General features: G+C 32.6%; 4 protein-coding genes across 5 annotated transcripts; all 4 read right to left on the bottom strand.

Annotated features, from left to right (window-relative positions):
- Positions 1-24,531: 24,531 nt before the first annotated feature.
- Positions 24,532-26,293, bottom strand: LOC149496733 (uncharacterized). Its single transcript, XM_089720610.1, has 2 exons — positions 24,898-26,293; positions 24,532-24,790 (listed from the first exon to the last, which is right to left on the bottom strand). The coding sequence occupies exons 1-2, from the start codon at positions 25,724-25,726 to the stop codon at positions 24,762-24,764; spliced, it is 858 nt and encodes a 285-aa protein (XP_089576736.1). The 5' UTR covers positions 25,727-26,293; the 3' UTR covers positions 24,532-24,761.
- Positions 26,294-38,219: 11,926 nt separating this feature from the next.
- LOC105636773 (AAA-ATPase At2g18193) lies at positions 38,220-40,188 on the bottom strand. The gene is made up of 2 exons (XM_037640061.2): positions 38,961-40,188; positions 38,220-38,844 (listed from the first exon to the last, which is right to left on the bottom strand). The coding sequence occupies exons 1-2, from the start codon at positions 39,948-39,950 to the stop codon at positions 38,443-38,445; spliced, it is 1,392 nt and encodes a 463-aa protein (XP_037495989.2). The 5' UTR covers positions 39,951-40,188; the 3' UTR covers positions 38,220-38,442.
- An 11,662-nt stretch (positions 40,189-51,850) lies between these two features.
- Positions 51,851-59,503, bottom strand: LOC149496732 (uncharacterized protein At2g39795, mitochondrial-like). Of its 2 annotated transcripts, none has more exons than XM_089720875.1 (3): positions 59,283-59,503; positions 58,092-58,958; positions 51,851-52,110 (listed from the first exon to the last, which is right to left on the bottom strand). In XM_089720875.1, the coding sequence occupies exons 2-3, from the start codon at positions 58,310-58,312 to the stop codon at positions 51,930-51,932; spliced, it is 402 nt and encodes a 133-aa protein (XP_089577001.1). In that variant the 5' UTR covers positions 58,313-58,958; positions 59,283-59,503; the 3' UTR covers positions 51,851-51,929. The 2 variants fall into 2 exon arrangements, with proteins under 2 accessions (XP_089577001.1, XP_089577002.1); XM_089720876.1 differs by lacking the exon at positions 59,283-59,503 and adding an exon at positions 59,155-59,244.
- A 5,951-nt stretch (positions 59,504-65,454) lies between these two features.
- LOC119370924 (AAA-ATPase At2g18193-like) lies at positions 65,455-67,125 on the bottom strand. Its single transcript, XM_037640063.2, has 2 exons — positions 66,148-67,125; positions 65,455-65,977 (listed from the first exon to the last, which is right to left on the bottom strand). The coding sequence occupies exons 1-2, from the start codon at positions 67,123-67,125 to the stop codon at positions 65,630-65,632; spliced, it is 1,326 nt and encodes a 441-aa protein (XP_037495991.2). The 3' UTR covers positions 65,455-65,629.
- Positions 67,126-72,089: the final 4,964 nt, after the last annotated feature.

The raw sequence follows: 72,089 nt of genomic DNA, 5'->3' as shown, positions 1-72,089 counted from the left end.
CCAGTCACTTCTTATCGGCGTTAGCGCACTTTGGTCTCGGGTACGTTTTGCATTTTTTTTCGTTTCGTTTTTTTTTTTTTGCGATTTATTATTGTTATTGTTATTATTATTATTGTTATTGTTATTATTATTATATACAAGAAAAAATGTAAGGAAGAATTAGGTTTATTAGGAAAAATTCCTCTTCAAAATTAAAAAATCATATGGTTCATTAAAAAGCCACAGTTTGATAAATATAATCATAATTTTTGTTAAGGATAGTCCATTAAAAAATAAGAGTGATGAGAATAGATTTGAACCTACCTTTAAGTTTTAGGACATCCACCTTAGCCAATTATGTAATTAGTTTAAGATGCAGCTTCTAATAAAATTATTGATCTAACTATATTAATTCTCATTGCTATTACTATATTTATTTGTCGGTAAATTAATTTTATAAAATCGTCCAAAGAAGAGACTTGATTAATGTCCATTTCATTTGACTTTTAAATGAAATCGTTCAATTCTTGAACCGATGAAATTATAAGGTGCCAAATAAACAATAACGGATAAGATTTATCTATTTTCAATATATAGGTCAATTCATACATCAAACCGATAAACAATTAATATTATTAGTTAATATTTTTTATGTCTTTTTCTCGGTGAAAATAAAAAATCTATATTTAGTTAGTAATACATTGATCAGCTCATAAATTTGGCCAAAAATAAAATACTATAACGTTCTAACAATTTCCATACTTTCTTAAAAAAAAAAAAAAAAATTCCAACTCCTAATTTTAATTTTAAAAACATAGCAATAAATATTTATTAAACCATATGATTTTTAGCTTTTGAAACAATTAATGATTAGGTATATGTGAAAGTCCCCCTATTTGACAAATAATACAAATAAAACAAAAACCCTGCCACTAAATCACACGTTGCCCTTTCAAAATATTTTCTTTTTCTTTTAAGAAACTCCTCTCAAGTTCTTATAATGATTTTCTTTTTTCAAATTTCTTGAAACCAGTCGCATTCTAATCATCTAATTGGATAGTTAACGAAGAAAAATCATAAAATGATCTATATATGAAATGGTTTTTACTGCATCTTTATATTTTGTTTTCATGAAAATATATTTTTATCAAAACAAAATTAATCCAAGGAACTCATTCGACGGGAACTTATAATTGGCAGTAAAAACAATTTCACATTGGACATGGCAAAAGTACTTAAAAAATTGAATAACATTGTTTCCCATATTAAATGGAAACGGAATTGATTTGTTTCGATTGATTATAACTATTTCAAGTTTTTATTTGTTTATTTATTTATTTTTGCTATCAAAATTAAAAGTCAAACCAAGATTTGGACTCTTTTATATATTTATTTCTTTAATGATTATTTAACATACTAATTAGGTGATTAATTTAACATACTAATTAAGTGATTTTTTTTTTGAAAGAACTAATTAAGTGATTAAATATATAAAATTTGAACAATACGACTTTTGTGTTTAATCTAGTGATAAAAAATGAAATTTTAGAATTTAATAATCTTTTGTCTATTTTAACTTTATTTTTTCAACAAATTTGTGTCTGGATTAACAAAAGAGATTATATCTTTAGACGAATTTTATCTATAAAGTTAGAAATTTAATATATATATATATATATATATATATATATATATATAAGACAATTGTTATGATACATGTAACTAAAATTACTCTTTTTTTGTAATTATGAAATAATGCATTTTATTTGTTATTATTATTGTTATTATTCATAAATATATATATTTTTTAAATGAATGATGCGTTTGGGTTGGAGGCCTAGTAGTGGCCATTTTGCCTTTGGAGAATGTTGGTATGATATAGAAGTTTTTATTGAAGTGTCTTTGTATTTGAGATTTGATTGTGTTGTGTCGAAGTGCGGCCGAATTTTTTTCCAAAAAAATTCAATATAACCTTAGTATTGAATAAATGAACTTAGTGAGTTTACATTTATATATAATTACCCTTATTATAGAAATAACCTTAGTAAGTTAGAAGTGTAAATTAAACATTACAGTTGGCATGTTTTAAGGATGGTTTAGACTAATGCAATTACATATAATTTGCCCTTTATAAACACAGTGTTAATTAGGTAAAAAAAATGCCCGCTAATCGAGATTGGATGTACTGGAGGTATGAGGTCAATGGGATATTAAGACAAGAGTTCTTGTAAGGATTAGAGGCATTTATACAGTTTGCAGTTGGTAATCCCAGTTGTATGGATGGTAATAAGTTGAGGTGTCCATATAATCACAAGAAGTGTCGAAATAGAGCCTTCTTAGACATCGATACAGTTAAACTTCATTTATGCAAAAATGGGTTCGTGAAAAATTATTACGAATGGATATATCATGATGAACCTCGAGTTTCCAATGGGTCAGGCCATTCTATTCTGGTAAGTTTAGAAGGTCAGCCTTATCAATTTCAGTATGGTAATCAATGCAATGATATGGTAATCGATGTGAGTAGAGTAGAATGTCATTGGGATAATATGGAGGAATCGCCAAACGTAGTAGCGCAACAATTGTTTGACATGCTAAGTGCAGCAACAGTGAACTGTGGCCTGGATGCAAGAATCATTTAGTTCTATCTATTGTGGCACGATTACTGAACATGAAAGGGGAGCACCATTTTTCAGAAAGGTGTTACGATGATTTTGTGCAGTTAGCAAAAGAAATGTTGCCTGAAGGCCATTCAATGATTGATAATTTTTACCGCATAAAAAAATTAGTTCGGGGATTGGGACTACCAATTGAAAAGATTGATTGTTGTCGTAATAATTGTATGATATACTGGGGCCTTGACTCGGAATTCAGAGACTGCAAGTTTTGTAATCTTCCAAGATATCAACGGCGGGGTTAAGGGACTGGTAGAGTACAAAGAGAGAAGGCTTTCAAGAAGATGTATTATTTCCCTCTTGTTCCTCGCCTTCAAAGTTTATATGCATCTAAGGCGACAGATGAACACATGACATGGCATGCTTTGCATGAATATGAGGATGGTATAATGACTCATCTGTCAGACTCTGAAGCGTGGAAACATTTTGATAACATTCATCCTGTGTTTGCTGCTGATATAAGAAACGTTAGATTAGGGCTTTGTACTGATGGGTTTCAGCCGTTTGGCCAATCCGGACAACAATATTCATCATGGCCTGTAATTGTCACACCATATAATCTACCACCGTCAATGTGTATGAAAGATGAATATATGTTTTTGTGTGTTATTGTACCTGGCCCTACTAATACGAAACAGAAAATTGATGTGTTTCTGCAGCCTTTGATTGCCGAACTTAATTATTTATGGGAACATGGGATTGAAACATTCGATATTTCGACCAATCAGAATTTCATAATGCGAGCTGCTTTGCTTTGGACCGTTAGTGATTTTCCAGCATTTGGAATGTTATCAGGGTGGAGTACGGCAGGGAAATTGGCTTGTCCTCATTGCATGGAAAACATTAATGCATTTCCACTAAAAAATCGAGGTAAACAATGTTGGTTTGATTGTCATTGCAAATTCTTACCAAAATCTCACCCTAGGAGGAGAAATCGACAATGCTTTAGAAAGAACACGACTATTGCTGAACCCCCTCAACCTATGAAGTCTGGAGCTAAAATATTACAAGAAATTGAAGATCTAGGCCTTATGAAAGTTACAGAGTTAGGTGCAGATGAGGCAAATGGAAGAATTGGCAGGAATAACGGGTGGAAAAAGCGAAGCATCTTCTAGGATTTGCCATACTGGAGTTCACTTCTTATCCGACATAACCTTGATGTGATGCACATAGAAAAAAATGTGTTTGAAAATCTGTTCAGCACTGTCATGAACATTGAAGGGAAAACCAAGGATAATGCAAAAGTGAGAACAGACATGAAGGAAATTTGTCGTCGACCAGAACTCGAGCAATCTGTACTTACTGGTAAGTTTCCAAAGGCATTTTATTGTTTAGATAAACCCCAAAGGCAATTATTGTGAGAATGGGTACGATCATTAAGGTTTCCAGATGGATACTGTTCAAATATGGGTAGATGTGTGGACATGAGGAAGTATAGATTGTTTGGCATGAAAAGCCATGACTGTCATGTTTTCATGCAAAGATTGATCCCTGTGGCATTCTGAGAATTATTGCCTATGACATCCCGACCCGGCAAAGCGATCATAAGAGGACGGGTAGAGGGAAGCTCCTGGCTAGCTTCTAGGATGGCAGGCTAGCTAGGGTAGTGGAATGCGGGACACAGGAATTAATCAAATCATATATTGAAAAGGGGGAAACTAATCATTAGAGGCGCCTTTTGGTGGAATGGCTAGAGAGTTGGAAGAACTCCAGGGTTAAGCGTGCTTGCTTAACGGAAATCCTAGGATGGGTGACCTCCTGGGAAGTTTCCCATTTCACCTGCGGGACAAAACAGTGCGGGTCTTGCCAATCTTGTATGGGGGATTTGGCTTGATCCAAAGCGAACAATTCCTCTGGTGGTTAGATTCGGGCGTCACAGTTGGTATCAGAGCTGGAAACCCTCCAATAGATGTATGGTTCGAGGATGAACCATGCGGAAGCTAGTGGGCCTGTGACATCCCGACCCGGCAAAGCGATCCTAAAGAGGACGGGTAGAGGGAAGCTCCTGGCTGGCTTCTAGGATGGCAGGCTAGCTTCTAGGATGGCAGGCTAGCTAGGGTAGTGGAATGTGGGACACAGGAATGAATCGAACCATATATTGAAAAGGGGGAAACTAATCATTAGAGGCGCCTTTTGGCGGAATGGCCGTAGAGTTGGAAGAAGTCCAGGGTTAAGCGTGCTCGCTTAACGGAAATCCTAGGATGGGTGACCTCCTGGGAAGTTTTCCATTTCACCTACGGGACAAAATCGTGCGGGTCTTGCCAATCTTGTATGGGGGATTTGGCTTGATCCAAAGCGGACAATTCCTCTGGTGATTAGAGTCGGGCGTGACATTGCCAGGGAAAATTTGGGAAGCAATGACAGAATTGAGTCTCTTTTTCAAGGAATTGATGATGACTGTTATCCGATGTGATGATATGAACCAATTAGCGCGAGAAATCCTAGTAGTGATATGCAAATTGGAGCGAATTTTTCACCCGGCTTCTTTGATTTTATGGAGCATCTGTCGGTTCATTTGCCCTATGAATGTCATGTAGCAGGACAGGTGCAATATAGATGGATGTATCCATTTGAGAGGTGAATCACTAACATCCCATTCTAATCATTACATCATTTATTTCAACTCATACTTATATATTAGCATTGTACAATGACAGACACCTGCAGAAAATTAAAAGAATGTGCGTAACAAGGCAAAGGTCGAGGGATCAATTTGCAATGCATACTTGGTGAAAGAAGCTTCCACCTTCTATTCACACTACTTTGAACCACATGTTTTCACCAAGCATCGGAAAGTGCCATGTAACGATGACAGAGGAGATCGAATAGAATATGAGTTTGAAGGAAATCTAACAATTTTCACCTATGCTAGGCGTACAATTGGTAAATCAATAAAAAGACGATTGACTAATGCAGAGATCCGAGTGGCCCAAATCTATATTTTGTTGAATTGCGAAGAGATTACACCATTTGTACAGTAAGTATACATATTGTAGACAGTCTAAACCCAGTGTGGGGCGTAGTTAAATCATACTTATGCTAATTTTGTTCGTTCATAAATAGGAAATATATCAATCTTTTGCGGCTTCAAAATCCCAATTTGACTGATACTGCAGTTGATGCAAAGCTGGACTCTGAATTTGCAGAATGGTTCAAATATTATGTAAGTTACTTTCAATCTACAAAACATGGAATGTACATTTATTAGATCTCACTCGTGTCATTACTATTTCTCATAGGCTCGAAGCTTGGAAATCGATATTGGTAACAGATTCATTACGGATCTAGCAAAGGGACCTATACCGGTTGCTAATGCCTACTCTGGCTACTTTATAAATGGTTACAAGTTCCATACTGAGGGTTATGGGAGAAGCATAAAGACAAAGAACATCGGTGTTTCCATAAAGGGATCAAACTACAGTGACGTGTCAAACGATTTTTATGGGAAATTGGTTGAGATTTTAGAGTTAGAACATCCAGGCCTACCAATAAAGTGCACAATCTTATTCAAATGTGAATGGTTTGATCCTACACTAAACGTAGGCACGAAGGTTCATCCTAAGTATAATCTGGTAGATATTAATCAAAGAAGAAGATATACAAAGTATGAACCTTTTGTGTTGGCAATGCAAGCTGCACAGGTGTACTATGTCCCATATCCATCGTTTAAACGAGATCATTGCGATTAGATGGCAGTGTGTAAACTCAAGGCTAGATTAGTTGTTCATGCACTTGAAACCAAACAATCTGCTTCACTCGCAGTATCAGAGCCATTTCAAGAAGTTATGGTTGATACACAACCGATGCAAGTTGTTGAAGATTTAACGTATAGATTGGATGATGAAAGCCGATCTTATGTTGAAATAGGAGCATCGGATGATGAAGAGGAAGAAGATCAAATCATCATGGGTACCTCAGAAGACAAATATGAAGAAGAGGAAGAAGATGAAGAGGAGGAGGAAGCAGATGATAATGAAGACACTTAATACTTAGAACAATTTTACTGTTACAAATTGATAGATGTATATCTAATATTATTAATGAAGAATTTCAATGTTATTAACTTTCTTTACTCATATATACCAGATGTTCTACAATTCATATAATTGTATAAATTCATTTATCTAGGTTCTGATATCTGCAGTACAGATGGCTAGAGGCAGAGCGTTTATTCAGACGCGTCCGGCAGTGGTTCGCATGGAGGTCGTGGCCCAGGACGCAGTGCCCGTGGACGAGGAGGGACTATCCCTCCTTCTTCTTTAGGTACATCTAGGGCTTCATCCTCTGCTCAGCGACCAGTACTGCTACCATCACTTCCTTCTGCTCCTTCCTCTTCTAACCCCGTTTCTGGACCAGTATAGTCTTCACCAGCTGCACAGTCACCTACTGTGCAAGGTAATCATAAATGTCATTATTGTCATTTCAATTATATATTAAATATTTATCTGCATTTATAGCATTTGTCACTTCTTTTTCAGCTTCATCAGATCCACGTACTAGCCTTAGTTTGGTGGCGGGACAGTAAGTACTTATTCACTTTTTCCTCTGTACTTGGTTTTGTTTAGATTATGATGCTTTCGTCTAATTATATTTCACTTGTGTTTTTTTTTCTCAGCATATATCCATCCTCTCGAGTATCAAGGCAAATTATGAAGATAATCAAGCTACAACTCCATAAAGAAGGATACACGTGGGATGCCGTACCACAAGAGGCGACAGACTTTTATTGGGAGGAGTTTCAGGTACGCTTTGGTTTAAGTTATATCGTCATTCAATGTTTACAATTCATTAAGATACCTCGTTCTATTGAAATTTTATTTTTCATTTTTTGCAGAAGCATTTCTTATGGGACGAGGCAATTACGGCTATGCTAAAACTGGCCTGGGAAAAGTTATGCGCTGACCGATATGCTGACTTCACCTATAGGATGAGAAGAAGCGGTAAGAAGCAGTAGTGCGCGTCTCAAGAGATATGGGAGAGCTGGCAAAAGGCTTGGGAGGATCCTGCATTCAAGAGAAAGCGGGAGATATTTGCACAAAACAGGCATAGTCAGATTGGCGGTGATGGAGCAGGACCTTCTCGACACACAGGTAGATCAATATCTGCTACAGAGACAGCTCGATTATTAGTGAGTCAACTAGTTACAATATATGAAATTGATGTTTAATGAAATGACACTATATTAATATATCATGCATAAAAATTCATTACAGGCTGGAAAATTAGGTCGTGAGCCCATACCGATTGAGGTGTTTACATACACTCACACGAAGGATCACGATCTTAATACATTTGTCGACAGACGTGCGGTGAGCGTCAATGTAAGTAACAATTAAGAATGTTTACATTAACCCTCTAGTCGTTGCAAAGATGTACAAAGTTCAATATAATAAAGCTTGCAACTGCATTGATTAATTCATTTTTTATTTTCAGGAGAACTCTACTACAACTCGGGAGCGTCTTGTTTCTTCTCAGGCTGATGAATCTGAAGCTGAGTTAAGAATTGATGAGGGAGCACTTTATCTCGAGGCTGTAGGGGGCGAGAAGAAGAGGAAGGTATACGGCATCGGGTCTCAAGCATCACAATTTTACTGCGGCTCAGCATCTCACGCTTCTGGAGCCAGCGTAGGACCATAGCCCGAGCACAGTGCCGAGGAGTTCACTGCATTACAGGCTCGTGTTGATGATCAGCAGAGACAGATTGCAAAAGTTAGAGCGCATGTCATGCGATTGTCCGGTCAGCCCGGTGCTGGTACTTCTTCCTCTGATCCTACGCCTGCTACAGATCGAAATGTTTCGACATCTCAGCAACAGCCACTACCGTCTCCTGATCCTGATGCTGCAGATGATACCTTGGTTACCCCTCCCGGCACTACAGCACATCCAGCAGGTACTCCTCCCGGCGATTCGACATTAGATCGTGCAGATGACCAACCTCATCGATTTGATTTGGGACCTTTTTAGTTTTCCAGTTGTTTTATGAAATTTTGTTCAGTACATTAACAATTACATTATGATATTGTTTTTGAATTGCGTTTGTGATCTATATATATGTCAATTTTCACAGGTGTAAAAAAATTAAGGTTTTATAATAATATTTATTTTTTTCTTTTTTTTTTCAATTTTGCGACTGATTTGCAACCAAAAATAAAAACTTTGAATTTAAAATTTGCGATCGAATTTTATAATTGCGACAGAATATTTCTGCGACCAATTTGTGACAGCGTTTCGAAAGGAAAACACAACCAACTTTTGCGACTGCTTAACAAATTGGTCGTAAAATTTTTTGCGATGAGCTATTTTACGACCGCTGTTCGTCGGTCGCAGATCGGTCTTTGAGCAAATTTAGCAATCGATTTCTGGCCTTTTGCGACCGATGTGTCGGTTACAAAATGCCGTTTTTTTGTAGTAATGGACAATTAACTAGACAAAATGCTTTAACTTTGGCAACCCTTCCACCTTCCAAAATCCAGGCAAAAGAACGATTAGGAGAATCAAAATGAAACTCTTCATCAATTAAAGCAGCATAAGTAGCTCCAAATCATAGAATTAGCTAGGAAAGTGAAAGAAGGAATATGCATAGCTTGAATAATCAAACGAACATGATCAAGGAGTAAGGTACGCAAACCTGAAAAATCACAAGCACCACCAGAGATTATAGAAGAGACTCGGAAATACTCTTCCCCCACAACAATAGCCTAAACAAAATCAACTAGAGGGCCCACCGACAACCAATTATCATACCACATACTAATTTACTGCTCATCACCAACACGCCAGGCAATATGAGGAGAAAGAATGTTAAAACTATGGATAATACATTTCCAAGTACTAGAGTGAAAATGTTTCAGTGGAGCTGGAAAGAAACCCCCTGACAATACTTATGTCTCAAAACCTAAACCCACAAGGCAAAATCATTAAGGAAAATCTTTCATACAACTTGCCCAATAGTGCATATTAAATAAGCATGAGCTTTTAATTTATGGAATTTATTTGAATCCATTTTTTTTAGTTGAATTTAGATTAGTTCTATTCAAATCGGAGAATTTGGTTTATTTTTCTTTATTTCCAACAATTTATATTAGTGGCTAATTTGTAGTATACCATGGACTTACTTGTAATATAGTTAGGTGCAATATGTAATTTGTTAATATAGGCCAGTATATTAGGAGATCCTCTCCTGATATCTCGCTCAGCTTATCTCATCCGAACAGCTAGAATAGTTTGTATGTAAACCCATTTCTTTTATGAGAAAGGGTTAATGCCATTCTACCAATTATCATCATATTAAGAACAAGCAATATTCAAATTAATTGTCTTTTACTTTATTTGCCTTGTATTATATTTAACACTATCAAATTGGTGTGGTGAGCATGGAACACACCTCACATTATTCAGTTTAAGTAAAATTCCCTTAAATTCACACCCATAAACATCTAAATAATCAACAAGGCTAACGAAAGAACCCCAGCTGCTGGAGCTAATTAGACTGACATCGTTGGATTCTCAAAGAGCTGATTGCACTTGTCACACCAAATGCTCCAACCATGAAGCCTCAGGTTGCTACTATGTTGGGTCAGGCATACAACAACTTTATAGTTATTTTGGAGTATTTGATGGTTACTCATGCACCTTGGTTTCGCAAGCGCCTTTGGTTGTTTGGAACACCATTCCAATTATTGCTTTACAATTATTGCTTTAAAATTACATTAATAAATATGAAATTTATGATAATTAACTAGCTGTGAGATATCACTTGCTCATCATTCCAATTAAAGAAATTGAATATTAGGAAGAAAACATGTTTAATTGGATTGCATTTAGAAAAGAATCGTCACTTTATATTTATTTATTTAAAGGAAAAATCTCATATTTGACTTCAAAAAATCTAATGTAAAAGTGCACTAGAACACAAAGACAAAGTGACGCTTTATCTCTAGTCTCTTGATGAAGATTTTAGAATAATTGCTTATTTCCTTACAGATAATAGAGCAAAAATAAAATAGGGATCAATTAAAAATAATTAGAGAGTATAGGATATACATCTCCTAGCCACAATAATAAAAATAATTACCAAAAATAATAAAAATCATTCCTCAGCCTTGTGAAGCTTGAAGACTTTAGGACTGCTTGAACAATATAACTGCATCTCAATTCCATCTTGATTCACGATGCAGATCAAATTAATTCAAAGATAATTAATTTGGAAAAAATAATTAATTTAATGAAAATTAATTAATTAAGGATGGACAAAGCCTAATTTATTTAAGGAAATGAATTCTAATTGGAATTATAAGTATAGGATATACGTCATTACTGATCCATATAATTGAATTAAGGACGATCTTGTCTAATATATCTTGCTATTAGCTCAAAGGTTCTTATCTCAAGAAACTTCTAATTAGGAAATAAGGAGGTTTAAAATTCAAAAGATTGAAAAAGAGAGATTTTCAAGTGTTAATACAACAAAAAAATTAGAGTGTTTAAATTGAGGCTAATAGAGACCTATTTATAGTGAAAGGGATGAAAAAAGGGCAAAATAGGTGAATAATTTCAAAATATCTAGTTTCCAATGCAACTTGAATCATTCAAAAATGCTAATTATAGCTCACGTTATAATCAAACACTACAAAAAAAGCGCCGAATTGTGACTGACTCAAATCGGTCGCAATTTTGCGACCGATTTGCGACCTATGGACAAACAGTCGCTAATTGTAGCGTTAAAAATTCCTGCGAGTTTGTTTTTCAGTTTGCGACTAGTGTACTACGAATTTGCGACCGATTATGCGACTACGTTTCATTCCGTTGCAACATTGTGCGCTTCAAAATTAGGAATAAGTTCTGAAATCGATTTGCGACTGATTATTTGTAACCGAAAGTTTGAGTCGCAAAAAGGTCGCAATTTTATTGCGAAGTAAAACGACATCGCAGAGTTAAAAATTGCGACTGATATTAATGAAATTTGCGATTAGGGCTTTAAATGCTTTCTTTCTTCTCCTCCTCCTCTCCTCTCCTCCGTTTGCAGCGCCGCTCCAGCCGGCCTGACATCGCTAGCTCCGCTCCATTACAACTCCAGTCACTCCATTGCTGTTTGGACACAAGTTGAGGTAAGTTTTGCGATTTTTTTTCGATTTTTTTTTTTTTTGCAATTTTATGTGTTTTTATTATAATAATTTTTGGTTAGTTTTGTGTATTTGCGATTAGGAATTAGGTACTGTTATTATTATTATTAATTATTTTTTATTATTATTAAAATATAATATTGTTACTGTTATTATAATAATAATAATAATTATTATTAATATTATTATTATTATTATTATTATTATTATTATTATTATTATTGTTACTGTTATTATTATTATTGTCACGACCCATTTCCATGGACCGGACCGGCACTAGGACATGGGCGGGCTTAAGGCCTCCGAAGCCCGTAATAAGCCTAACTTATTTAAATCTCACATTCTATTCATAATTATGGATTCAGGCCCATTAACTTATTATATGTATGCATCCAAAATACAGTTCATATATTTAATATGGACTTTTATTATTTATTTACAACCCAACTGGAATACAATTGCGGAACTCTGCCTTAAAATTTACATCGTTATTTCTATCACTAACAGCCTTCTATAATAAGTGTTCAACTCTATAGGGCTTTCCTTTCTTCTATTACTTGGAAAAAAAAAATAGTAGGCAGGGGTGAGCGCCAAACTCAATGAGTAGGGTTAGATAACTCTCTCACCCCACACAATCACACAAATGCTAAAATATTTTAATTTGATCACTCGTTTAGTTATATGATCATGCAATTTGTCACACAAATGGCAATACAACAGCAATCACAAGTATCATCACCTTCATATAATCACATCACGTGGAAATTAGTCAATGGCACCACCTGAAACCCCAATGAGCCATCCTCACACATGGCTCGCCCTCTCATACATGTGCACCAGGGAGCCGATCCCCCATACGGCCAACTGTTTTAATCCTCACTGACCAATCCTCTCATTATTTTTCCATTCTCTCTTTTCTTTTCCATACCAACAGGAGGCAACCCGGTGGTCTCCATCCAATCTAGATCATCAAGTGCTCACAACAGGAGGCCACCCTGTGGGCTACAATCAAATCTAGATTATCAGGTGCGCAACAACAAGAGCCATCCTGTGGTCCTATATAATCCATATCATGAGGTGCACACGGGGGCGCCGATCTCCCATTTTCCCGGTCGACAGTCAAATATCATATCATATTCAGGATCCATATCACAGACCGTCCTCACAAACCCATGGTGGTCCACTTCATCCCAATTCCATACAAACAAGGCACAGTATATTCATAGCACAAGTAATCAAACAATTTTTAATATCAACAATTAGTGCATCATAATATGGCAATTCAACGAAATAATGCATGATAACATTTAGCCATGAATGCATGAATGCAAGCGGATGATACTAGTTATCTAACACTACTCACAGTTCTTTATTGTCCTTTAAAGGACTATCTTTATTATTGCACGCTTCCAGCTTTTGTCTTCACATTCTGAAACTGTATAAGCATCTAAAATAATAAGAAAATTCCAAATAAGAATTCTAAGTTGAAAAACACATTTTCACATTCATTTATTAGTTTTGGTTATTAGTTACTTAACTAACTTGTCAAACTAAACTGTACATATATATATAGTGGTTTCTTATTTATTTGTTTATTCTAATTATTCGGTGAGTAATATTTTATAATAATAATAATACGAATAATGATAATACCTCAAGTTTTAGTCGTTACTACCTATTAAGAATATAACTAACTTAATTCTTCATAAAGTATTTTACCGAAAATTCGCCAGCATTTCCTCTATAAACTGTACTAGCCAAATCATCATATATTTCGCAAATCCACACACAGCCCATCCATCGGGCAAATTCATATCAACTGATCCCGTCCACCAAACCACCATTTAGCCATCCATCATACACACATAGGCACTTGATAATCCTGTCACCAATTAATTTTTAATTTCCATAATATCTTTAATTACTTATCTATACCATACATTCTAATTTCTCCTATTTATACTTCTTAAATTCCGAAAATTAACGTATAGCATTATTAGCTAAAAATTCGTATTTCAATATCAATATTATAATTAATACTGATGAACTACATTTAATAATATTCAATTTAATCCACTTAAATATTCGATTATTTCATTAATTCATTAATTCGAGATTTATTCAAAAATTGCGACTTGAGTCTGAAAGTATACCGATCGAAAATCGGATTACGATTCCGGAACCCGTGCAAAGAGGGGATCATTCTGCCTCTTGAAGTCTTCGCCGAAGTCTCGCCGGCATGTCGCCGTACCGCCGCCGCCGCCGCCGCGCGCGATGGTCGGAAAAGCTAAACCGCCCAGAAAATTGCAAGGTCACCACCACCCGACTCCAATTTTTGTGAGGAGTCCAAATCTACTATCAGTTTGATGAGCCAGTGGCTCGTTTGGCTGGATCAAGCCCGACAGTCCCTTCCTCGCCGCCGACCATGGTGTTTTCAATTTGTTCCACCAAAAGCATCGTTTCTTGGATGGAAATCGTTCACACAGGATGGAGGAATCGATCGGAGCTCAACTTGAAGCTTCATGTCACCGGAATCGCTCGATCTCACCGGAGTTATAGCTGCGTCGCGAAGAAGATGAGGGGCATCATATCTGTGCCACTGGAGGTCCGATCGGAGCGAGGGAGGGCTGGAATCGTGCCCAGTATCGCCAAAGGAACCGATCGCCACTTCATCCTTGTTGAACGGTGGCCGGAAGCGAGAAGGAGAGGGAAGAGGGAGGAGTCGCGTGACTGAAGAAGAAGAAGAAGGAAAAGAAAGTAAATTGGGCTTTTGGGCCATTCCGGTTCGATTCGAATTGGTTTGGTGCAACTCAACGGTTTGGCCCGACTTAGCTCGATTTTCGAGTTTTTATTCGATTTTCAGATTATTCGTGTGGTTTTTGACAATTCAAATTGATTTTCGGGTCATGTTCGATTTATTTAATTATTTTAGTTGGGTCATAAAACATTTCTTCAATTTACTTTCTAATAATACAAACAATAATAATAACACTAAGTTAATTTAGGATAATTAGTTTATATAGTAGAATTCCATTTTATTTCATCAAAATTTCCGGACAGTCTGTTTATTGGGCTTGAGTCCAACGCTCAATTTAGGCCCAGATTAAAATGACTCAGTACTTAAGCCCATACCGTCACAAATTCAGATTTTTGATTTATTAAAAATTCAAAAGTTTTGAAAATAAAAATTCAGGGTATTAATTATTATTATTATTATTATTATTATTATTATTATTGTTACTGTTATTATTATTATTATTATTATTATTATTATTATTATTATTATTATTGTAATTAGGAAGGAATTAAATATAATAATTAGGAAGCAAGGAATTAGGAAGTATCTAATTTTAGCAAGGACTTAAATAGAATTAAATTAGGAATTAAATATAATAATTAAAAAGATTAATAATTTTATCAAGGAATTAAATAGAAAAAAATAAAAAAATATATAATAATTAGGAAGCAAGTTTCATGTCATGTTAAGTGGAAAACAAAATAGTTAGTTTTTTAATAGTGTTAAGTATTATAAATGATAGTTAATTTTTTAATAGTTAATTATAAAAAGAATTAAAAGAGTAAATGATAGTTAATTTATTTAGTTTAAATCATTAATTTTAAACCTCATTTAAATTATTTCGTCAATTTAAAATATCATTATATTTGAAGTATGTAATAAGTAAAAAATTAATAAAAACATTACGAGTAGAATAACGAGTTTTAATATGTATAACACATTAAAAAAAAAAAACTAGTCCAAATGTAAGTTATAACATTGCCACATGATACATGATACATAATAGCAATAATAGAAGCCAATTGTTATGATACATGTAATTAAAATTACTCTTGTTTTATAATTCTGAAATAATGCTTTTTTTTTTGTTATTATTGTTGTTATTATTCTTAAATTTTTTTTTTTTAAATGAATGATGCGTTTGGGTTGGAGGCCTAGTAGTGGCCATTTTGCCTTTGGAGAATGTTGGTATATATAGAAGTGTTTATTGAAGTGTCTTTATATTTGAGATTTGATTGTGTTGTGCCGAAGTGCTGCCGAATTTTTTTCCAAAAAAATCAATATGTGGAATAGTATACTTACCTTTATTAGGGTAAAGGTAATAAATGAACTTAGTGAATAAATGAACTTAGTGATTTTACAATTATATATAGTTACCCTTATTATAAAAATAACCTTAGTAAGTTAGAAGTGTAAATTGAACATTACATTGTGTCATGTTTTAAGGATGGTTTAGACTAATGCAATTACATATAATTTGCCCTTCATAAACAGAGTGTTCATCCTAAGTATAATCTGGTAGATATTAATCAAAGAAGAAGATATACAAAGTATGAACCTTTTGTGTTGGCAATGCAAGCTGTACAGGTGTACTATGTCCCATATCCATCGTTTAAACGAGATCGTTGCGATTGGATCGCAGTGTGTAAAATCAAGGCTAGATCAGTTGTTCATGCACTTAAAACCAAACAATCTGCTTCACTTGCAGTATCAGAGCTAAAGAAGTTAGGGTTGATACGCAACCGATGCAAGTTGTTGAAGATTTAACGGATAGATTGGATGATGAAAGCCGATCTTATGTTGAAATAGGAGCATCGGATGATGAAGAGGAAGAAGATCAAATCATCATGGGTACCTCAGAAGATAAATATGTAGAAGAGGAAGAAGATGAAGACGAGGAGGAAGCAGATGATATTGAAGACACTTAATACTTAGAGCAGTTTTACTGTTACAAATTGATAAATGTATATCTAATATTATTAATGAAGAATTTCAATGTTATTAACTTTCTTTACTCATATTTACAACATGTTCTACAATTCATATAATTGTATAAATTCATTTATCTAGGTTCTGATATCTGCAGTACAGATGGCTAGAGGCAGAGCGTTTGATTCAGACACGTCCGGCAGTGGTTCGCATGGAGGTCGTGGCCCAGGACGCAGTGCCCGTGGACGAGGAGGGATTATCCCTCCTTCTTCTTCAGGTACGTTTGGGGTTTCATCCTCTGCTCAAAAACCAATACCACTGCCATCACTTCCTTTTGCTCCTTCCTCTTCTACCCCCGTTTCTGAACCAATACATCTCCACCAGTTGCACAGTCACCTACTGTGCAAGGTAATCATAAATGTCATTACTGTCATTTCAATTATATATTAATATCTGCATTTATAACATTTGTCACTTCTTTTGCAGCTTCATCAGATCCACATATCAGCCTCAGTTTGATAGCGAGACAGTAAGTACTTAGTCACTTTTTCGAAAGGCATGTTTTGTTCAGATTGTGATGCTTTTGTCTAATTATATTTCACTTCTGTTTTTTTTCTCAGCATATATCCATCTTCTCGAGCATCGAGGCAAATTATGAGGATAATCAAGCTACAGCTACATAAAGAAGGATACACATGGGATGCCGTACCACAAGAGACGAGAGACTTTTATTGGGAGGAGTTTCAAGTACGCTTTGGTTTAAGTTATATCATCATTCAATGTTTACAATTCATCAAGATACCTCCTTAGTATTGAAACACTATTTTTCATTTTTTGCAGAAACATTTCATATGGGACGAGGCAATTACGGCTATGCTGAAAGTGGCCTGGGAGAAGTTATGCGCTGATCGATATGCTGACTTCACCTATAGGATGAGAAGAAGTGGTAAGAAGCAGCAGTGTGTGTCTCAGGAGATATGGGAGAGCTGGCAAAAGGCTTGGGAGGATCCTGCATTCAAGAGAAAGCGAGAGATATTTGCACAAAACAGGCGTAGTGAGACTGGCGGTGATGGAGCAGGACCTTCTCGACACACAAGCGGAGCAATATCTGCTAAAGAGACATCTCGATTATTAGTAAGTGAACTAGTCATAGTATATGAAACTGATGTTTAATGAAAGGACACTATATATATTAATATATCATGCATCAAAATTCATTGTAGGCTGAAAAATTAGGTCGTGAGCTAACACCGATTGAGGTGTTTACATACACTCACACGAAGGACCACGATCTTAATACGTTTGTCGACAGACGTGCGGTGAGCGTCAATGCAAGTAACATTGAAACATATTTACATTTACCCTCTAGTCGTTGCGAAGATGTACAAAGTTCAATATAATAAAGCTTGCAACTACATTAATTAATTAGTTTTTTATTTTCAGGAGAACTATACTACAGCTCGGAAGCATGTTGTTTCTTCTCAGATTGATGAATCTGAACTGAGTCAAGAATTGATGAGGTATCACTTTATCTCGAGGCTGTAGGAGGCGAGAAGAAGAGGAAGGTATACGGCATCGGGTCTTAGGCATCACAATTTTACTGCGGCTCAACATCTCATGCTTCTGCACCTAGTGCAGGACCACAACCCGAGCACACTGCCGAGGAGTTTACTGAATTACGGGCTCGTGTTGATGATCAGTAGAGACAGATTGCAGAACTTAGAGTGCATGTGATGCGGCTGTCCGGTGAGCCCGGTGCTGGTGCTTCTTCCTCTGATCCTGCGCCTGCTACAGATCGAAATGTTTCGACATCTCAGCAGCAGGCACTTCCGTCTCCTGATCTCGATGCTGCAGACGATACCTTGGTCACCCCTCTCGGCACTACAGCACATCCAGCAGGTATCCTCTCGGCGATTTGACATCGGATGGTGCAGATGAGCAACCGCTTAGATTTGATTTTGGACCTTTTTAGTTTTTCATTTGTTTTTTGACATTTTTTTCAGTACAATAACAATTACATTTTTATATTGTTCTTGAATTGCGACCGATTTGGAACCAAAATTTAAAATTTAAAATTTACAATTTGCAACCGATTTGCGAACGAATTTCATGATTGTGACAGACGTTTTCTGCGACCAATTTGCGATAGCGTTTCCAAATGAAAACACGACCAAAATTTGCGACCGATTTTTCAATTTTGCGAGGGAACTATCGGTCGCTACTTTGCGACCGAAGAAAAAATCGGTCGCAAAATATTTTGCGATGAGCATTTTTGCGACCGATGTTTTTCGGTCGTAGATCGGTCTCTAATTTAATTTAGCGACCGATTTTTGGCATTTTGCGACCGATTGGTCGGTCGCAAAATGCCGTTTTTTTGTAGTGAAAAGAGTGGAAAGAAGTCACTTTTGACTTTTTAGGTTTAGGTTTGATTCTTGACTAATTGAGGCTCCGTTCGGCAAGAGTGTTTGGAGTAGTATTTAATGTTTTGATTGAGTTAAAATACTGTTTTAATTAATTATTATGTTTGGTAATGTCATATCTATCCTAACGTTTAGAGTTTGAGACAGTGTTTCATGAAACGTTATCTTCTAATATTTAGCAGTTTATAAATTTTTTTTTATCAAACTGATACTCATCACTTGTTTTTTTCTTCTTCTCTGTGACCTTATCCTATATTAAAAGCTAATCAAACCCTTATTCTTACCAAACATTTTTATTTTAAACCATCATATAAACAACTAACCACTAACAGATCCAGATAATAATTAGTAAAACAGTTGACAGCTACTACAATAGCTAACATCTACTACAACCATTGAAATTGCCGAACAGGGCCTTGGGAATCGATCCAAACCGCATCTTTTCTTGTTGCTTTCCAACAATATATTGGTGTAAAAATTACGTGTTCATGCCGAGGCAAAGTGTCAAATTATACTAAGGTTAAAAAAAAATTATAAACCTCAAGTAAACCCGAGTAATGCATAAATATCAAATTTGTGCTACGCAATTATAGTAATACTACTTTCTTAATCGGTGTGAAAATAAAAAGTGAACTGTTTTTAGAATGGAGGGATTATTAATATTTAATTATTTAACCCAAAATCATTTTCATCAACTTGATTTTTTAAAAGCCTACTTTTATTTGTATAAAAAAATTCAAATCACATGCTATATTATACTACTATCTCTATTCCATAATATTTGTCACAATTAGAATTTAACGTCATTTAAGAAAATCATTAAATTTGTCTAAGTTACAATAAATTATTGAGTAAATTGACTATATTACCCTTAATTTTATACTATTTTTCTAAGAAAATCATTAAATTGAAGTAATAATTACTACCTCCGACTCAAAAAGATAATCCACTTTCTATTTTTACACAGATTAAGGAATAGTAGTTATTATGGTTAAATGACAATTGTATTCATTTAACTTTTCTATTATGTCCATCTTAAATAACATGAGCAATTATTATATTGAAATAATAAGTAAGAATTGATGAAGGTTTATTGAAAATAGTAAAATTTAATAAGGGTATAGTAGACAATTTAAGGATTAACTATAATGTAAAGAAGAAAAGTGAACTATATTTTGGGACAAACCAAAAAGGAAAGGTGGAAGATCTTTTTGGGAAGGGGGAATATTTGTTATATATAAAGGGTAAATATGGAAAAAATGGATTTATTATTTCTTAAAACTATAGATGTGACAAGTATTTTGGAACAAACTATTTTCTAAAATGTGACAAGTATTATAGAACGCAAGTAGTATATAATTTTTTATAAATGCATATCATTAAAAGTTCTTATTAATTCTCTTAACGAATATATTAATATTAACCAATTAATTTTTGTTATTTCAAATACTTATATTAATACTTCATTATTAGCTATTAACTTTTGCAAAAGCAATTGTGTCACTTTATTAAATTTAATATTTTAATTCACATATCCTTTTAGTTTATCTCATTTTAATTATCTTTTTTAAATTCTTCTTTACTTGATTTATAATATCATAATATATATTTAAGAACTAGTGGATGTGATTAAATTTTTTTCTTGGTATAAGAATGAGGATTAAATTATTCAAATAAATAAAAAGTAATTTATAAAAGATATTTTTCTACTAAAACAAAAAAAAAAAAGAAATTTGCAAAGAATAAAAAAAAAATTATACAAGTAATATGTACTTTTTACGGTTATAGCTTGCCAAATAACATAAAAAGATAGTTTCTCTATCTGCACAAAATTTTTTGAATCCGTATCATAGTAAAACCTGTTAAGAATTAATCTCAAATAATTCAATAATAACCTAGATCGTGCAAACCACTAGATTCAACAAAATAGATTGAATAAGAAAAGGTTGCGTACCTGACATCGTTGTTCGTCGATCTTGATGTATAAAATTAGGTTTGCAGCCTTCCAGAGAATTGAAGAATCGATTTAGCGGAAGCAATACGAAAGGAACGTAAAACTGAATCGTATTCAACTCCTCTGGGGACCACGACCTTTATATACCTGTAGGGTTAGTACAATTCCTATTTTGGTCCTTTAACGAAATAGGAATTATATAATGGTCTCTACACTTAATATCTATAATTAGTTGATACCTCAATAGTCAATTATTCACAATCAAGACCACATTTGAAATTGACTTTACAATTAGACTGCTGTACATATTTAATTTTACATATTAAGCCCACAATAGAAAATTAAATCCAACAATCTCCCACTTGGGCGAACATATGTTAAATAAAATACATACACCAAAATGAGCTCAACAAACGCAGTCATACAAGGTATCCAAAAACAATCTCGTCCATTAGTTATATTGATAAAGAGCTGAAGAAACATCCGCCATAGATCTCATGACTAAGTTCATCATCAACTACATTACCAATATCCCTAAATGACATAGATTCATTATAGAAGTGTAGCATGAAAACTACATGCAATGTGATCATCATGTCTGTTTCCAACTGGTCACCAACAAAAGTGAGATCAAGCAAAACAATAATAGTAATACAGAGTGTAACCATCAACCAAAATGAGTACTCAACAAAATTTCATAATAAAACATATCCAAAACAAAATAGAGCATTCAAAAACATAATGTATACATAAAGAGCAAACTCCCACTAAAACTAGACAGTCTCAAACAAAACGATACCCATATGAGCGGTGTGCTCATGGAAAACTTTCGGTATCACTGCCTTTGTAAGCGGATCTGCAATCATAGAGTTTGTTCCAATATGCTCTAAGGATATCTGTCCACTCTGTACCCTCTCCTTCACAGCCAAGAACTTAATCTCAATGTGTTTTGATCGAGAAGAGCTCCTGTTGTTGTTGGAGAATAAAACGGCTGACCTGCTGTCACAATACAACTTCAGTGGTCTTTCTATTCCACCTACTACACGCAGCCCAGTGACAAGGTTTCTCAGCCAAATAGCTTGATTGGATGCCTCATAAGATGCTACAAATTCAGCTTCCATGGTGGAGGTTGCTACTAGAGTTTGTTTCACACTCTTCCAAGAAATAGCACCGCCAGCCAACAGAAAAACGTAGCCAGATGTGGATTTTCTACTGTCTTGGCATCCAGCGAAATCAGAATCAGTATACCCAATGATCTCAAGCTGATCTGATCTCCTATATGTGAGCATATGTCCCTTAGTCCTCTGAAGATATCTCATGACTCTTTTGGCTGCTTTCCAATGATCCATTCCTGGATTGCTGAGATATCTACCTAACATGCCAACTATAAAAGAAATGTCTGGACGAGTACAAACTTGAACATACATAAGACTTCCTACAGCTGACGCATAAGGAACCTTTTGCATTTCCTGAATTTCAAGTTCACTCTTTGGACATTGTTGATTACTAAATTTATCACCTTTTGCAATAGGGGTATCCAATGGTCTAGAATTTTGCATACCAAATCTCTTGAGCACTTTATCAATATAGCTCTTTTGTGATAATCCAAGAATACCTCGAGAACGGTCTCGATGTATCTGAATCCCTAAAACAAAAGAAGCTTCACCTAAATCTTTCATCTCAAAATGCTTTGAAAGAAAAACTTTGGTTTCATGCAACAAGACTTTACAATTAGTAGCAAGAAGTATGTCATCCACATATAAGACCAAAAAGATAAACCTACTCCCACTGAACTTATGGTACACACAATTTTCAACAGCATTTGCCTCAAAGCCAAACGAGACAATTACTTGGTTGAACTTAAAGTACCATTGACGAGAAGCTTGCTTGAGTCCATAAATGGATTTCTTTAATTTGCATACCAGACGTTTTGGATCTCCAATTACAAAATTTTCTGGTTGCACCATATATATTGTTTCATCAATGTCGCCATTGAGAAACGCAGTCTTAACATCCATTTGATGAAGCTCAAGATCAAGATTTGCAACTAAGGCCATGATTGTCCTAAAAGAATCCTTCGAAGAAACTGGAGAGAAGGTTTCTTTATAGTCAATCCCTTCCTTTTGAGTAAAGCCTTTTGCTACAAGACGTGCTTTATATCTTTCCACATTACCTTGAGAATCCCTTTTGGTTTTAAATATCCATTTGCAACCAATGGGTTTCTTTCCTTCAGGTAATTGAACAAGATCCCAAACTTGATTGTCTTGCATAGACTTATACTCTTCGTTCATTGCCTCAATCCACTTATGAGAGTCAGAACTCTGCATGGCATGATAGAAACTAACTGGATCATCATCTATCATGTCTACAGTATCCTCATGTTCCTGAAGAAACACTATATAATCATCTGGAATAGCACTTCTTCTCTCCCTAGTAGATCTCCTCAAAGGCATTTGAACAGGCTCTAATTCTTGAGGTTGTTGAATTTGTTCTTGAGGAAGAATAGCATTGTCTTGAATTGGATCTTGAATAGTTACAGGAGCAACTGGAGTCTGTACGCTATCAGAAACAACAAAAGGAATGAGAACCGAATCATCCTTACTTGGTTCCTCTTCAAAGACAATGTTTCTTTCTTTATTTCTCCCTCCAAAATCAACATCCTCAAAAAATGTTGCAATTCTCGTTTCAAAAAAAGTTCTGGAAGTAGGATTATAAAACTTGTAACCCCTAGACCGCTCAGAATATCCAACAAAGTAGCTGCTGATAGTTTTGGAGTCCAGTTTTGTTTGATTCGGCTTGTAAGGCCTTGCTTCAGCTGGACATCCCCAAACATGAAGATGCTTTAGACTAGGCTTACGTCCAGTCCAAAGTTCATAAGGTGTTTTAGCAACTGCTTTAGATGGAATCCTATTGAGAAGATAAGCTGCTGTCTTTAACGCTTCACCCCACAGAGACTCTGGTAAAGTAGAATGACTAATCATACTCCTTACCATATCCATAAGAGTCCTATTACGTCTCTCAGATACACCATTCATGCTGGGTGTACCAGGCATTGTATATTGAGGGACAATTCCACATTCCTGTAGGAAAAGCGCAAAAGGTCCTGGACGTTGTTCGCCTGAACCGTCATATTTACCATAATATTCACCACCACGGTCAGATCGAACAGATTTAATCTTCTTTCCTAGTTGATTTTCAACTTCGGCTTTATAAGATTTGAACACGTCCAAAGACTCAGATTTTTCATGAATGAGATATAAGTAACCATAACGAGAATAGTCATCAATGAATGATATAAAATATCTTTGGCCATTTCTAGCTGCAATATGGAATGGACCGCAAATATCTGTATGAATCAGTTCTAAAACATTGGATGACCGAATGACACCTAGTCTCTTTTGTTTAGTCTGTTTTCCTTTAATACACTCAATACAAGAATCCAAACCTGTGTAATCAAGGGTATCTAAGATACCATCAGAAACAAGACGCTCAATTCTTGATTTGGATACATGACCCAAACGTCTATGCCAAAGTACAGCTGAGTTATCAATATTCAACTTTCTTTTGGTACCTCTTGTAGTAACATGCAGGGATTCATGATAACTAGTATCAATGTCTAACATATATAGATTATCACATTCATTCAAGCAACCAGTACCCAAAACTTTTGAATTCATAGATAAAGTGAATATACTGTCTCCAAAAGAACAATGAAAACCAGATTTGTCCAAAAAGGAAACAGAAATCAAATTCCTTCTAAAAGAGGGAATAACAAAAGTATCTATAAGATCCAAAAAATAGCCAGTACTTAAACATAATCTAAAATGTCCAATTGCCTCTACTTCAACCAGATCGCCATTTCCCACATAGACGTATCTTTCACCGTCAGTTGGCTTTCTGTAGTTGAGGCAGCCCTGCAATGAAACACTTATATGAGCGGTAGCACCAGAATCCATCCAATAAGTGTTTTTAGGAGCTGAAGTTAAATTAACTTCACAACAGACTAAAACAAGGTACTTACCCTTCTTTGCAAGCCAAATAGCAAATTTAGGACAGTCCTTTCTCAAGTGATCCGTCTTTCCACAAAAGAAGCATTTTGGCACATAAGGCTTCTTTTGTACTGGATCTACAGCAGTAGCAGCAGCAGGTTTCTCAATAGCCTTTTCAACAGGCTTTGCAGAAGGCCTCTTTCTTTTCTTGTTCTTACCCTTCCCAGCTGAAGAAACAAAATGTGCACTCTCTCTTTTGTTAGAATTCATCTTTTCCTCCTCATCAACACAATGAGAAATGAGCTCGTTAAGAGTCCATTTATTCGGCTGACAATTATAGGAAGTCCTAATTTGTCCATACTGAGAAGGAAGAGAATTCATAACCAAATGGACTAAAAGGTCATCTGGTAAAGCCATACCCAGCGCCTTCAGTCTCTTTGCAATCTGAGACATGCTAAGAATATGCTCCCGAACACCACCATTGCCAGCAAACTTCATGGAGGTTAATTTTCCTAAAAGTGTTCCCACTTCGGCTTTGTCATTCTTGACATAAGCCCTCTCCAGCTCGGCAAGATAGTTTTGAGCATTGTTCTTTTCAGCTGAGACAGAGTCTCGAACATGTTCTGGGACTCCTTTCTGCATGATCATTAGACCTAAGCGATTAGAACGCTCCCACTTCTCATACTGAACCCTTTGAACATCAGTGCTCGTATCAGTAAGAGGAGCAGGTTCGTCCATCCTGAATGCAAGATCCAAATCCATACAGCCCAGAAAGATCATAATATCTGATTTCCAAGACTCAAAATTTGATCCCTCAAGTTTAGGGACACAATCAGGATTAAATGACATGTTAGCTGACATCAGAGAAAATAAACAAATAGATAAGTATAAGCTCACAATCCACAAATGAAACAATTCACATAAGTAGAGATTAAAAAATGGAAATAAGATACAGACACAACATTAATATTCTCATCTTTGGATGTAAAACATTAACTTGTAATTAGTATCTCAATGCAGCAATCAAATATTGATAACATAGTCCTGACAAATAATAAATCTTCCTTTGGGCCGATATATCATTGTCATGGAAAATAATCAAACAATTATCACATATTTATTGCCAAACATGTATTCAAAACTCAGCCAGATAGCAACCTTCCTTTGGGCCGATTAACTATCCGCAACGAATTCTAATACACCTGTCTAATATTCTAAAATAAATCAATTCAAGCAATAGAGGTCACTTTGGTGACTTATTGATCAAATCAATTTATTTTAACAAATATCAAACACAATAGGGACTTAATCACTCCAAAATTTAATCTCAAGTCGACAAATTAAATCATTTAATTGTAATTAAAACAAAACAATTGCAATTAAATGAATTGATTGTCTAAATATTTAATAATCTAAAATTATTTAGTCCAAAAAAAAAAAAATTATAATCTAGTCTTTAAGTCACTAAATTAGAGACTAAGTTATAAAATTGGACTAAATAAATTTGAATAAATAAAGTTTGGGGTCTAAACGAAAGAAAACAGAAATTTAAGGGCCTAATACGAAAAACAGAAGATTAGGGGCCTAATCTGAAGTTACAGGAAATTTAGGGACCTAATCTGAAGTTATAGAAAATTTAGGGACCTAATCTGAAGTTATAGAAAATTAAGGGACCAATATGAAATTACAGAAAATTAAGGGACTAATATGAAATTTTCCAGGGACCTAACCGTAATTTTCCATCCCTAACCTTGACACAAAAACGAGCAGAGACAAAACAAAGAAAAAAAGAACCAGGTCCGCCGCCAACTCTCTCCACCTGCCGTTCCAGCCCCTTTCGGCCGCCAACACCACCAGTTCCAACCGAAGACAAGCTCCAGTAGCCATTGGACGGTGAATGGCAGCCAAGGGAGTCAAAAAAAAAAAAAAAAAAAAAACGGTGTTGAAATCACAAATCTCTAAACTGCAATTTCAAAACTAATTCGCCGGCAACAATGGAGGTTCTCAGGTGGGTTTTGAGGTGTTAAACCAACGGCAACCATGAAAAACACAATCTTTGTTCAATAATTCCCTAAAATCATCAATGGCGTTATACTCAAGCCAAGATTTCGATCAAAATCCACAAACCTATACTGTTTTTTTTTTTTTAGTATTAAACAAAACCCTCTATCCGTAAACAGTAGGGAAAAAAAAAAAACATTACGAAAATCAATCTAAAATCTAGCAATTATGCACAAGGCTCTGATACCACTTGTTAAGAATTAATCTCAAATAATTCAATAATAACCTAGATCGTGCAAACCACTAGATTCAACAAAATAGATTGAATAAGAAAAGGTTGCGTACCTGACATCGTTGTTCGTCGATCTTGATGTATAAAATTAGGTTTGCAGCCTTCCAGAGAATTGAAGAATCGATTTAGCGGAAGCAATACGAAAGGAACGTAAAACTGAATCGTATTCAACTCCTCTGGGGACCACGACCTTTATATACCTGTAGGGTTAGTACAATTCCTATTTCGGTCCTTTAACGAAATAGGAATTATATAATGGTCTCTACACTTAATATCTATAATTAGTTGATACCTCAATAGTCAATTATTCACAATCAAGACCACATTTGAAATTGACTTTACAATTAGACTGCTGTACATATTTAATTTTACATATTAAGCCCACAATAGAAAATTAAATCCAACAAAACCATGTAGTGAACGGTAAAAAAAAGTCTTAAATCAAAAAAGAAATTTAACAGTAATAATGCTGTTTTTATTTTTGCTTTTGCAACGACTTCCATGGTGTTAGAGAGGATTTGAGAGGATGTGAGTAGATCTGAGGTTGCAGAGGATTTGATTTGAAATGAAAAGATGTGCACAGAGGAATGAGAGACTTAGGTATTCTTAAGGACAAAATAGAAAATTCATATTTATGTCCACATAGAATCTACTCATGCCGCTGAATTGCAATTTTGGAGCTCTTTGTCTCCACGTCAGTTGCCATGTGTTAAAAGAATAAGGCCCACAATCACGTTTTTTTGTTGGCCTGCTTAATCGTAAATTTTAAAAAATTTAAGCACCCAATTGATAACATTTTCCATTTAAACACTAAAATGGAAAAAAATAAAAAATTTAGATACTAAAAATATAATTATCTCTAATGTTTAGCTCTTTTTTTTTTTTTTTTTGACAATCATACCATTATTTTTTTTCTTTAAATTTAGCTAACTAATTTCATTGTAAGTTAAACAATTATTTTTATCATCTCAAAATAAAAAATAACTATTTTTGTCCTTTTTATTGAATACTTGTAATTTAAACCGCTAAATAAACAGCTAACTGCAAAATAGCTAACAGTTCGAATAGCTATTATAACAATTAATATTACCGAACAGATTCTAAAAGAGCTTATAATTACTGTGTAGCTATTGAAATAGCCAATTTTATCCAAAGAGTGCCTTAGTCAGATTGAAAACGAATGAACTCGTGAGGAAAATGCTGTAAATTTTTCCTTCTAACTAAAATTTTCCCTACAGTTTCCAAATAAGAGAAAATTAATTTTTTTTTTTTTTGGTTATTTTCTTTTCTTTCAAATTTATTAAGCATTTTATTGGTTAAACAGTATACACACAATCCCAAACAGGTTAGATATAACATATATTCCTTTACAAACCATGAATGACAAATTTGTAAATGTGTGCTAATAAAAGCATTTTTTATACAATACCATAATTTCAACCAATGCCTCTTAACAACGCATTCAAGTACACCATTTCAAATTAAACTCACTTTCCTAATTATTCAGAACTCTATAAATTTCATACACTTTGAAATTTACATTTTTAGTCTTGTAGTTTTTTTAATGAATAGGCCCTTCTCCTTCCCTACCGTTATGAAAGTGTCTCAACTCCTCGTGAACAATTAACAAATAATCGAAACATGTTTCGAGTTAAACCGTCTTTTCTTTTGACAAAATAATTTGAACAGAATAACTATTTTATAGGAGCAAATGTGAAGAGACTTTCATTTTTTTTTTCTTTTATTTTAAGGAACATACATATTAATTAGGACAACAGCCAGAAATTAAATAATAATTTATCCAAATAAATTACTAGAGACAAGATAAATTTTTAATTAACTTTATACAGAGCTTATAAACTTTTCTTATAAAGCACAAGTAGAGAGTGTGTAATGAGCCTGTAAACTATGAATTGGTGGGCTTTAAAGAGTACATAAAAGTATGTATAGAAAGCTTTATGAATTTGGTGGACAGACAAGAGATGCACAAAATAAGTAAATAAAATGCTGAATTGTCTAATTTCAAGATCTAAAAATCATGTAATGTATGTTAAATGATTAATCTTGTAAAGAAATAGTAAGAAATTTGGTTGATGTGTGAATGGGATTACTGCTTTTATTTATTTGTTACTGGTACTACTGTCATTGTCTGAGTTGCTGGAAGAAGAGTCAAGAATAGTCTCTTCTTTGTAATTTCTGTGTACTTGGTAGGTAGGCAAGCTGTGTTTAGAAAAAAACAGAAAAAGAAAATAAAATGAACATTTGGCTTAAATAGTCTAGCTACTTTGTAGATGGATTCAAGTTTCAAGCACTTGAAAGAAAAAAAGAAAAATAAACATGGTGAAATCAATCCGTCCACCCAAAAGACGAATTGAGCACATGATTAAAAATAAAACAAACTAATATAATTTTTTTTTTTAAAAAAAAAAAAATGTTTTCTTTATTGTGTGTCTTCCAATAATTTGGGAGGAAAGAAAAAAAAATGAACAAAAATATTATGAGATAGAATTAGTATTTTGTTCCAATTTTACGTTTGCTTAGATATTAAAATCAAACTTCTTTTTTTCATACACAAGAAAATAGTAAGCCCTTCAGAAATAAGGCGAGACCAAATTGCCCCAATCTGATTCGCATTCAAAAATAGACCCGCCTTAGTGTAGGCTGCATCAAAATCCCCAAACCCAGGAACCATCCTGATGAGCTAATTCATGGCAATCATAGTCAAGAAGAAATCAACTGAGAAATTCAAATCATTTTCTTGAGAGAGAATAGAAAAATACAAATACAAAGAGAGATATTTTCTCATACAGATCTCTATCGCTCTTAAACTAAGAAAAAATAACTGTCAATGCCAGCTGGCAACTTATTGAAAATAAATTAGAGCCACAAGATCAAAACAGAATTTATATCAGTATACTTTCACCCCCCCTTCAAGATGGAGTTGGTGAGAAATCAACCAACCCAATCTTGGAAAGGAGACGAGAGAATATAGAAGCACTCAGATTCTTTGTAAACACATCTGCTAATTGGTGTTTTGACGGCACATGAGTAGTGGTAATGAACCCATTTTGAAGCTGATTACGAACCACATGACAATCAATGTCAATATGTTTCGTTCTTTCATGGAACACGAGATTTGCTGCTATGTGTAAAGCAGCCTGGTTGTCACAAAATAATGGAATGGGAAGATACAAAGATAACTGAAGATCTTGAAGCACATAAGAAATCCACTTCAACTCACACACAGTAACAGCCATGGCACGGTACTCAGCCTCTGCAGTAGATCTACTAACAATGTTTTGCTTTTTTGTTTTCCATGAAATTAAGGAATTCCCCAAGTAAATGCAATATCCAGTAAGAGACTTTCTAGTGGTGAGGCAAGAGGCCCAATCAGCATCACAGAAAGCTTGTAGTTGAAAAGAATTGGTGGCAAGAAAAAACAATCCTGTTGTTGGATAAGTTTTCAAGTACTTCAACACATGAATAGCAGCTTTTAAGTGTGTTGTAGTAGGGGCTTGCATGAATTGACTCACTTGCTGAACTGAGTAAGTTACATCTGGTCTTGTTAAATTGAGATAAAGCAAGCGGCCCACTAAACTTCGATATTGTTCAGGATCATTCAATAAATCACCGTCATCTGGTTTAAGTTTTAGACCCTGGATTAAAGGAGTATGTACTGCTGTGGCATCTTGTATACTAACCTCCTGTACCAAATCCATTATATATTTTCTTTGTCTAACACACAGGCCCGTTTCTGATCTAGCTATCTCCAAACCTAAGAAAAACTTAGCATAGCCTAGATCTTTGATAGTAAATTTGTCATGTAAAAACTGCTTGACATCAACAATCAACTTTTCATCAAATCCAGTAATCAAAATATCATCTATGTATAATAATAAAGCCAAAAAATCATTGTTCATACCTTTTGTAAAAAGACAATGATGATTTTGGGACTGTTGAAACCCATACTCTCCAAAATGCTTGGTAAGTTTTTTATTCCATTGACGGCCTACTTGCTTTTAGCCAAAGAAAGATCTCTGTAACTTGCAGACTTATCCTGGAATGGCTTTTGTGTAACCCGCTGGAGGTATCATATATATATCTTCATTAAGAAAACCATGGAGATATGCATTATTGATATCCAATTGATGCAAGGACCACCCTTTAGAAGCAACAACTGCCAAAAATATTCTAACAGTCACTAGTTTAGCCACAGGGGAAAAAGTTTCAGTATAATCTAATCCCAATAATTGTGTATAACCTTGGCAACTAAACGTGCCTTATATCGGTCAACACTCCCATCTGATTTGTACTTTACCCTGTACACCCATTTAGAACCAATAGGTTTCTTACCCTTTGGTAAATTAGTTAGAACCCAAGTCTTGTTCTCCTCTAAGGCTGCAAGTTCCTTTTGCATGGCTTGCACCTAATTAAGGTCTTTATTAGCTTGATGAAAAGAAACAGGCTCTGGAATCTTTGACACATTGGATACAAAAGAATTATATGATGAACTAATGCATAAGGATGTAGGTAAAAGTGCAGAACGGGGATGGAGAGTAGAAATACCTGAGATAGATTGCTGAGTAACAGATGATGTACCATTGGTATGTGCTGCTGCCATAAAATCTTGAAGCCAAGATGGTTTTTGTGTCACTCTATTACTCCTTCTAATGACTGGTTGAGAATCTATATGTTCTAATCTAGTTTCATGATCTGAATGAATATGTGCACCTGATATAATATGACTCTCCTGAATATCTAATGAATCATGTAATTGGGTAAGCAAGTTTGAAGGTTCGGAAGAACGAGAATTTGATAAAGAGGAATTATTTTCAAGATCATGATGAAAATCATTAACTGGTTCTAGTATATTTGGTAAAACAGGTGTATCATAGGTAATGGAGTGGGAAATTTGGAAAGGAAATTGTTGTTCATGAAAAAGTACATCTCGAGAATGAAAAATGGTTTTAGAATTAATATTGAACAATTTATATGCTTTATGGTTTTAGGAGTAACCAAGTAAAACTGCAGGTTGTTCTCTATGATCGAATTTTGTTTTGTGAGGTTTTGTATTTGTTGCAAAACAAAGGCAACCAATAGTTCTGAAATATGAGATATCAGGAGGTTTACCATTCAATTCCTCATAAGGCGACTTCCAATCTAAAACCACAGTAGGTATTCTATTTATAACATGAGTTGTTGCCAATAGACATTCAGACCAGAAATTTTTAGGAAAATGACCTTGGAACATAAATGCCCTTGCTATCTGTAACAAACTCCTATGTTTTCTCTCTACCACACCATTTTGTTGGGGAGTGTATATGCAAGATCTTTGATGCATTATACCTTTAGATTGAAATAATTCCCTACATTGCGTATTCAAAAACTCAGTTCCATTGTCGGTTCTAACCTTTTGCACTTTAACTCCAAATTGTGTTTCAATTAACTGCAAGTAATGGCTTAAAACTGAACAAAACTTGATGCTTAGTATTTATCATATACACCCATGTATACCTAGATTTATCTTCCACTATAGTTACCATGAATTTTGCTCCAGTTATAGATTGCACACCATAAGGACCCCACAGATCTATGTGTATTAATTGGGACAATTTTTCTGATTTTATAACATTTATAGGAAAAGGAACTCTTGATTGCTTGGAAATAGGACATATTGAGCATACAATGTCACACAATTCATCATGATCAAGTACACCAGCATATTTCAGTCTTTGATTAGAAACATGTCCTAGTCTAGAATGCCAAAGTTTAAACTTTTGTATTTTCCTACTATTTTCAGTACAAGTAGCCATACATTTACTACTTACAATATCAAAAGACTTCTTATTCAGCAAATATAACCCATCTTGCCCATGACCAATGGCAATCTTCTCGTTACTTTGCAAATCTTGAAAAATAGAACAATTTGGTGAGGATTTAACTGCAATTTTATTTGTTTTGGTTAATGATGTTACTGAGATCAGATTACATTTGAAAGAAGGTATGTAAAGGACATTGGTCAAAATAATTCTGTCATTTAGCTTTATTGTTCCTATATAATGAACTAGTTTTATGGCTCCATCAGGTAATTTGACAGATTTTGGTTTGGCTAATTTGTGTAATGTGTAAAAAAAAGAAATGTTATAGGTCATATGGTCAGTACACCCTGTGACAATGATCCATTCACCTATGTTCTTATCATCAGTACTTTTAAAAACCTTGTTAGATGCAGTACCTGCAAAAGAACAATTGTTCACATATACGTTTTCATCAATTACAGTCATCATCTGCTTGCCCTTCATGGCTTTCATAACTTCTTGTTGAATGATCTTAGTGAGATTTTCACTCCATTCTGCTGTAGGACCCTTTGAGTTTTCATTCTGGACATCAAAAGGAGTTTCTCCTGCATTGTCAACCATATGAGCCTGTGACTGACCTTTCTTCTGCTTTAACTCATAATACCAATTAGGATATCCTACAATCTTGAAACATGTCTCCCTTGTATGGCCTTTGGTTCTACAATTGTCACAAAACTGGTTCTCCTTTCCAGTACTCTCCCTTCTCTTATACTTGTTCTTGCTATCCTTAAAATTTCTTTTCTTGTAACCTGAATTACCCTGAGCAAGCAAAATTGCAGAAGATTCACTAGATTCAACAATAAAATGGTTCATTTCTCTTTGCTTCTCCACACGCAAGACCATTGAATAAGCTTTATTAACTGATGGCAAGGGATCCATCAGTAAAATTTGATTCCTCACGTGATCATAACTATCATTTAGGCCCATAAGAAATTGCATCAACCTTGCATCATTCTCAAAATCCATAAAGAATTTTGCTGCACCGCAACCGCAAACAGGAAACTTCTTTAAACTAGCCAATTCATCCCACTTTTGTTTAAGTTTCGTGAAATACACTGTTATTGAGTAATTTCCTTGGCTAAAACTACAAATCTCCCTTGTGATCTGGTAAAGAAGAGGTCCATTACTATCACCATATCTTTGAAATAATTCATCCCAAAGTTCTTTGGCTGAATTTGAATATAGAAAAGCTTCAACGATATCTTTCGATATCGAGTTCAAAAGCCATGAAACTACCATACTGTCTGTTCTCATCCATTTCTCATACACAGGAGAATTAGAGTTAGGTTTCTCATACCTTCCATTAATGAAATCCAGCTTATTCTTCGCTCTGAGAGCTATAGTTATGGATCTGCTCCAAGAGTGATAATTGTTTTCATTCAAAGGTACACTGACTAGATTCAGTCCAGGATGATCTGAATTAGTTAAATTCAGAGGATCATTAGTCAATTTAGCTTTTGATCTTGCAATCTGAGATCTGTTTGGCTCCAAATCATCGGGATTCGTCATTTGCTCTGATTGATGCAGAAGAAAAAGAATTTAAGATCAACCTTTAGTAACCTAAATGCTCTGATACCATGATGAGCTAATTCATGGCAATCATAGTCAAGAAGAAATCAACTGAGAAATTCAGATCATTTTCTTGAGAGAGAATAGAAAAATACAAATACAAAGAGAGATATTTTTTCATACAGATCTCTATCGCTCTTAAACTAAGAAAAAATAACCGTCAATGCCAGGTGGCAACTTATTGAAAATAAATTAGAGCCACAAGATCAAAACAGAATTTATATCAGTATACTTTCACATCCACCGTTTTAGATATTTTACTAAACTTTATTTGAATTATTCAATTACTCTTATTTTTATTCAATTACTCTTATTATTTCTAAAATTGGTGATTTAATATTTTTTAATTTTTATGAAATCTCAAAAAGTATGAAAAAATGAATAGAATGGAAGTAATATTCTAAATCTTTATTTAAGTAACTACTTTATTAAAATGACACTTTAAAAACCATATATTTAGGGAAGGAAACTTTTTAATGTATTGTTTATTTGTCAAAATTGGGCCCCATATATAAATTCACCCTGAACTATTTTAATCTTGTGGCATTATCAGCTTTTACTTTTACCCATGAAACACTTAAATTCATAAAATTACATTTATTAAACAATTAAAATTTTTAATTATTTTATTTAACACTTCAACTTGTAAAATTAGATCAACTAAACATGCATTAAAAAGTTGAAATTCATGAAAATTATTGTTCCAAAGAGTCATGCTAGCTATAATAAAATTGATATTTTGCAGATAAAAATCAAAGAATTTAAAAATTATGAATATTGTGTCGAAATGTGTTTAATATTATTAAAATTTACAAATTTAAATACCGACGGATCGTTCGTAAAGTTTAAGGTACTAAAAAGTTAAAATTACAAAGTATAATGATTAATTTATGGATTCCGCTGTCAAAATTGGCTAGCAACTTTACCCTGGGCACTCATTATCTTCTTGATCATGACTTTTACATGATCTAGTGGGCGTTTCTTGTAATTCTTTTCTTGTTTTTTTTTTAAAAAAAAGGGGGAATTGGGCCATTTAGGGGTGGCCACGGTTCCAGAACCGGCGGTTCCGGTTCCAAAAAAACTGGAACCGGAATTAAACTGAAAATTTCCGGTTCCGGTTCCGATTTAGAACCGAACGGTTCTGGTTCCAGTACGGTGCAAAACCGACGGTTCCGATCGATTTTTCGGCAAATCGTATAATTTTAAATTTTAAATTTTGAAGACCGGTTTTCAAATTTTATTAAATTTGTGAAAGTTATTTGTAAAAAAAATACACCTAAAAAATTAAAAAATGGTTCAATTAACTGAATTTATTTTTTGTTTAAAAAAGTTTGAGATTTCACAACAAAATTTTTTGAAAAAAAACACAAAACTGACAGTTTCTAACGGCTAGAACCGCCGGTTCGAACCGGCCGGAGAACCGCCGGTTCCAATCTATTTTTGTGGAACCGCCGGTTTGCGGTTCCACAAATCTAGAATCGAAATCGAACCGAAAATCTCCTGTTCGAGACCGGTTCGAACCGACAGTTCCAATGTCCAAAACCGTAATATGGACACCCTTATAGCCATTGACCAGTGGTATAATTTCTGTGCCACTTTCACAGTGGCCAGTCCATCCGGTCTCATGTAACTCTGGTAAAAAAAAAAAAAAATCATTTTCTTTGATTTATTGTAACATTTTCCAAAAAGGTTGTTGCTTCCTTTTCAAAATTGAGTTCTATCTTATGCTTTAGCCAATGGGAATCTTTGAAGAACTTAGTCGTACACGTCAATTTGCAAATGACAACAAACAAACTTTGTTTCTCTTTTTATGACTTTTTGGTCATTTTCAATAATGATATCAGAAAACGTAAATAACTTTACTTTTTCAATAGTTCTGGTAGACAATATTTCAGGCGTCACTTTCGATCCGGCATTTGAAATTTATATACAACGTTATGATTATTATTAAAATGAATAATTTCAAAAATATGACAAGTCCCTGTAAAATTAAGAATACTATAAGATTAAATATGTAAAATTAGGTGAAAATTTATACATTAATCATGTATAATTCCGATTATATTACGAGAACAAATATTCATTTTTTATCATGCCTTCGGGGATACTTTCCTTGAATTTTGAGGATAAACAAGGACATAGCACATGTACATAAAAAAATAAATATATTGAAAGTAGAATTAAATGACCCCTTAACCAAGGCAAATCACAAGGAAATGTAGACTTAATAGCCATAAAAGAAAATTATTTTCAAATATTGTATTGTAAGGCTGTGTTTCCTGTCAGCTTTTTAATGCAATTATTTTTTTCTTTTTGCCATTAAACAGTAAAAGAAAAAATTTATAAGGCTCATAATTTTATTTTTATATAAATATTTTTGGATATTAGTAAAAATTTTAATTTTGAATATTCATACCATAAATGTTTTCGATAAATTAATAGTCTTTAATAAGTAATAATTTAATCTTAGAACTTGACGTGGCATTCTTATTCAGACTCATGGATATAGTGAGTCATGCATAACGTTGGCCCGTTGTGCATTATTAATCCACCTGGTCAAGATAAGCTCTGCCGACGGCGATGGCGGTTATGTCTACGTGGCACGATTATGGACATTCTGTCAGGGTGACATGAGGTAGGATTTTTGCCTCTCTTAGAAAATAGAAAAATGTATAAAAAAGTAGTTGAGTAGTGGAATAACTGTATATCGAAATAGATTTTATTTATAAAATAGTAAACTTTAAATTTAAAATTGTCACTTCTTTTTTAATATTTCAACATTATTAATGGAAAAGCTGAAAGAGTTCATAAAAATTAATCTATTGATAACTCATAACTGTATTATAATTAAATAAATTATTAAACAAAGATTAATAAAATTACTGTATTTCATAAATAATTACTTCAAATTTATGTACATGAGAAGTTTAACGTTTAACAATTATGAGAGAAATTTTAACATTTTTATAAAATATCATCAATTAATCAAAATCCATCGAGAGTTATGAAGAAAGGAAATTTCAAGTTCAAATTGATTACGGATTGAGAACAAAAATTTATAAATAATTCATTGTATTACAAAAAGATTAGGTGGTTCTATAATTTTTTATCCTTCAAAAATTTATTAGATTAAATAAAAATTTAATGCGTCGACCTACATATCGTATGTTATCCCAATTAAAAATTTCATGAATCCACACAATTTTCTAGGAAATATGTATTTGGATTATTGTATTTTCTTTTTTTCTGAATTTTAAATAAATAATTAAAAATATGTAGCATTCCAAATTGTATGTTAGTAAAATTGAAAAAAGAAATGTGCAAATATAGTAAAAAAAAAATTAAATAATTTGTATCTGTCAGAAAAATTGATAATATGAGATATCTATAGTTAGGGACAAACTACAGTGCAGTACAGAATGTTAATAATTCTGCATCATGGTGAATAATTAATAACCATTAGATTTTATTGTTTAAAACTTAGCTATTGGATGCTAGAATGCAAGAGAAACCAACTATACAATAATAGGTAAAAAAATTCTTATTTAGTTTAAAAACAAAATGATTGCTTAATTACTATTAAATAATTTTTTTAATTCATTAAAAGATTTTTAAGAGACGAAATAATACTATATACCGCACAACTCTTAACGAAATTACAAGATAATAAAATCTAGTAAAAGTGAAAATTACAAGATAATTTGTAATTTTTCATCTAGTTAATACTTAATAATAAACCTCCAACTGTAGAGAATCCAAGTAGCCATTGGAGAAAGGCTGGACATTTCTTTCTTAATAAAAACTTAATAACTACGCTAAAAAAAAAAAAAAAAAAGGGAAAGACGAAATTAGATTCACTAAACAGAGCTTTCCTTTTCCTCTACAATTTTATCTTCATTATCCTTTTTAATTTTCTGCTGCTTAAGAAAATTGAGTACTTCTCCAAGAGCAACATCAGGATCATCACTCTTCAATAATTCCTCAGCCAAAGAAGCAGGAGTGGCCTCTGCACTTTGTATCAACCCATCAATTTCTTCAAGCAGTTTATGCTCTTTAATTCCAAGGTAATTGTACACCAAAACTCTAAATCCTTCACTGGTACAATATGACATGTGAATGTGCATATCCATTCTGCCAGGACGAAGCAATGCTGGGTCCAAAACTTCCTTGTGATTTGTCGTAAACACTATTATCCTTTCTTCTCCACAGCTTGACCACAATCCATCAATGCAATTTAGCAGACCAGAGAGCGAAAATTGCTGTTTGATCCAAATTAAGAGAAACAAAAACGAGTTTTAACCAATCCCATTTCTAAAATAAAAGTATCAATAAAACAGAGCATAACAGAGTAGACCAAAACAGCACAGATACTAACCTTGACATAAATGGATTCATCATCAGAATCATCAGATTTTGATCTTGATCGATTATACGCAGTAGAATTGCAATCTATGTCCTCAATCACAGTTATGGACTTTCTATCAATATGGAGCATAGCTTTTCTCAAATCAGCATCAGAAGTAATATTGGCCAGCTCCAAATCAAACACATCAAACTTGAGGTAATTAGCCATAGCTGCAATTAAGCTTGATTTTCCAGTGCCAGGAGGACCATAAAGTAAGTATCCTCTTTTCCAAGCCTTTCCAATTCTCTTATAGTAGTCTTTCCTTGCCAAGAACCTATCTATGTCATCTATGATAGACTTCTTTAGATTGTGATCCATCGCTAGCGCATCAAATGTCGATGGATGTCGAAAATCAATGGAATCCCAACAGCCGCGAGACCTTGTATAAAGCTTTAAAACCTTTTCGCCTTTGGTCATGGCCTTGGAAGTATCCACAATGTGGTTTAAGTAACCATTAAAGATTTTTTCTCTATATTGATCTTCAAATGTTAGTTCAAAATAACCTTTGTTATAGAATTTATCATTCTTGGATCGATCGTCGTTTTCTTGCTTTGCAAATTGCCATGTAATTTCTATCCCTTCATAGACATCAACAACTTTCTCACCTTCTACTATGGCAGCTGTTACATTCTTTTGCCCTCTAAACTTACCAATTCTGATAATTTTGTTTTTAGGGCCGATCTTGGAGGACAAGTAGAATCTTGCTGCGTCTATGAGTTTGTTGCGATCAAGACCGTCCCACGAATCATCAATTATGAAGGTATCATAAGAAGGAGATGATTTTCTACGAGAGAAGAAGATCAAGAATTTTGAGACAAGAAAAGTCTCGAGCTTCTTGGGTACTAATTCATGGTAAATATTACGCAAGAGCATTGAGGAAGTGGAAAATGAAGCGTACAAGGACAATAAGGAGGATGTTGAAGGGTAAAATCTCGTATTCTCTACAAAAGAATAAGCCATGGTTGGGTGTTTTTGGACAAGATCGAGCAGTAAGAACTATTTCGAGTGTTTTTGGACAAAATGAAGAAATTTTTCGGACAAGATGAAGAAGCAAAAACTGTTTGTTAGTGTCTTAAGCCAAGATCAATATGAAGAAGCAATATTGAAGGGAAGGGAATGTGGGAGTGGTACTCTGCTTACAAATAAGTGAAAATGGGAAAGCAACCAGTGCAAATTGAAGAGAAGGTTCCAGATTAGTGCTTGGTGGGTGTGCGTGTGCGAATGGAGTTCCTGATTTTTTACTTTTTTTTATTACTTCGGAGTATTCTTTAACTGCGCTGTCAGTGCAAATTGCAAACTGATAAATCTAAAACCATCATTTAAAAACATTATTTTTTTATAGGAAAATAGATTAATTTAATTTAGTTTAAAATATATGACAAATTAATTTATTGGTTTAATTTATGATTTTAAATTTAAAACACTCCATATTACCAAAAAAAAAAAAAAAAAAATTTAAGGGTCCAAATCAAACCAAACAAAAATATAGGTCGATATATAAATTTATCCCTAAACTTTGTTATTTTAATTTTATAACACCCTCAATTTTTACTTTTACCAATCAAACACTTCAACTTATAAAATTACATTTATGAAATGCTTTAATTTTTAAATTTATTTTATTAAACACTTCAATTTGCAAAATTAGATCAATTAAACACTCATTGAAAGAAGTTAAAATTTATGAAAATTATTTTTTCAAAAATCATGCTAACTATATGTTGAGTTGATATTTTGCAGATAAAAGTCAAAAACCGTAAAAATTATTAACATTAGTGTTAAAATGTGTATAATATTACGAAAATTCATAAATTCATGTGCACAATAGGTCATTTGCAAAGTTTAGGATGCCACAAAAATAAAATCGCAAAGTACAAGGGTGAATTTATGTACACGGCGAAAAAATATATATGGTATGTTTTTTATGTATATTGAGATTAGTAAACTTATTTCACATTAAGTAATTGCACACTCAAAATTTTTATATGTGTTTTACACCAATAAAAAGTTAATAATTATTTTTTTATTCATAAAAAATTTTTAAATGCATAACTATTTTAATTATACTTTTTTTATAAAATAAGCCAAACTTCATAGATTTATTTATTCAGTCATTTAAAAGTATATATATATAATAATTAAGAAGAATAAAAAAATAATCCATTCTTCGAAATTTCTGAAGAATGGATTATTTATTTATTTATTTATTTTTAGATACAAAAGTGTTCTATTTTGTCGTTTTAGCTTTTGAATTTTTTATTCATTTCATATTGAAACTTCAACTTTAAAATTTTTTATTATTAAGAACCTTTTAAACTATGTTTGGAAAGGAAAATAAAGTAATGAAATTTTGAAAAAATAGCTTAATTAAGAAAATAATTTCAATAATAAAAGTACCTTACAATTTAATAGAGAAACAAAAAAAAATTTAAGAATCCAAAACGATAACAAAGAAAATCTAGGTTGAAAAAAAAGAGCAAAAGACTAAAACTAACAAACACTATAAACACAATTTGGTAAGTTTAAATTATTAGTTCAAGGTTGCAATCTCTGATCTTATGTTTAAGAAAAGGAGGAAAGAAAATAAAGAAGGAAGGAAATAAGAGAGGAATTAAAAATATTAATACATTTATATATTTTAATTAGCTTTTAAGACTTGTGTTGCACATGAATATTTATAATTAAACTAACGTGCACATAGGGGTGACCACGATTCTAGAACCGCAGTTCCAGTTTTGAAAACCGTGAAATGGTCATCCCTACGTACACATGTTTTTTCAGAAGCCAAAAATAATATGACATTTTAACATATACAACAACAATATATTAGGAAAGTTTACTAACAACCGATGTACGCTCCGTTTGGTAGATTTATTTAAATAGAAATTCTTTGTAAATAAATTTTTCATATTTCCAATAAATTCAAAATTGAAATTCATTTACTTTTATTCCTTAAAATATCCTTTGCATAATATTTTTAGAAAGTTAGGAGGATGAATAGTTTTATTGCAAGGTTTTGGAATTTAAATTTGTGGAATTTATAATTATTATTGATGATGACAAAAGGAAGAAAAGAAGAGAGCACCTATCTCAAAAAGCTAAACACACAGGTGTTAGCCCAAAGAAGCATCGAAATGGAAGAAGGCATGACCTCCCAAAAAGAAATAGAGGAAGGTAAAGAATGATTTAGCCTCCCTAAATTATCCGCCACAAAATTCTTTTCCTGTAAGACATAACAAAAAAAACATTGTAAGTCTCGAGACATCAAAGTCTAAATATCCCAAATCACAGCAGCCAAAGGATGAGAAGCAACCATGACTGAATTAACAAGACGAATAGCCTCCAAACTATTTTACTCAACTTGAAGAAAATGAAAACCACGCTCCTAAGCAAAAGCCATACCAACCCTAATAATAAACAATTCTCCAAGAAAAATATGAGAAAATCCAATATTCAAAGAAAATCCTCCCATCCACATGTCCAAATGATAAAAAAACAGGCCACCACCACTAGTCAAAACATTATTAGTCAGACTACAACTATCACAAGTTATTTTCAGCCGCCCATCATTAGGAGGAACACATGCAATCAAAAACTAATGTCTAAAAGTGAAACAACCTAAATTTTTATTTTTAAAATTTTTCCATTTAAAATTTTAATTATTAATTCTAAACCAAGGAAATTATAAAACATTATTGCATTTTAAAATAGTTAACTAATACCTTATAAATTAATTCAATAAAAATAAATAAATAACTAAATAACTACAGCTTATATTGCTAAACCAAACCCTTAAACCACTATAAACCTATTGAAAAATCCATAAATCAATTGAAACCCACCTTGGAACCCATGATTTAGGCTAAACCGGATCCTAATCAAATTCAACCAACCTATAGCCAATTAGAAAGCTCTAGAAAACCCAAAATCCCATTTGGTCCCATTCTGTTTCTCCCTCTTTCCCCGCTTCAATGACAACAACTTGCCCCCCCCCCCTCCCCGATTTTTCGACCACTTGAGCTTAAGTCCAGCAAACCAGACCTCCTCCTTGCCATCACCGCTATTCTAGCCGTTCTCCCTCTCCACTTCCGGTTCATTTTTGAAGCAATAACAAGAGGGAAAGAGCTGTGTCTTTCCTGTTTAAACCCCCCTCTTCCTTTTGATTTTTCGACAAAACTAGCCAAGAGCCGGCCGAACCACCTCTCACCTCGTCTCTAGCACCTCACTGACCACCACTTTCTTTTTTTTCGATCAAGCTAGTGTTGACAGAAGCAACACTTGGACAAAGGGATGCTGTCGATCATCTTACCCGAAAATCCATGATTTGTGGCATGTTTTTGCAATAAGATCGTGTGAGCTTGTTTATTGCTCCTATGAATCAGACTCAGAACTAGAGTTTTTTCTCCTCCATCACTGTAAGTAATAATAAATAGTGCATATCATCATTTGTATACACATATTATTTATTTTATAAAGAAAAAAATATATTTATTTATACACACATGAGATAACTTAGCATTTTTTTTATATTTATATTATTATGTTATCATTAATATATATTTATATTATTATGTTATTATTAATATATAATTATATTTCTATGTTTGCATATTAATGATTGATTTGGTGCATTATGCTGAATGAATTGTTTTGATTACTTGTGCTGTGAAATTGTTTATGCCTTGTTTGTGTGGAATTAGGATGAAGTGAGTCACTACGGATCTGTGAGGGTGGTCTATGATAGTGATATTTATCACTCCATTTAGAAAATAAAAAGAAATAATTCATTTTTATTCTAAAAAATAATAACACATATGATAATAATATGGTAATATAGTAACAACAACGCACGTGATATATATATATATATAGATAGATATATTAATTTATCTATTTAAAAAATGAATACAACACCCGTGATTGGAAAAGGATAAGAGTGTCATTAAGTGGCCTTTCGTCAGCCAAATTTCCTTTTGCTGGTAAGGTAGGTAGCTCTACACGCCCAACAGCGTACTACAACTATTGTTTCTTTCACAACTAAAGGTTAAGACTAACTTTTTATAATTGCATATTTTTATTCTTTAATATAATTTTTGTAAAGCATATTTTAAAAAGGAAATAAAGACAAAAAAAAAAAAGAAAAAAAAAATGGAAATGGTTCTCTATTTATTATAATGGAAGGCAAATTCTTAAAAGTAAATAACCCAAAACTTAACCTTAATCATCAAGTACTTTTAATAGGGTTTATAATATTTCTCATGGTTAAAAAAAAAAATACATTGCCAAAAAAAAAAAAAACACAACAATGGCTTATACCAAAATCGAGCTTTAATTCTTCTCAAAAAAAAAAAAAAAAATCAAGCTTTAATCCGCAAAACAAACAAACATGATCATATCCCTAATCAAAAGAGTGAAAGACCAATACATGGGCTTTGAAATCTGTGGGCTCAGGTCCAATCCACACATTGAAAACCCCTGCTTTCCACAAAATTAATCCATATTTGTCCAGTTATCTTTTACTTGGTGGGCTTGGATTGGGTGATGCACGGGTTTCATGTCATCGAGAGTCCAGTCTCTATTTGACTCCAAATTGTAGTCTTCAATTGCAGCCTATTAACTTTGTAATGAAACGACAAACCGTATTTATAATGCTGTCTTTTGCAACAGTGTGTCGTTAAAGAACTCATTAGAAAGTTCTCTCTCCTCTGTTTTTCATCAAATAAAAAATAGTATGATCAAAGATGATTAAATATAAATCCGAAATTGAAAAATATAGTGTAAATAATGGTATGGTTTTATTGAAATTTAAAAAAAAGACATATACACATGTTTTGTAAAATTATGATGGAGGAGATTTAAACTTGAAATTTTAAGGATGCCTGAAAAATATTTTTTTTATTTAAAAGAAAATGTTATTTTTCGTTAAGATGACTTAATTTTTTTTATTTTATCAATAAAATATTTTGTAATTCATTTTTCAGAAATAAATAGATCATAAATATAATAAATAGCTTTGCCAAATTAATTGGCACTAGACTAGGCTATTGTATTGTAATAGTTTATTACTAGCAGTATGCCTATGCTATGCACAATATCTTTAAATATAATCTTAGAGTTTTCTCATAATTTATCTTGCACTCATCATCTTAATATCCAATAATTGCCATGGTTATCAATTCCGTTGCTTGTACCTCCAAATTCTTTATTGCTGCTTATACCTCCAAATTCTTTATTGCCGATTATTAGATCTTAAAACTCTCGCGAGTTTCATTCATAAATTCTATGTGAGATTTAGTAAGGGCAATAATCAAATCCTCTAAATTCTTCTACTTATCTTCTTCATACTCAAAATTTGGAGGATATTGATGATTCTAACCCTGCAGTGAAGGATCCCAATGCCAACGGTAGTCAAAATCAGCCATATCATTAAACATGCAAAATATATCTTTATAGCTACTTTCCGAAAGGTGAATACAAGTTGCTAAAAATCCATTATTTACCCAATTTCTTATTTCTTCATCTAATTCACAATAGAATATGTAAGTGAGATATTTATTTGTAAAATTATGATAATGAAATCTTTCCAACAATTCATTAAATCTTGCCCAAGCGGCATAAAATGGCTCTGAATGTTGTTGAATAAAACTTCCGACTATATGTTAATGAAACATTTCAAAATACTTTGCAAGAAAATAATGAAAATAAAAATCAATAAAAAAAAGAAAGAAAAAAAAATACAAATAATACAAACAAATATTTCAATTAACAAAACAAAAAAATGTCTAAATTAAATAAAAATAAAAATGAATGTCTAAATTAATAATAGGGTAATTAGTATTGATATTGGTAACGCCAATCCCCAGCAATGGCGCCAAAAACTTAATAGTGATTTTTTGCAAGTGTACGAAAATCGCAACAAGTAATATAGAATGAGTAGAGTATCATTTCCACAGGGATTGTATACTAAGTACCAAAATTATGTTAACCTATTATTATTTAAACGGCAATAAGGGGAATTATTTTAAGAAATTAAATTAAACAAATAAAAAAAAAGAACAAAAAGAAATTAAGCAACAATATTTGATGAAAAGAAATCAATGATTTAAAGCTACTAGGGATTTTGACTTCACTTAATTCTATTCAATTTATGTTATTAGTTTGATAATCAATTTTAATTGTTTAAGTAGGGGAAACAACCCTAAAAATCATTAACAAGCTCTCCCGATGTATTGTTAGCTATTTTAACCCGGTCTAATTACCTATCTTCTAATAGCGCAATCAAACATGAATTAAATCATTAAGTTTTATGGTTTGTTTATGAATTCATAACCTAAGGTCATTAACTTATGAAAACCCCTATGAGTCAAACCATATAGCTTCCGCATCAAGTTATTATTCTCATGTAATTTATTACCCTATTCATATCAAAAACCCTTCTCCCGATAGTGATTAATGAAATAAATCAATCTAGGGGAGAAACTCTGCCTAGAAGCATTAAGTTCAATAATAAATTATATCATGAACAAGGAAAAGCAAATCTAATATTATAAATTGAAATCAAAATTAAGTTACATCAAATCCCTAGTATGAGAGTTTTAGTTCAACATAGTAATTAAATAAAACTCAATTAAACTTGTAAATATTCTCATAATCAACATGAATATTGAAAATAAAACAAGAAAAGAGTTTAGAAATAAAAACTAGTTAATGATTGGCTTGGGCGGCTTCCTTGATCTTGACATAAATCTTGAATACTTGAAGTCTTGGAGAGGGGAAGAAAACAATAGAACAAAAGATGGAATATATAATGAATGGCTTCCTATGACTAGTCTCTCTATTTATATAGACTTTCTGGAGTATCTTCGTGTTCGTTTAGGAAAGTGAATCTTTATTGAGTAAGAAATCCTTTGGAGATAGAAAACTGTTTAGGCTTTGTATTAATTCCCAATTAGGACTCTCCCAGCGTCTAAATAGGATTAAAATTTGATTTTCACGTCAGGAAATCATCTCATGTGGGTCCATGCAAGTGGTGTAGGATGGGCTGACGTTTTAGGCCCAAGGCAAAACCTGAACTTCGGCACGGGCATGCTGTGAGGCATGGCTAGGGCGTGCTAGCCTTTGAGAGTTTTGATTACTTTGCTCTTTTCTGTGTCAAAGTCCTACAAATTTCCTTAACATCAAGTAAAATATGATTTAAGGAAGCTTTGAACAAAAATATAAATAAAACTAAATTAAAACTAATTAAAGTAATTAAAACTACTAAAATTCCTAATAAAAACTATATTAAAAATGCTATAAAAATAACACCTATCACGGGTCGGCCATGTATGGGGGATTGGCTCCTCATCGCACACCTCATAAGAGGACGAGCCATGTGTGAGGACGGCTCGTCCTCTTATTAGTAAGAAGCCGCCCATGGACAATTAACCAAACAAAATGCTTTAACTTTGGCAACCCTTCCACCTTCCAAATCCAGGCAAAAGAACCATTAGGAGAATCAAAATGAAACTCTTCATGAATCAAAGCAGCATAAGTAGCTCCAAATCATAGAATTAGCTAGGAGAGTGAAAGAAGGAATATGCATAGCTTGAATAATCAAACGAACATGATCTAGGAGCAAGGTACGCAAACTTGAAAAATCCAAAGCACCATCAGAGATTATAGAAGAGACTCAAAAATACTCTTCCCCGTAACAATAGCCTCAACAAAATCAACTAGAGGGCCCACCGACAACCAATTATCATACCACAAACTAATTTGCTGCTCATTACCAACACGCCAGGCAATATGAGGAGAAAGAATGTTAAAACTATGGACAATACATTTCCAAGTACTAGAGTGAAAAGGTTTCAATGGAGCTGGAAAGGAACCCCCCCGACAATACTTATGTCTCAAAACCTGAACACACAAGGCAAAATCATTAAGGAAAATCTTTCATACCAACTTGCCCAACAATGCATATTAAATACGCATGAGCTTTTAATTTATGGAATTTATTTGAATCCACTTTTTTAAGTTGAATTTATATTAGTTATATTCAAATTCGAGAATTTGGTTTATTTTTCCTTATTTCCAACCATTTATATTAGTGGTAATTTGTAGTATACCATGGACTTACTTGTAATATAGTTAGATGCAATCTGTAATTTGTTAAGATAGGCCAGTATATTAGGAGATTCTCTCCTGATATCTCGCTCAGCCTATCTCATCCCAACAGCTAGAATAGTCTGTATATAAACCCATCTCTTTTATGAGAAAGGGTTAATGTCATTCTACCAATTATCATCATATTAAGAACAAGCAATATTCAAATTAATTGTCTTTTACTTTATTTGCCTTGTATTATATTTAACACTATCAAATTGGTGTGGTGAGCATGGAACACACCTCACATTATTCAGTTTAAGTAAAATTCCCTTAAATTCACACACATAAACATCTAAATAATCAACATGGCGACGAAAGAACCCCAGCTGCTGGAGCTAATTAGTCTAACACTATTGGATTCTCAAAGTGCTGATTGCACCTGTCACGCCAAATGCTCCAACCATAAAGCCTCAGGTTGCTGCTATGTTGGCTCAAGCGTACAACAACTTCATAATTATTTTGGAGTATTTGATGGTTACCCATGCACCCTTGGTTTCGCTAGCGCCTTCGATTTTTTGGAGCACCATTCCAATTATTGCTTTAAAATTACATTAATAAATATGAAATTTATGATAATTAACTAGCTGTGAGATATCGCCTGCGCATCATTCCAATTAAAGAAATTGAATATTAGGATTAAAACTACAAGCAAGAAAACATTTTTAATTTGATTGAATTTAGAAAAGAATCGTCACATTACATTTAATTATTTATAAGGAAAAATCTTATATTTGACTTCAAAAAATCTAATGTATAAGTGCACTAGAACACAAAGAAAGACAAAGAGGATTCATAGACTGGTTTTCAGTATAAAGCAATAATTTGTTTAGCTTAAATTAAAATAAGATTTATCTGAAAACGATTTATCAACATTAGTGTGTGAGCATATAAAAATATCAAAATTAATAATATTCTATGCATCAAAATAAAACAATTAATAAATCAAATTAAATTAGTGAGTATTATCTCTAGTCTCTTGATGAAGATTTTAGAATAATTGTTTATTTCCTTGCAGATAATAGAGCAAAAATAAAATAGGGAATCAATTAAAAATAATTAGAGAGTATCAACTCTACCTCTTTTTTATAGATTCTAGGTTAGTCTCACATCTCCTGGCCACAATAATTATAATAATTACCAAAAATAATAAAAATCATACCTTAGCCTTATGAACCTTGGAGACTTTGGGACTGCTTGAACGATATGACTGCATCTCAATTCCATCTTGATTCACGAGGCAGACCAAATTAATTCAAAAATAATTGATTTGGAAAAATTATTAATTTAATGAAAATTAAGTAATTAAGGATGGGCAAAGCCTAATTTATTTAAGGAAATGAATTCTAATTGGAATTATAAGTATAGGATCTACTTCATTACTAGATCGTCGATCCATATAATTGAATTAAGGACGATCTTGTCTAATATAACTTGTAGTTAACTCAAAGGTTCCTACCTCAGGAAACTTCTAATTAGGAAACAAGGAGGTTTAAAATTCAAAAAGATTGAAAAAGAGAGAATTTCAAGTGTTAATACAACCAAAAAATTAGAGTGTTTAAATTGAGGCTAAGAGAGACCTGTTTATAGTGAAAAGAATGAAAAAAGGGCAAAATAGGTGAATAATTTCAAAATATCTGGTTTCCAACGTAGCTTGAATCATTCAAAAATGCTAATTATACCTCACGTTATGATCAAAAGAGTGGAAAGAAGTCACTTTGACTTTTTAGGTTTAGGTTTGATGCTCCGTCCGACAAGAGTGTTTGAAGTAGTATTTAGTATTTTAATTGAGTTAAAACACTGTTTTAATTAATTATTGTATTCCGTAATGTCATATCTATCTTAGGGTTTAGAGTTTGAGGCAGCGTTTCATGAAACGTTATCCTCTAACGTTCAACAATTTATAAATTTTTTATCAAATTTATGCTCATTACTTGTTTTTGTCTTGTTCTCTATGACTTTTGCTTTTTTTGTTTTTTTTTTTATATTAAATAGCTAATCAAACATTTACACTTACCAAACATTTTTATTTTAAATCACTGTATAAACAACTAACCACTAACAACTAGTAAAACAGTTGACAGCTACTACAACAGCTAACATTTACTAGAACCGCTAAAATTGCCGAACATGGTCTTGGGAATCGATCCAAACTGCATCTTTTCTAGTTGCTTTCCAACAATATATTGGTATAAAAATCACGTGTTCATGCCGAGGCAAAGTGTCAAATTATACTAAGGTTAGAAAAAAAAATTATAAACCTCAAGTAAACCCGAGTGATGTATAAATATCAAATTGTGCTACGCGATTATAGTAATCAGTGTTATAGATTACTATTCAATTATTTTTGAAAACAAATTATTTAATTATTAATCGAATTAAAACTTAAGTAATTATTAAAATAAAAAATATTTGAAAAAATTAACTTCTAAAAAATTAAGCAAAATCTTCTAAATCTGAGTTTCCCCACCATTTTCAAAATCCTGAAATGAGAAAATTGTCTTATCTTTTGAAACCGTATATTAGGAGAAAATCTTAGGCAGGCTCTGTCTGCAAGCTATAATACAATAGCACATACAAGCTATAATACAATAGCATTGCCCATACCATTCATCAATCTTTGAACTCCATCAAAAGCCTAACTGCTTCCCACCCATATAACAAATTTTCACCAACAAATCCTGTTCCCATCCAAACTACAATATGAAAATGATTAATTAGAGAGAGCAAGGATTGCAAAATCAGTTCTTAAATATTGAGTTTATATCTCAGCGATATTAAGCGTCTGTGCCACAATGTTAGCCGTTTATATAAAAATTTAGATTAAAAGTGTTCATAATAGCTGTTTAATTAGTTAATTAACTTAAAATGATAAAAAAAGTTTTAGTTAACTGAATTCATAGGAAAAAAATAATAAGTATGATTATCAAAAAAATTTAATTAAAAATTAAATGCTAAACGTTAAGTGTTTAACATTTTATAAAAAACTCTTTGAAAGTTATATGTTATCGAATGTTACAATTAATAGGCCTAAGAATCTTGCAAAAAGAAACAAGCAATAGGGATTATGCGATGTCCTACCCGATTTCCTGCTCTTGGCGAAAGTTGTACAGAGCAAGAAAATACACACCATAGTCAGCAACAGTTGTACAGAGCAAGAAAATACACACCATAGTCAGCAACTGCTTAATATTCTAAAGGATATTAATTCACTGCCATAGCTGTGGAGGAGATTTCATGAAGTGCTTTACTATGATGGACAACTCAGAGGTCTCATGCAATCATTAAAATAAAATGGAAGAAGATATCAAGAAACCATTTTAGGTTTTATGAATTAAATGATTTATGGCTTTCAAGTTTACTTGGAGTTAAGGAGTAAACAATAGTCTTCAACAAAGGCTCGACTCTTCTATTGCGATATAAATGAGGTTCATACACATTGTTATTACTATTTAATTGGCCGAAACACAACCATACAGGTGGTAAACATAGACCATATTCAGAAAAGTATGGCTCATAGAAGACATTATACACAACATAGGAGAGCACATGGGTACAAATATACTAAGAAAAGTAGATTAAAAAAAAAAAATCAAACATGAATATCAACTGCATGATAAAAAAAAATAATAATATTATAACATGAAAATATCTAAAAGGAAGTATCTGTCTGCAAAACTATAACACCACAGAATTCAATTCAGAGCACTTGCAACTCACCAGGAAAAAACTTTTTGGCTGATTTGGGTAGCAAATGATTCATTTACAAATCCACCGTATCACATTTTTTAACGGTTAACCACTTTTGGTTGATTTATTTTCATTAATGAACATACCCACCGATTTAAACCAGCGCATAAGGTTCCTATGATCTTTCACATAAAGCCATGCTTGAAGAAAATTAAAGAGACTCTCATTCACACCCCGTTCTTCAATGTAACTGTGCAGTGCATCTCGCATCTTTTCATCAAGTTCCCTGTCAATTAACAATTCATCACACATTATACTCAAGACAAAAGACAGTTATAACTAAAAGAAATAAAATGATTTAAAGTTTTCCGTTTGCAGCATCCTAGAACTCGAGACAGCATCACAGTATAAATTCAGAATATACATTTCTGAGTAAACAACAAATCCATTGCACGCTTATTTAAACTGCCTGACTCAATAATATACTTATATGAAAGATATAGTTTAGCAGTGGGCATTAGAGTTGGCAATATGCCACGCCATGCCATGCCATTACAGATGGGCAAGGAACATGATTAATAACAAAGGCAATGGGCTTTTGCTAAGGGATACTAGATTCACCTCCAGGCTATGGGATTGTGAGTTTGAACACTAGTCAGAGACAATTAACTAAAAAGAAGAATAAAAAAAAAAGAGAGCAAGGGCAATGGTTCTTAATCAACATTTGAAGGGTTATTAACTACCTTGATAACATTAGCATGTTCCCAGATTCTCAAAATGCCTCCCTAACAATCTCAGCAGAAGGGTTATTAACTATTATTATAAAAAATGTCAAATATTAGTCACATGAAACAAAAAGCATTTGGCTGTGAAAACTTTACATTCATTTCTCTAACTCTCTTAAATTCATATCAAGATCTCCTCCTGCTTCAGACCAAAACTACAACTTGAGCCAGATTATACAAATGCAATATCTAGACAACCCCTACTAGCAAATTTATTAACCCTTTTCAACTAATTGCATATGTATTGCATTATTACCTTATATTTAGACTAAAAATCTGGTTTAGAAGGCCAATAACTTGCCAAATTTGTATACACAAAGACTCTAATTTTCACAGGGCAATTCAATTATTTATCTTTCACCGTATAAAATCATTATTTTTGGTATCTAAATTTAATGGAAAAGTCAGTTCTAAAATGATGGAATCTCATCTCCTCGCATGTTTCTTTGACTCGGAGAAGTCAACATGTTATGATCCCAGTTGGAAGGTTTTGGGACTTAGATCTGAGAAGTCCCCAACGTCAAATCCTAGTTGGATGGTTTTGGGACTCAGAGAAGTCAAATGTCAGTTCTAAAAGCATAGGATTTCAATGTGGGGGAATTGACTCCCCAACCTCAAATTCGAAGTTTCGGAATGTGATTTTCCCAAGGTTCAATTCACAATATCAAAACAACCATATAACACTTTTACCACCATATCCTCCTAATTATTGACGAAGGCTGCTTCACCTTGACATAATTAAGACAATTACTAATCCTGGTAGTAACAGTACAATCAAGAATTCTTTGAAATAAGGTACAGAAACACAATAAAATTGTCTCATAACAAAACCACTTTTCCATTTATACTGTCTTCTTGCATAGCCCTCCTTATGCAAGGAATTTAAGGTAGGCATGGCCGGTTTAATGAACCGCTGGTTTCGGTTCATTGAACCGCCGGTTCGAAATGTTTAAAATTTTGAACCGGAACTGGCCCTTGAACCTCCGATTCCGGTTCCGGCACGGTTCAGCACGGTTCCGGCGAACCGACGGTTCAAATTACGGTTCCGATTTGGTTCCGGCATTACGCAATTTTTTAAAAAAATAATAAGATTTTGATTTCGAATTCATGAATAAATAATAATTTTAAAATGTTTAAATTTTATTAACTAAATAAATTATTATAAAATTTTAAAACAAAAACTTCTATTAATTTAGAACTGTTATTATCAAAGCCCACATAGTTCTTTTTTTTTATTACATTGGAAAATAACCTCCCAATTATTACAATTAATTTTAGTCATCAGTGCCACTAGTCTCCGTTAATGAGTCGGAATCATCATCGTCGCTTGAATTTTGCTGGTCTTGAGTTCTCAACGCCGCTCTAGTCCAATCATCAACACATTCTTGCATTTCCACATTATTTGGCGATAATCTTGACCGTGTTGGATCTAAAATTTGTCCACCCGCACTAAAAGCTTGTTCCACTACAACAGTAGAAATTGGACAAGCAAGAATATCTTTTGCAATTGAAGCTAAGACTGGAAAGCGATTTGCATGCTTTTTCCACCAACCCAAAATATCAAATTTTGTTGGGTCTTCATTCGCATCATCACCTAAAAACTCAAAATCTGTGCTAATATATGTCTCAATTTCTGTGTATGAATGTGGACCCTCCCTTGATTTTTTTGAAACATTTTGCATGAAGGTAAATTGTGTAGAATGAAATTTAGTGGATTGTATAGTTTGTGGATCTGATACTTGAGGAAGGGGAGATACTAATTTAGAATACTCATCATACAATTGACGGACATACCTTAAAACATTATTAGTAAGAGAAAAATAATCTGCTTCAATATTAAAAGATCCATAATAAAGACGAAAAAATTCTTGTAATGCAACTAATTTAAATCTAGGACAAAGAAAAAATGCAACTAAATTTAAATCCGGAATTTCAGTATAATATTTTAACCATTTAGTTTTCATCATGAATATACATTCTTGTAAATCATCATCATTTTCATTTTCAATTATGGCACTACTTATGGCCAAACAATGAAATGGAAATAAATGGGAGGTAGGATAATAAACACCACTAAAAATTCTCGTACAATTTTCAAAAACTTGCAAAATATCTAATATTTTTTTACAAACAGTCCAATTGGTTGGATAAAGTTGAAAATGTGATGCATGCAATTGCATAAATGAAGAAAGAATATCTTTATATTCATAAGACTCATTTAACATTTTATAAGTTGAATTCCACCTTGTAGGAATATCTCTTGAAAATTTTTTATATTTTTTTCCCATAGAGTGACAAAAATTTTTAAATTTTTTTCTAACATATCCATGTGTCCATAAATGATTTAAAATATTTTTTATTGGACGTAAAAATACATTTAATGTTGTTAATGCATCTTGAACACATAAATTTAAAATATGACATGCACATCTAGTATGAAAAAACTGTCCACTAAATTTAGGTTGACAAAGAGTTTTTAATTCATTTATTGATGCGGTATTTGCACTGGCATTATCAAAACCAATTGTAAAAATTTTTTTAGTCAAACCATATTCTTCTAAAATAATATTTAACATGGTAAAAATATTATGCGCGGTGTGAGAGTCATCAAAAACTCTAAGTGCAATAATTCTTTTTTCAAGTTTCCATTCATTATCAATCCAATGAGATGTAACACCCATATAAGAATGAGTTTGCCAAGCATCACACCAAATATCACAACAAATGGCAATTTTACCATTAAAATTTACAAATAAATTTTTTAAAATTTCTTTTTCTTTTAAATAAATAGATAAAATAGTCCTTTTAAGTGTATTCCTAGGTATCTTTTTTGCTAAAGGATTTAATGCTTTTTTACAATAGTTATTAAATCCAATTTTTTCACCAAATGAAAAAGATAATCGTTCCATACAAACCATTTTAGCCATTTCAATTTTATTAGTTTCATCACTATATTTAAATAGAGGAGTGTTAGGATCACCATACCTTGATGACGATAATTGAGTTTGAGTTACATCCATTCCTACCTCACTTGGATGATGTGATTTTAAATGCCTATTGAGAGTGCCATATCCTCCTCCAAGCTTGAATGCATATTTTTTTTTGCAATAATTACATCGAACCGCATTGATTTCTCCATTATCTTGAACAATTTTTGCAAAGTGCTTCTTGAAAATATCTGATTTTGGTGGTTTACCTATTGAAATATTAGGAGATATTGCTTCTTGTGGTGAAAAATCAATCAATGGATTATTTGAATCAATTTCTTCCACGCTTTGAGCAACTAGCTTTCCCTTGGAGCTTTGTGAATTGTGTGCCATAATTTTAAATGGAATTATGGAAAAAAAATGAATAAATGGAATATGAAATTAATGGAATTTAGAATTGGATGTATGAAAATAAAGCAATATTAAGAAGTGAAGAGGAGAGATAGAATATAATTGGTTGTGAAAAAAAAAATAATCAACTCATCATATTTATACATATTTTTCATTTATGTAGTTTCCCAAATTGTCCCTTATAACAGAAAAAAAACAATTATATTTTTGGATAATTTAGTAAATTATAATAAATAAATAAATAATTAATTAATTAAATTATAATAAAACAATTATATCCGTTTGAAGTTTGAATTGTTAATTGTATAGTAAATTGTTAATTGTAAACAAAGTTCAATGGCTATTTTTGATTATGAGCTTTCAAAAAAAAAGTGAAATGATTATGCTTCTCCTTTTTTAAACCAAAATGATGATGTTTTTTTTTTTTCACTATTTTTGATTATTGCAATAAATAATTTTGTTTGTGAATTCAGTTCGAACCGGACCGAAGCCGCCGGTTAACCGCCGGTTCTGGGCCGGTTCAGGTTCATTTTTTAACATTCACATGAACCTTAACCGGCCCTTGAACCGCCGGTTCCGGTTCAAAATTTTGCACCGCCGGTTTCGGTCCGGTTTCGGTTCGTCTACAGTACGGTTCGGTTCCGGTTAGAACCGAACCGGTGGCCATGCCTAATTTAAGGTAAGCAAAAAACAACTGAAATAAATATAAAATGAAGTTAATTAATTAAAGATGGAGGGATTGCCTTCTGAACAACATTCTCGAAAGCTCTAGGGCACTTAACCGCTAAGAGATGCTGAAGCTTAAATGGAAAGTGCAAAGTGCAGATATTGCAAAAACTTATAATATAAGTAGGAATCAAAAATTCATTATGCAATTTGTCTAACCTATAGCTCAAATTGGAGCATATTGTGCTATTGCACAAAAGCTACAGATCCAATTCCAAAACCTACATACGCTATTGAAAGTTCTAAAATTTTGTTATTTGAAATGAAAACCAGGGCCAAATGACATTAAATAAGACCAGGCCTCCATAACAGGAGGAATAATATACAATTTCTCCTAGCAACCAATTGATTTGGGTGAATCATGTCCCTAGTCCTCCCCCTAAAGCTCAAGGTTATTTCAATAATATGTACAGAACAAAAATAACAACTATGCAGGAGAACATTGACCTTAAGATTTTGCTCCTTGAGCTATGAGAATCTCAATCTATCGCCATTACACAAAAAAACACCTCACATACAACTGTGATGGCAAAATATCACTACCATTTGCAATTCTCACAGAACCTTTTGATACAATGTTGTAATAAATAACCACTATCCATCTAATAACCTAAGATATTCATAAGTTAGAATACATGGCGAGAAACCAACACTTTCAAATAATTACAAAAATATGATATCTTGTCCTGTTAAATCAAATGTAAAAACTTAGCAAAAGATGTAACTCCACAAAAAGGGAGCAAATTTATCAATAATCAAAATGCTACAGTGTAGTTCCTTTTTTTTTCGAAGATAAAACTCCATGTTGTTGAAGACTGAACTGCTCTCAAAGTGGACTAACATAGGTACCTCATGGAGTTAGAATTGCAAGCAGGCATGCATTCCTATTCCATTGCAGGAGAATACTACTAAATCATTAACAAAAGACAAAATATTAGGATAATGTATGTGCTGCAGAATCAAATACAATATCATAATGTTTGTATCTTATATTTGATCTGCAGATCAAACATAAGGAATTTATAACCATGTGATCACAGCACAGTTCCGCTGCAAATATAAATTTAGTTTCTTTCTTTCCCATGCATGAGAAGTTGAGAACAGTACAAAATTTATAAGGATAACTATATTAATACTTTATATACTCTCCATCTCTGTGAAAATTTTCATATTCCTTGTGAATCATTTTTATAATTTCAACATAAAGCTAAAACGCTAGAACTCTCTATATGAATTATAATGCCCTGAATCAGTGTTGTTTCACTAGGAGTTTCAATAGTACTTGTATCATCAATGTACGAAAGAAGTCAATTCTCTTTCAATCATCATACGCATTACGAAGTTCAATATTCCATAAGAAACAATTATAAAAATTAGCCCACTGTCAATTAATAAAGGGTAACAAGAACCAAACTCACTCAAAAAGAGGGCCGTTATATGCAGATGGAAACTCTGGGTCATCAGCCTTCTGTCTCAATGAAACAGAATGAATTCCCAATGCGTCTGGATATAGCCCGCATAGAAACTGCAAAGATTTTTCCTGTCCAGGCTTTGACACATCCACGTGAAGGAACAACTGGTTTATGTCATCATCATCATCCTCCCCTCCGCTTCCAGGAATGATATTCGCCAAGCGCATTACAGAGATATTAATTTTCTCATTGCCAAAGGTTCTAGTGAGAACGGGTCCATTCCCATCTAAAGCCCCTTTTAATACTGTAAAGGCTGATGGGGGGCTTACCTTCTACAAAGCATAAACTTTTACTTCCATGCACAGATGCATCCATAATTGAACATAAGACAGTATATATATGTAAAATATAATCCGACAAAACTTCATACATCCATATAAAGTTGTATAAGCAGAATAACTGAAAATGTGAATATCCTTTAAACAATCTACAAGATATATAAGTTCAATGAATCGTATGAAAATCCAATATAAACTTTTACTATGACAAATATGCAGGGGAATGTGGGGTAAGTGTCTAAAACCTTGGACAACAATGGGTTTTAGAGAAACATAAAACCCTAGAGTTTTGAAGTTGCATATAATTATGAGAAAAGGAGAGAGAAAATAAATACAGGAGGAGGGTTCATTCTGGAGACTTCGTGATAGTGTTCTTTAAGGGAGCGGAGCAACATGGAATCCACGGCGGTGGATATGTTGGTGGTGGAGCGTCGATTTGACATCATCCGCCATCATGGTTGCCGCACAGAGCCGTCTGTTAACAATTTCCGCAACATTGCACTTATTCTTTTTGCTAAGATAAAGGTTGAACAGCCTAGCAAAAGGAAAAAACAATAACATTACAGGATCAGAGAAAATTTTAGCAATTTTGAACATATTTTTCCAACCCTCAATGTATGGATACAATTACTAATCACAATTTAATCAAAATCATGAGGAAAAGAACAATTCCTAGATTAATCTTATGAAAGCTAAATAAAATCCAAGTAAAATATACTCAAAGCTATTACACCTGGGATCTCTTTGGACTAAATTAATCTCTTTCTTCTTCAAACCGACATGAAGTTAAATATAAATGCAAGGATGAACTGATTCCATAGAATATAAAGATAAACTAAACAAAAAAGGACAATGTTACCGTTGAGATGGCAGTACGGGAAGCGGCGTTTTCCCAGCAGCAGCAGCGGCACAGGTCCGATTTGCTCGTTAAGATGAACTGAAAAGACTAAAATGCCCTTATTTATACATTACAATTACAGAGAGCGAAAAGGGTAATGGATGGACCACTTTTCCACTCCCTTAATTGCCTTTTATAGTACATGTCTCTTCGTCTCCCTCTCTTGCCATCAAAGAAGAAGAATTGTTTTGTTGAAGACGACGGATTGATCCTAAACTACAAATCAGTCAAGCTATATCTATTGAAGAGGTACATTTTTTAATGAGCTTTATTTTCATGCATTGAGTAAATCAGTTACAGTGGCGCGGGGCATGCATGGAGTGAAGCTATCGTGAAGCTTTCTTGTTTCTACCAATGTCAAAAATTGACGCTGCAACTTACTAATTTGGGCACAAATTTCATGGTACCGAATAAACTCAACGCGCTTCTTTCTAGACTCACCGTACGAAGAAAATGAGTTTATCATTTTTGATAACAACTTTCTACTTACTAGTACCTTTTTTTTTTTAAAAACAATGTAAATTTACTAAATTTGAAGCTGAGGAGACTCTTACGATCCTCAAAAATTTTGACTAACAAATGCACCATTGAAATACTCTAGTAATGAGTTGTCTTTTTGACCATTAATTATGCATTTAAAGCTGATTAGGGGTATTATTAGCAAAAAAATAGACAAAATTTTCTGTTTATCTACTTTCTTAATCCTAGAGCTTTTTTTTTGTTTTCTCTAAAGAGAACGGATGGAGTATTATATTATATTATATACTATGTATTGTTTATTATATATATATTGTTATAAAATGAGCAAAAGATAGGAAGGAACAAAGAAAAGGAATAACGAGCAAAAATGAGAGTGATCTTTGCTGATGAGAAGTCATACACACACACACATATATATATATATAGGTACATAGTGGTATATAATCAGAGGAATATACTTTTATATTAAATAGACTTGTAGACTAATAAAGAATATAGACTTCTAGCTTACATGAGACATTAATTAATTTCATAACAGTCCCTCTTGGATGTCCATTTTTCAAAGAACATACCTCGTTAGTGAAGGAAAAAAAAAAAGAGTACATTGTTCCTTTTTGAAAATACGCAAAGAAATACTGCCTCATTAAAAACGTTTACTAGGAAAATTCAGTGGGAAAAAACCTTATTTAAAGGGTAAAAAAAAGTGCAGTGCGTAGTTACTCCCCCTTATGAAGATATTATTTGAGATCTTTGAGTCTACGCATTCCAATTTTGTGCACCAACTTTTCAAAACTTGTAGTAAGAAGTGCTTTAGTGAACAAATCAGCAAGATTGTCGCTTGATCGAATTTATTGAACATCGATATCACCATTCTTTTGAAGGTCATTAGTGAAGAAAAATTTTGGTGAAATATACTTTGTCTTATCTCCTGTAAAGAATAACAATATAAACGCCAAAAATAAATTGGTAAGTTTACCTTGTTGTTTCTTGATGCAATTAGAAAAAAGCAATCTCACAATCACTCTAATCAAAGAAGATGCCAAAAAGCATGAACAATTCTGAAATTTCAATATTGATCAACCATCCTTAGTTAACAACATAACAAAGCTTTTATACTAAGTCTAAACCCTAAAGGGTATGAAGTAACTAATCTAAACAAGCCAAGTACATGGGCTGGCAGAATTATTTGTGGCCCAAACCTATTCAAAACATTACAATCCATACGAGGAATGGGCTAACAAAGCACACTTGGCCCTCACATTAAAGCCCACAACACAAGGACTACACTAGCTAGTTTTAACAAAACTAATCACAAATGGAAAGGCTCTAGCATGGGCAAGGAATGCTTCCCAGCACCCCCAGGCCGTGCTATCCAGTATCCACACAAGCTTCTTCAAGCAATATAAGAAGCTTAGATGTGCCTTCAAGCTCCACATAGCATTTGCTCCAAAGAGTCATGCTAGCTATAAATAAAATTGATATTTTACAGATAAAAATCAAAGAATTTAAAAATTGTGAATATTGTGTCGAAATATGTCTAGTATTATTAAAATTTACAAGTTTAAATGCCGATAGGTCGTTCGTAAAGTTTAAGGTACCACAAGGTTAAAATTACAAAATACAATGATTAATTTATGTATTCAGCCATCAAAATTGGCTCGCAAGTTTACCCGGGGCACTCATTATCTTCTTGATCATGACTTTTACATGATCTGGTGGGTGTTTCTTGTAATTCTTAAAGCACAGCTCTCTTCTTCTTCTTCTTCTTCTTCTTCCTTTTTTTTTTTTTTTAATTTTTTTTATAAAGGGGAATTGGGCCATGGACCAATGGTATAATTTCCGTGCCACTTTCACAGCGGCCAGTCCATCCGGTCTCATGTAACTCTGGTAAAAAAAAAATTCATTTTCTTTGATTTATTGTAACATTTTCCAAAAAGGTAGTTGCTTCCTATTCAAAATTGAGTTCTATCTTATACTTTAGCAAATGGGAATCTTTGAAGAACTTAGTAGTACACGTCACTTTGCAAATGACAACAAACAAACTTATTCTCTTTTTACGCTTTTTGGTCATTTTCAAAGAATGACATTAGAAAACATAAATAACTTTACTTTTTCAAATAATATTTAAAGCGTCACTTTCCAGTTTGTATTTAAAATTTATATATAATAAGGGGCATTATTATTATTAAAATTAATAATTTCAAAAATATGATAAATTTCCGTAAAATGAAGAGTGTCATAAAATTAAATACGTAAAACTGGGTTGAAAATTTATGCATTAAGCATATATAATTCTTATTATACTATGAGAACAAACATTTATTTTCTATCATGCCTTTAAGGATACTTTCCTTGAATTTTGAGGACAAACATTCATTTTCTATCATGCCTTTAAGGATACTTTCCTTGAATTTTGAGGACAAACGAGGACATAGCACGTGTACATAAAAAAATAAATAAATTGAAAGTAGAATTAAATGACCCCTTAACCAAGGCAAATCACAAGGACATGTAGACTTAATAGCCATAAAAGAAAATTATTTTCAAATATTGTATTGTAAGGCTGTGTTTCCTGTCAGCTTTTTAATGCAATTATTTTCTTCTTTTTGCCATTAAACAGTAAAAGAAAAAATTTATAAGGCTCATAATTTTATTTTTATATAAATATTTTTGGATATTAGTAAAAATTTTAATTTTGAATATACAATTGAAAAAATTAAAACTTTCATGAATCCACACAATTTTCCAGGAAATACGTATTTGGATTAATGTATTTTCTTTTTTTCTGAATTTTAAATAAATAATTAAAAATATGTAGCATTACAAATTGTATGTTAGTAAAATTGAAAAAAGAAATGTGCAAATATAGTAAAAAAAAATTAAATAATTTGTATCTGTCAGAAAAATTGATAATATGAGATATCTATAGTTAGTGACAAACTACAGTGCAGTACAGAATGTTAATAATTCTGCATCATGGTGAATAATTAATAGCCATTAGATTTTATTGTTTAAATCTTAGCTATTGGATGCTAGAACGAAAGAGAAGCCAACTATACAATAATAGGTAAAAAAAAATTCCTATTTAGTTTAAAAACAAAATGATTGCTTAATTACTATTAAATAATTTTTTTAATTCATTAGAGGCTTTTATGAGACGAAATAGTACTACAGACTGCACAACTCTAAACTTTCTACTCTTTACATAAGTGAAAAGACCAACCAAACCACCATTTGATTGGCAAATCATTACGTCATCCGTTTCAAAAAGATAATCATATTTTCTTTTTAGTTTGTTCCAAAATATAATACACTTTTTTTATTTTATATTATAGTTAATTATTACATTATCTATTATACCTTTATTAAATTTTATCTTATTTTCAATAACCCTCATTAATTCTTATTTATTATTTCAATATAATAATTGCTCATGTCTTATTTAAGATGAGTATAATAGGAAAGTTATATGAATAAAACTATCGTTTACCCTTAATAATTGCTACTTTCTTCATCTATGTGAAAATAAAAAGTAAACTATCTTTTTGGAACGGAGAGAATATAACAATTGCTCATATGTTATTTAAGATCAGCATAATAGGAAAGTTATATGAATAAAATTGTTCTTTAATCATAATAATTGCTACTTTCTTAATCTATGTGAAAATAGAAAGTGGACTGTTTTTGGAATGGAGGGATTATTAATATTTAATTATTTAACCCAAAATCATTTTCATCAACTTGATTTTTTAAAAGCCTACTTTTATTTGTGTAAAAAAATTCAAATCACACGCTATATTATATTACTATCTCTGCTCCATAATATTTGTCACGTTTGAAATTTCACGTCATTTAAGAAAATCATTAAATTTGTCAAAGTTACAATAAATTATTAAGTAAATTGACTGTATTACCCTTAATTTAATACTATTTTTTAAGAAAATCATTAAATTGAAGTAATAATTACTACCTCCGACTCAAAAAAATAATCGACTTTATATTTTTACTCAGATTAAGAAATAGTAGTTATTATGGTTAAATGACAATTGCATTCATATAACTTTCTTATTATGTCCATCATAAATAATACGAGCAATTATTATATTGAAATAATAAGTAAGAATTAATGAGGGTTTATTGAAAGTGGTAAAATTTAATAAGGATATAGTAGACAATTTAGGAATTAACTATAATGTAAAAAAAGAAAAGTGATATTTTAGAACAAACCAAAAAGGAAAGGTAAATTATCTTTTTGGGAAGGGGGAATATTTGTTATATATAAAGGGTAAATATGGAAAAAAGAGATTTATTACTTCTTAAAATCACAAATGTGACAAATATTTTGAAACAAACTATTTTCTAAAATGTAACAAGTATTATAGAACGCAAGTAGTATATAATTTTTTATAAATGTATATCATTAAAAGTTCTTATTAATTCTCTTAACAAATATATTATTATTAACGGTTAATTTTCGTTATTTCAAATACTTATATTAATACTTCATTATTAGCTATTAACTTTTGCATTATAAAATATTATGTTCATATTTAAACATTTTATAAAAAGGATTACATTTGTGTAGTTAACACATAATATATATATATAGCAAACATATTTTCCTAAAAAGTTGACATATGACATATCCACTTGGCATTTTAATTTGACATGTGACATATTTCTCCAATTAGGCTTCCACTTAGCATGGTTTGATTTGATTATTTAATTTATTAATGTATTGACTTGGTTTGGATTTATTTTGAATTAGTATTTTTGGTTTGGTTTGATTTGATTACTCAATGTATTATTGTATTGTTTTAATTTGAATTTATTTTGAGCTAGTGTTTTTGATTTGGTTTGATTTAGATTTATTTAGATTTAGTGTTTTTAGTTTGGTTTGATTTGATTCGGTCATTTAATGTATTAATGGCTTTAAGTAATTATTATTAATTATTAGTTCTTAAAAAAATTATAAAGTTTAATAACAATGAATTATTCAATTAATGTACTAATGTATTAATTTGTAACAAAATAAATTATTTATTCATGAATTTTAATGAACAATGAGTTAATTATTTTTTACATTAATTTTAAAATAAATCAAATTAATGAATTTAACCACCTTTTATTTTACTTTTTTTTTAATTTATCTCTATAAATTTTAATTTTTTTAATCTATTATTTCTGAACACATACCTATCTATTAATTTTTATTTTAATAATAAAAAATGACGGTGTATATATTTTTTACTATTAATATATCTTTATAATATTTTTTAATAACATAATAAAAAAATTTTATTCAAAAATCTATAAATTATATATAATTTCTCGCGGTTTTACTTTATTTTACTTTTTTTTAACCGTGCATATTTCTAGTATTTCTAATAAAGTAAAGTTAGATGAATTATAAAATAGTTTATATTTTCATTAACATGTTATCAGAAAATAAAGAATTTTGTAAAAGGGTACGATACAAAATAATATATTTTTATAAATAATACAAAAAGCAAAGAATTTTATAAAAAAGATGATTTATTTCGTAAAAATTGTCACTGCAAAATAATTTCTACTTTTACGACATGTAAAAAAACAAAATGTTTTGTAAAAAATATACATTTTCAGTAAGTAAAAAAAAAAAAAAAAAAAAAACTTAATAATAAACCTCTACTGTAGAGAATCCAAGTAGGGCATTGGAGAAAGGCTGGACATTTCTTTTCTAATAAAAACTTAATAACTACGCTAAAAAAAGGGAAAGACCAAATTGGATTCACTAAACAGAGCTTTCCTTTTCCTCTACAATTTTTTCTTCATTATCCTTTTTAATTTTACTGTTGCTTAAGAAAATTGAGTACTTCTCCAAGAGCAACATCAGGATCATCAGTCTTCAATAATTCCTCAGCCAAAGAAGCAGGAGTGGCCTCTGCACTTTGTATCAACCCATCAATTTCTTCAAGCAGTTTATGCTCTTTAATTCCAAGGTAATTGTACACCAAAACTCTAAATCCTTCACTGGTACAATATGACATGTGAACGTGCATATCCATTCTGCCAGGACGAAGCAATGCTGGTTCCAAAACTTCCTTGTGATTTGTCGTAAATACTATTATCCTTTCTTCTCCACAGCTTGACCACAATCCATCAATGCAATTTAGCAGACCAGAGAGCGAAAATAGCTGCTTGATCCAAATTACGAGAAACAAAAACTAGCTTTAACCAATCCCACCTCTAAAATAAAAATATCAACAAAACAGAGCAAAACAGAGTAGACTTATCCCATTTCTAAAATAAAAGTATCAACAAAACAGAGCATAAGAGAGTAGACCAAAACAGAACAGATACTAACCTGGACATTATCAGAATCATCAGATTCTGATCTTGATCGATTATTCGCAGTAGAATTGCAATCTATGTCCTCAATCACAGTTATGGACTTTCTATTAATATCCAGCATAGCTTTTCTCAAATCAGCATCAGAAATAATATTGGCCAGCTCCAAATCAAACACATCAAACTTGAGGTAATTAGCCATAGCTGCAATTAAGCTTGATTTTCCAGTGCCAGGAGGACCATAGAGTAAGTATCCTCTTTTCCAAGCCTTTCCAATTCTCTTATAGTAGTCTTTCCTTGCCAAGAACCTATCTATATCATCTATAATAGACTTCTTTAGGTTGTGATCCATCGCTAGCGTATCAAATGTCGATGGATGTCGAAAATCAATGGAATCCCAAAAACCTCCAGACCTTGTATAAAGCTTTAAAACCTTTTCGCCTTTTGTCATGGCCTTGGAAGTATCCAAAATGTGGTTTAAGTAACCATTAAAGATTTTTTCTCTATATTGATCTTCAAATGTTAGTTCAAAATAACATTTGTCATAGAATTTACCATTCTTGGATTGATCGTCCTTTTCTTGCTTTGCATATTGCCATGTAATTTCTATCCCTTCATAGACATCAACAATTTTCTCACCTTCTACTAAGGCAGCTGTTACATTCTTTTGCCCTCTAAACTTACCAACTCTAATAATTTTGTTTTTAGGGCCGATCTTGGAAGACAAGTAGAATCTTGCTGCGTCTATGAGTTTGTTGCAATCAAGACCGTCCCACGAATCATCAATTATGAAGGTATCATAAGAAGGAGATGATTTTCTACGAGAGAAGAAGATCAAGAATTTTGAGACAAGAAAAGTCTCGAGCTTCTTCGGTACTAATTCATGGTAAACATTACGCAAGAGCATTAAGGAAGTGGAAACTGAAGCGTACAAGGACAATATGGAGGATGTTGAAGGGTAAAATCTCGTATTCTCTACAAAAGAATAAGCCATGGTTGGGTGTTTTTGGACAAAATGAAGAAATTTTTCGGACAAGATGAAGAAGCAAGAACTCTTTGTTAGTGTCTTAAGACAAGATCAATATCAAGCAGCAATATTGAAGAGAAGGGAATGTGGGACTGGTACTCGTACTCTTCTTATAAATAAGTGAAACTGTGAAAGCAAGCAGTGGAAATTGCCAGATTGGTGCTTGCTGGGTGTGGCGTGTGCGAATGGAGTTCCTGCTTTTTCACTTTTTTTTATTACTTCGGAGTATTCTTCAATTGCGCTGTCGGTACAAATTGCAAACTGATAAATCAAAAACCATAATTTAAAAAGATTATTTTTTATAGGAAAATAGATTAATTTAGTTTAGTTTAAAATATATGACAAATTAATTTATTGGTTTAATTTATGATTTTAAATTTAAAACAGTCCATATTACCAAAAAAAAAAAAAAATTTTTTTTTAAGGGTCCAAATCAAACCAAACAAAAAATATAGGCAAATTAATAAATTAACTTCTAAACTTAATTACTTTAATCTTATAACATTCTCAATTTTTACTTTCACTAATCAAACACTTCAACTTATAAAATTACATCTATGAAATGCTTTAATTTTTCAAATTTTTTATTAAACACTTCAATTTATAAAATTAGATTAATTAAATACTCATTAAAAAATTTAAAATTTATGAAAATTATTTTTTCAAAAATCATGCTAACTACATATTAAGTTGATATTTTGCAGATAAAAGTCAAAAATCGTAAAAATTATTAACATTAGGGTCAAAATGTATATAATATTATCAAAATTTACAAATTCATATGCATAATAGGTCATCTACAAAATTCAGGATGCCATAAAATTAAAGTCACAAAATACAAAGGCGAATTTATATACACGGTAAAAAATATACATATGGTATGTTTTTTATGTATATTGAGATTAGTAAACTTATTTCACATTAAGTAATTGCACACTCAAAATTTTTATGTGTTTTACACTAATAAAAAGTTAATAATTAATTTTTATTCATAAAAAAAATTATAAATGCATAACTATTTTAATTATACTTTTTTTATAAAATAAGCTAAACTAGAATGGATTCATTAGATTTATTTATTCAGTCATTTAAAAGTATATATATAAGATGTCTAATAGACAAAAATGATACATAAAGAGACTTCAAACTCGATATTTCTCCCTCCTTGCTAGAAGACTTGGAAAGAACAACCTATAATATACCAAGTTCCAATTACAGATCTATGGCTTCTCACATTTCTATTTCTCATTTCTCACATTATAAATATTTTTATCAACCACCGTTACTGATGTAATGATGTACATGCCTGGCTCTGAAACTAATTAAGAAGAATAAAAAAATAATCCATTCTTCGAAATTCTGAAGAATTGGTGGGCAAGTTTTGAATAGAAAATAATTTTATTTTCTTTCGTTTGGAAAGCCTAAAATTATGGAGGAAAGAAAATGATATTATTATAAATTTTACATTTTTACCCTTTGTAAACATTATTTGAGCATCTTGCAATTAAATTGTAATTTATTACTTGGTTAATTATAATGACTTAATGATTTTTCAGTATGTAAGTAAAAAAATAGAAAAAATATAAATTTATAAAATATTAATATTTGTTAGCAATAGTTAGTTGTTCTATAAATAAAAGTTTAATATAATTGAACAAAATATAATTTTGAATAAGTGTTTGCATGTTGAAATTAGGCATAGCCAGTTTATTGAACCGTCGGTTCAAAAATTTTAAAATATTGAACTTGAACCTGTTTTCGCACCGCCCCCGAGCGACACGAAGAACCGCTCGATTTATGTTTTAATTATTTATTGGAAAGGTTGATTTTTTTATTAAACGTGGATCTTATTAAGAAAATGGTGACAAAACCTTTTAGGAACGCGATTCCGATGAATCGGTCTTAAAAACATTTTGAGTCGCCACCCATTTTTTCGGCAATGGGACCGTTTCCAATTAAAAGTGACTTCATTTAACCCAATTTTATTTAAGGCTAATTATTTAAAAGACTGGTCAGGCGCACCAAGTGCGATTCTGGGTAAGGAAATTGGGTACGTCAGCCCGTTGGAAGCCGACACCCGGAAAACCGGCCTCTTTTAACCTACAATTTCTAATTTTATCTTATTTTAGAAAAACCAATTTATTTATTTAAACCCAACCCGAGTAAATCGAACCGAGTTCCTATGTGGAAAATTATTTAATCGTCCCAAATAAATCCATTCATTGCATTCATAATCATTCAAACCACATCAATCATTCAACCCATAGCAATTAAAATAATTAAAAGACCCGCTCTTACCTTATGGTTAAAGGCGGGCCACAAACTGGATTTAAAATACATTCTACTCAATTAAAATTCAATAAACTCTAACAACCCAAAATCATACATAATAAAATATTAACCTATTTGATCTGATTAAACCATAATCTGCCCATTATTGATTATTTCTTGAATTATAAAAAGAAATTGAACATTTATTTTAATTACACAAAATTGAATAAAAAATGAAATTATTCTGGAACCCTAGAACAGTCGCGTCACGCAGCTGTTCTATGGAAGAACAGTCGCGTCACGGAACTCCTAGTTGCGTGACGCAGCTGTTCGTGACTTTAGCAAAATTCTCAGATTTATCAATCATTTATTTAAATCATAATATTAAATAAAAACATGAAAACGAGATAAAAATTATAAACACGAACAGTTCCGTCACGCGACTAGTCAGGCTAATGTCAACCTCTTTTGGACATGAACAGTTTCGTCATGCAGCTTGTAGCTGCGTGACGCAACTGCTCTGGTTCACAACTACCTTTCAAACTACCTTTTTTACGTTTTCTTTTTTATCAAAACTTGTTTAATATATCTCAGAAATGTCCAATAATAGGCAGAATACTATTTAACCAATATCAAACTACCCAAACACCAACAAAATAGATATTCAATAAATTAACAACTAAGAAAATAACAAGAAGAGTTTAGATGATTACCTAACCCTCAGATTTGAGGATTGCACACGATTTGAATGTCTTAGGAATAAAGTTTCGAGATCACAGAAAGCCTTTTTACAAAGTTTTAACCAAAAACCTCTTTTTCTTTTCTTTTCTCTCTTTTCTCTTTTTTTGTGATTTTGTTTTTCAACCTAGTTAATCTCTAAAGCTCGTTTTTCTTCAAGATAACTCAAAGGAGTTCTTGTAGAAAACCTAGCCACAAATGTTTTCTGTCTTCTCTCAAAAATCGCTCTCTAGTTTTCTCAAAAAAGTCCCTTTTAAAAGATAAAAATGCTGTATTTATATGGGTAGGGCAACAGAACATAGTTGCGTCACGCAATTAACAGTTGCGTGATGGACCCGAGAGCTGCGTGACGCAGCTCACTTTTTGGACCGTTGCCACGTATCCACACAAAAAGCAAAATCGTTATATGGGCTTTTCAAGGTGACGTCATCTTGGTTAGAGTTGCGTGACGCAACTATTAGTGCCGTCACGCACCTTATAGCTGCGTGACGCAACCCTAGTACAGGTCAGACTTCCTTGAATTGGTTTAAATCGATTCTTGGTTTAAAGACTTTCCGGTTAACCATGATTCTTTATTCTGTGTCCTCGTATCCTCATCGGGTTAGGCGGGGCATAAAAACACGCGTCAACAGTTTGCCCCCCCACTTTATCATTAATTGTATAAACGATTAATGTTAAAGTGGTCTATTGACGCGCCTTCAATCTGATAATCATCCTCAAAGCTCGGTTTGATTGGCTTTGAAAGATGTTGAGTTGACTTGATCATCTGGCCACCTACTCAGCTTGGTTTGATCGGCTTTCGTCGGCTCCAGTCGGATCAGTAACGACATCCAAAATTCGGTCTGATTGGATATGAAGATATCTTCGAGGCTCGGTTTGATTGGCTCGAAGGGTTTTAATTACCCTGGTCAACTTCGCAATTCACCATCATTGATCGGGAAGAGAGTCCAAACAGCTTCGTAATACACCATCACTGCTTGGTGGTTGAAATTGTCCTGATCATCTTCGCAGTACACCATCACTAATCGAGAAAAACGATCCGAACAGCTTCGTAATACACCATCACTGTTCAGTGGGACCTATCGGCTTCGAAAAACGATCACCGGTTGGCCTGAAAAATTGTTCAAGAGAAAAAGAGCAATATCTGTGTACAAACAGACCTTGCCTTTTGTTAGAAAGAAATGTGGAGACGCCACATGCCCCCATGCATTAATCATAAATTTTAAAAGTTTGCATCAGGGCAAAGATTATATTTTGGCCCCTAGTCTGGAATTCCGACCTAGGACCAAAAATATTAGCTTTGTAAGCATACCTTTCAGTGTTTATTGCCAAAATTTGGTTTAATAGTTTTGCAAAAATTTAGCAAAAATTTAGGCCAGATAAAATTTTAAGCCTGAATTTTCAAGTATACCCTTCCTGATGCAGTGTTTAAAAGAAAACTTACCTGAGGGTAATCTGGGCAATTTGATGCTCCTGCCCCTTGTGCGGTGAGTAGACAAAATTGCTGAAGTGTACGAGCCGCATACTGGCGTCAAATTGCTTAAGCGGGGCATCATGGGCTTGAACGGGCCGTTTGGGCCTTGTGGGCTTGGAGAGGTTAGTGGCCCCTCCTTTTCGGCTTGAAAAGGTGATAGATGGGCTTGGGCCCACCGCTTACTATAAGTAAGCTGCTTAAGCGCTTCATTTTTTACTTTCCAAAACTCTAAGCTTTCTGAAAACTCTCTGAACTTTCAACAAAAATGTCTCAACTTCCCAAAATTCCTTCCTCCGCCTACACACCGGAGATGAACACATTGGGGGAGATCCCGGACATTACGACTTTCGAGGGCGAGCGGGTGCTGGTCAGCCGCAATCCCCTGACTCCCGGGACGCGACCGCTGCAGCTCCTTCTGTTGTCGGGCACCAAGTTCCCGGTTCGCTAC

The sequence above is a fragment of the Jatropha curcas genome, chromosome 4, assembly GCF_041381405.1.
Source record: "Jatropha curcas cultivar XTBG-Jc1 chromosome 4, XTBG_Jcur_1.0, whole genome shotgun sequence".
Lineage (NCBI taxonomy): Eukaryota > Viridiplantae > Streptophyta > Magnoliopsida > Malpighiales > Euphorbiaceae > Jatropha > Jatropha curcas.
This window is presented reverse-complemented; position numbering and strand designations above follow the sequence as displayed.

Bases quoted from the DNA above. Each gene is read 5' to 3' on its own strand.
- LOC149496733 (XM_089720610.1), bottom strand. From the start codon at position 25,726: ATGTCAGCTAACATGTCATTTAATCCTGATTGTGTCCCTAAACTTGAG. The intron at 24,791-24,897 runs GTAAGTACCTTG...GTTTCATTGCAG, and splicing joins TATTTGGCTTGCAAAGAAGG to GGCTGCCTCAACTACAGAAA.
- LOC105636773 (XM_037640061.2), bottom strand. From the start codon at position 39,950: ATGGCTTATTCTTTTGTAGAGAATACGAGATTTTACCCTTCAACATCC. The intron at 38,845-38,960 runs GTTAGTATCTGT...TGGATCAAACAG, and splicing joins ATGAATCCATTTATGTCAAG to CAATTTTCGCTCTCTGGTCT.
- LOC149496732 (XM_089720875.1), bottom strand. From the start codon at position 58,312: ATGCGCTTGGCGAATATCATTCCTGGAAGCGGAGGGGAGGATGATGAT. The intron at 52,111-58,091 runs GTGAGTTTGGTT...GTTAATTGACAG, and splicing joins TATAACGGCCCTCTTTTTGA to GGAACTTGATGAAAAGATGC.
- LOC119370924 (XM_037640063.2), bottom strand. From the start codon at position 67,125: ATGGCTTATTCTTTTGTAGAGAATACGAGATTTTACCCTTCAACATCC. The intron at 65,978-66,147 runs GTTAGTATCTGT...TGGATCAAGCAG, and splicing joins ATGATTCTGATAATGTCCAG to CTATTTTCGCTCTCTGGTCT.